Source organism: Oncorhynchus masou, unplaced genomic scaffold, assembly GCF_036934945.1.
Source record: "Oncorhynchus masou masou isolate Uvic2021 unplaced genomic scaffold, UVic_Omas_1.1 unplaced_scaffold_2511, whole genome shotgun sequence".
Classification (NCBI taxonomy): Eukaryota; Metazoa; Chordata; class Actinopteri; order Salmoniformes; family Salmonidae; genus Oncorhynchus; species Oncorhynchus masou.
In genome coordinates, this window is record NW_027016653.1 from 1 (window position 1) to 62456 (window position 62456).

General features: G+C 42.7%; 1 protein-coding gene across 4 annotated transcripts; it reads right to left on the bottom strand.

Annotated features, from left to right (window-relative positions):
• Window positions 1-11278: 11278 nt before the first annotated feature.
• Window positions 11279-54723, bottom strand: LOC135538974 (butyrophilin subfamily 2 member A1-like). 4 transcript variants are annotated; one of them, XM_064964846.1, is made up of 14 exons: window positions 54591-54722; window positions 54378-54446; window positions 51202-51552; window positions 50791-51057; window positions 50383-50664; window positions 36664-36777; window positions 35695-35715; window positions 35268-35288; window positions 35011-35031; window positions 34845-34865; window positions 17035-17055; window positions 16153-16179; window positions 13604-13630; window positions 11279-12612 (listed from the first exon to the last, which is right to left on the bottom strand). In XM_064964846.1, the coding sequence occupies exons 1-14, from the start codon at window positions 54598-54600 to the stop codon at window positions 12083-12085; spliced, it is 1782 nt and encodes a 593-aa protein (XP_064820918.1). In that variant the 5' UTR covers window positions 54601-54722; the 3' UTR covers window positions 11279-12082. The 4 variants fall into 4 exon arrangements, with proteins under 4 accessions (XP_064820918.1, XP_064820917.1, XP_064820919.1 ...); XM_064964845.1 differs by having other exon boundaries at window positions 50383-50694; XM_064964847.1 differs by lacking the exon at window positions 36664-36777 and having other exon boundaries at window positions 50383-50694; window positions 54591-54723.
• Between the last annotated feature and the right edge of the window lie 7733 nt (window positions 54724-62456).

Genomic DNA, 62456 nt, shown 5'->3' on the forward strand with positions numbered 1-62456 from the left:
CTCTAGCCCGGCCGATACGCGGAGCTGGAATGTACCGCACCGGGCATTGCACCCGCACTGGGTACACCGTGCGCACCACAGAATAACACAGTGCCTGCCCGGTCTCTCTAGCCCCCGGTAAGCACAGGAAGTTGGCGTAGGTCTCCTACCTAGCGTCGCCATACTCCCTGTGAGCCCCCCAAGAAACTTTTGGGACTCCGGGCTTCCTTGCCAACCGTGTTCATCGGAACCCATTCTGGTACTGGACCATCCCAGACCACTAATTTCTTGTCAATGTTTGACTAATCTTTGACGTGTCTTTCACCCGTCCCTTGGACTGTTCTGTCTTGAGGAGAATGTGCTACATATTTTTATTCTGTGTTTTCTAACAGTATTTGTTCAGTATCCATTCTGCTGTGTGCTTCTATATTTAGTGAAAATTTAGCAGCAACACAAAATACATGTGTATGAATGTATCATTTGATTATAACATTCTCCAAATAAAGTGTGTTTTATATCCATCATTGTCATCAGACTACTGTACTACCACGTCCCTAGTCTCAGGTGGCCGTCCTGGCCGTCCCTAGTCTCAGCTGGCCGTCCCTAGTCTCAGTCTCAAGGTCCGTCCCTAGTCTCAGCTGGCCGTCCCTAGTCTCAGGTGGCTCCCTAGCTGGCCGACCCTAGTCTCAAGTGGCCGTCCCTAGTCTCAGGTGGCCGTCCCTAGTCTCAAGTGGCTGTCCCTAGTCTCAAGTGGCCGTCCCTAGTCTCAAGGTGGCCGTCCCTAGTCTCAAGTGGCCGACCCTAGTCTCAGGTGGCCGTCCCTAGTCTCAAGGTGGCCGTCCCTAGTCTCAAGTGGCCGTCCCTAGTCTCAGGTGGCCGTCCCTAGTCTCAGGTGGCCGTCCCTAGGTCTCAGGTGGCCGTCCCTAGTCTAAAATGGCCGTCCCTAGTCTCAGGTGGCCGTCCCTAGTCTAAAATGGCCGTCCCTAGTCTCAGGTGGCCGTCCCTAGTCTAAAATGGCCGACCCTAGTCTCAGGTGGCCGTCAATAGTCTAAAATGGCCGACCCTAGTCTCAGGTGGCCGTCCCTAGTCTAAAATGGCCGTCCCTAGTCTCAGGTGGCCGTCCCTAGTCTCAAGTGGCCGTCCCTAGTCTAAAATGGCCGTCCCTAGTCTCAAGTGGCCGTCCCTAGTCTCAAGTGGCCGTCCCTAGTCTCAAGTGGCCGTCCCTAGTCTCAAGTGGCCGTCCCTAGTCTCAAGTGGCCGTCCCTAGTCTCAGGTGGCCGTCTCAAGTAGTCATCCCAAGTCTCAAGTTTAATTTTATCTCATACGCAGGAATCAGGAGGATAGAATTATGGTCAGATTTAGCAAATGGAGGGCGAGGGAGATCTTTGTATGCGTCTCTGTGTGTGGAGTAAAGGTACTCTAGTAAAGGTGGTTCAGAGTTTTTCCCTCTGGTTGCACATTTAACATGCTGATAGAAATTTGGTAAAACGGATTTAAGTTTCCCTGCATTAAGTCCCCGGCTACTTGGAGCGCCGCCTCTGGGTGTCACGACTTCCGCCGAAGTTGGCTCCCCTGCCTGTTCGGACGGTGCTCGGCGGTTGTCGTCACCGGCCTTCTAGCCTTTTCCTTTTTCTGTTTGTTATGTCTTATTAGTTGCACCTGTGTCTAATTATGTTTTTCTGATGTGCTTCCTTATTTAAGGTTAGTGACCCCAACCCTTGTTTAGTGCGGGATTGATTTTGTGTTACGTGTTGTTGTCGTTGGGTGTGTTCGTACTCCAGACCGTCTACCCTGTGTTTTGGGTTGGTCAGTATTTTTTGCGCCATGTGTTTTTGGGCATTGGATTTTGGTGCCATATTAAAGTGCACTTTTTCCCTGTGGAACTCTCTGCGCCTGATTCTTACCTCACAAACCCAGTCTCGTGACACTGGGTGAGTGTTTTCTTGTTTGCTTATGGCATAATATAGCTCATTCAATGCTGTCTTAGTGTCTGCCTCAGTCTGTGGTTTTGGTCATAGATGCCCCCATTGTGCATGCTACCCCAAAAATTGTATTTAAACCCAGTTCTGTGCTCTGTGTTTGTATGAAAGTGTTCTGTGTGCTCTTGTCGATTCCGGGTGACGTTCTTGTGGTATTCTGTTTTTTGTTTTTGTTTATTTTTGGTGAGTTTCTTTTGAGTCTTTTTGTGTTTTACAGGATTTGCCATCATGATTTTAGATTTTTCTTTACTCCGTCTTACTCTGGTGATCTTCTGGGTTCTGCTGTCTATTCGTGGCTCAGTTGGTTAAGTGACTGTTTCTCACTTCCTTAGATCAGTCTGTGGTGGTATGTCACAAAAAAATATTCACAAAATGAGATACATAGGTGAGCCGCGTGCACAAAAATACATAGTCCGCCACCAGACGCAGCTGGTATCCTGCCGGTACAGCGTATAACCAGCCAGCTGTATGTTGATAGTGTCGTCATTCAGCCACGACTCCGTGAAGCATAAGATATTACAGTTTTGAATGTCCCGTTGATAGTTTAATCTTCCGCGTAGGTCATCTATTTTATTCTCCAAAGATGAAGGAAAAAGGAAACCACACACTGCTCTTGATAGTATCACTGATCTTTAATAAGCTTACGTATCTGCCTCACCGCCTTCATCAGAGCTTTTGTGATGTAATTATTTTTTTTGCACCCTTATGTAGACCTAGCCCCACCCACATCCGTTCCACGCATCAAAAGGGGTTGAGGTGAAGGAAAAATAAGTGCTACCAAATATTTGAATAAAGTGTGTAAATAAGACATGTTAAACACGTCTGTAAAACCAAAATGAGGATATAGACCTACCGAGCAAGTTTTCATTAATCATTGGTGACATCATACGAAAAACAGAGTAATCTTAAATAGGAGCATAATTCATGTTCAAATTCACGACATAACATACATAGGTATTTCATCATTAAGACCTTTAGGAAATAATGTCTGGAGGGTGAAAATCCAAAAGCATTCTCTTTTAGAGTATTATTAATATCTCCTCCCTGTCTGATATCTTAACTTTCTCTCTGCCAAAATCTAAAAGGTAGAAATGTCATGCTTTAGGTCATTGAAATGTACAGCGACTGGATAATCCCTGTCGTTTCTCCTGATTGAACTTTTATGTTCACTGATTCTCTGTTTTAGAGAACGAGAGATTTTACCTAAATAGCAGAGCCCACATGGACATTTAATAATGTCCATTGGGAAATACTGAGACTTTCTACAAGCAACAATGATCAAGAAATGTCAGCGAGACACAGAGGACAACCAGCTCAACCAGGTGTACGCATGGGAAGGCCCAAGGACAGGAGTACAGAGAGGCCGACGTAGGGACACACTACTGACCGGGGGACGCAGATACGCAGCAGCGGGAGGACATGGAAACTTGGACACAGGCATCCACCGAGAGCCAATTCCCTACAGACAGCGACTCCAGCTACCATCGCACACAGTCTGTTTTTTTAGCCCAGAAGCAACACAAGGTTCCAGGAAAGAAAATAAACGATGTAGGAGAGGTAAGCGGTTGAAGAGGAGACCAGGAACACAGGCCGTGGACACGGAGCTACAGCGGGACGCGGTAATTAACCTCTCCAAAAAATACCTTACTGACATACAAGTCTCAGTCTTATCTAAGGGCCTCTCTTTTGTACCTACATGTACAGATAAACCATTTGAAACTAAAGTAGATTTGTTTAAATTCTTTCGAAAGATTAAACTTAAGCATGTTTTTTTTTAACTCCTCGATTAATACCTATTGTAGGTTAGTCGAACAAGAAGCCATGTCAGTATATACGAGACAAGCAAACTACTTTCAGAAGAATCTCACTAGAACAGAAGAACAGGCACGTAATGAACTAATGAAAGATTCATCTTTGGTTATAAAACCTGCAGACAAGGGGTGTGCTGTGGTTGTTTAGACTATGGAAAATATAAAGAAGAAATTCAGAGCCAACTCAACAATGAATGTTTCTATAGAAGACTGAGTGTTGATCCCACACAGGTGTTCCAGAGGGAAATATGCTCAAATCTGGAGCCCTATTAAACCACCTGATCTCAAAACCTGAATATGAATATCTTTGCTGCAAATGTGCCATACATCCATGCCTGTACATTTTTCCAAAATTACACAAACCTAAAACACAACAAGGCAACTATCCAACCAGACCAGTGGTTGCAGGAATAAGCTCAATGCTAGAGCTGTTGTCGATCTTTGTAGACTCTTTTATTAAAACTCATGTGCAAGTATTGCCATCATATGTATAAGACTCTATTGTCTTCATAAACAAGATCTCACAAATAACGGGTTTAACAGAAGACTGCATTTTGGTCACATTAGATGTCGAGGGTCTATATACCAGCATTCCCCATGTGGGGGCTGGCAGCCCGAGCTCACTATTTGGGAGACAGAGACACTAACGAATAGCCACCAACAAACTTTATTCTAGAGCTGGCTGAATATGTTTTGACGTATAACTATTTCAGGTTTGATGATGAATGCTACCTTCAAACGAATGGAACATCCATGGGCTTCGCATTCGCTCCGAGATATGCTAACCTTTATGTGGGTCTTTTGAAGAACTTTTGGTTAATAATGAAAATGAAAATCCATTTTTGAATAAAGTCCTGAACTGGTATCGATATATTGACAACGTTTTTTGTTTTTTTGTTTACAACTCATTCTAGAAAAGGGGAAGGCACACCACAGAGGATTATCTAGAAAAAGCAGCGGAGATGTGCACTAGGTGTCTAAGAAGAGGCTCGTCGCCACAATGTGTGGCAGTCCAGCCAAGTTCTTCCACACCGATCTCAACAAACCATGCCTGTATGGACCCTGCTTTGTGCATGGGGGCATTGTCATGCTGAAACAGCAAAGGGCCTTCCCCAAACTGTTGCCACAAAGTTGGAAGGACAGAATTGTCTAGAATGTCACTGTTTGCTGTAGAGTTAAGATTTCCCTTCACTGGAACTAAGGGACCTAGCACGAACCATGAAAAACAGCCCCAGACCATTATTCCTCCCACAACAAACTTTACATTTGGCACTATGCATTCGGGCAGGTAGCGTTCTCCTGACATGCGCCAAACACAAATTAGTCCGTAGGACTGGCAAACGGTGTCAACCGGTTTTCCCCATTAAGCAACGAGTCGGAGTCAGAGGCCGAGCCTTCTCTTGTCTACTCCTCCCGTTACGGGGTCTGAGACATTCCCCAAGAAAGGATGGCTTTCACTTCAGCAGTAATAAATTCATGAACTTCTTTGAGGAAAAGATCACGATTATTAGAAAGCAAATTACGGACTCCTCTTTAAATCTGCATATTCCTTCAAAGCTCAGTTGTCCTGAGTCTGCACAACTCTGCCAGGACCTAGGATCAAGAGAGACACTCAAGTGTTTTAGTACTACATCTCTTGACACAATGATGAAAATAATCATGGCCTCTAAACCTTCAAGCTGCATACTGGACCCTATTCCAACTAAACTACTGAAAGAGCTGCTAAAGAGCTGTGCTTGGCCCCTCCTATGTTGAACATAATAAACGGCTCTCTATCCACCGGATGTGTACCAAACTCACTAAAAGTGGCAGTAATAAAGCCTCTCTTGAAAAAGCCAAACCTTGATCCAGAAAATATAACAAAACTATCGGCCTACATCTTATCTTCCATTCCTCTCAAAATTTTTAGAAAAGGCTGTTGCGCAGCAACTCACTGCCTTCCTGAAGACAAACAATGTATACGAAATGTTCAGTCTGGTTTTAGACCCCATCATAGCACTGAGACTGCACTTGTGAAGGTGGTAAATTACCTTTTAATGGCATCAGACCGAGGCTCTGCATCTGTCCTCGTGCTCATAGACCTTAGTGCTGCTTTTGATACCATCGATCACCACATTCTTTTGGAGAGATTGGAAACCCAAATTGGTCTACACGGACAAGTTCTGGCCTGGTTTAGATCTTATCTGTCGGAAAGACATCAGTTTGTCTCTGTGAATGGTTTGTCCTCTGACAAATCAACTGTAAATTTCGGGGTGCCTCAAGGTTCCGTTTTAGGACCACTATTGTTTTCACTATATATTTTATCTCTTGGGGATGTTCGAAAACATAATGTTAACTTTCACTGCTATGCGGATGACACACAGCTGTACATTTCAATGAAACATGGTGAAGCCCCAAAATTGCCCTTGCTAGAAGCATGTGTTTCAGACATAAGGAAGTGGATGGCTGCAAACTTTTTACTTTTAAATTAGGACAAAACAGAGATGCTTGTTCTAGGTCTTAAGATCGTCTGTTGAATCTGACAATTAATCTTAATGGTGTACAGTCGTCTCAAATAAAACTGTGAAGGACCTCGGCGTTACTCTGGACCCTGATCTCTCTTTTGAAGAACATATCAAGACTGTTTCAAGGACATATTTTTTCCATACATTGCAAAATCAGAAACTTTCTGTCCAAAAATGATGCAGAAAAATTAATCCATGCTTTTGTCACTTCTAGGTTAAACTACTGCAATGCTCTACTTTCCGGCTACCCGGATAAAGCACTAAATAAACTTCAGTTAGTGCTAAATACGGCTGCTAGAATCCTGACTAGAACCAAAAAATGTGATCATATTACTCCAGTGCTAGCCTCCCTACACTGGCTTCCTGTCAAGGCAAGGGCTGATTTCAAGGTTTTACTGCTAACCTACAAAGCATTACATGGGCTTGCTCCTACCTATCTCTCTGATTTGGTCCTGCCGTACATACCTACACGTACGCTACGGTCACAAGATACAGGCCTCCTAATTGTCCCTAAAATGTCTAAGCAAACAGCTGTAGGCAGGGCTTTCTCCTATAGAACTCCATTTTTATGGAATGGTCTGAACCTTTAAGTCTTTACTGAAGACTCATCTCTTCAGTGGGTCATATGATTGAGTGTAGTCTGGCCCAGGAGTGTGAAGGTGAATGGAAAGGCTCTGGAGCAACGAACCGCCCTTGCTGTCTCTGCCTGGCCGGTTCCCCTCTTTCCACTGGGATTCTCTGCCTCTAACCCTACTGCAGGGGCTGAGTCACTGGCTTACGAGGGCTCGTTCATACCGTCCCGAGGAGGGGTGCGTCACTTGAGTGGGTTGAGTCACTGATGTGATCTTCCTGTCTGGGTTGGCGCCCCCCCCCTTGGGTTGTGCCGTGGCGGTGATCTTTGTGGGCTATACTCTATCTTGTCTCAGGATGGTAAGTTGGTGGTTGAAGATATCCATCTAGTGGTGTGGGGGCTGTGCTTTGGCAAAGTGGGTGGGGTTATATCCTTCCTGTTTGGCCCTGTTCGGGGGTGTCATCGGATGGGGCCACAGTGTCTCCTTAACCCTCCTGTCTCAGCCTCCAGTATTTATGCTGCAGTAGTTTATGTGTCGGGGGGCTAGGGTCAGTTTGTTATATCTGGAGTACTTCTCCTGTCCTATCCGGTGTCCTGTGTGAATTTAAGTATGCTCTCCCTAATTCTCTCTTTCACTATTTCTTTCTCTCTCTCGGAGGACCTGAGCCCTAGGACCATGCCTCAGGACTACCGGGCATGATGACTCCTTGCTGTTCCCAGTCCACCTGGCTGTGCTGCTGCTCCAGTTTCAACTGTTCTGCCTGTGAATATTATTATTGGACCATGCTAGTCATTTATGAACATTTGAACATCTTGGCCATGTTCTGTTATAATCTCCACCCGGCACAGCCAGAAGAGGACTGGCCAACCCACATAGCCTGGTTCCTCTCTAGGTTTCTTCCTAGGTTTTTGCCTTTCTAGGGAGTTTTTCCAAGCCACTGTGCTTCTACACCTGCATTACTTGCTGTTTGGGGGTTTAGGCTGGGTTTCTGTACAGCACTTTGAGATATCAGCTGATGTACGAAGGTCTATATAAATACATTTGAGTTGATTTGTTACAGCTTCCCCCCGGTTACCTTATTAACCCCTCGTTCCATGTGTCTCTCCTCAGGCCGGTGGTGGCTGTTGACAGTCTGTTGACAGTCTGTCTGATACAGTAGTCTGATACAATGGTCTGGCTGACACAGTAGTCTGATACAGTAGTCTGGCTGACACAGTAGTCTGATACAGTAGTCTGGCTGATAGTCACAGTAGTCTGATACAATGGTCTGTCTGATACAGTAGTCTGATACAGTAGTCTGATACAGTAGTCTGATACAATGGTCTGTCTGACACAGTAGTCTGATACAGTAGTCTGATACAATGGTCTGTCTGATACAGTAGTCTGATACAGTAGTCTGATACAGTAGTCTGATACAATGGTCTGTCTGATACAGTAGTCTGATACAGTAGTCTGATACAGTAGTCTGATACAATGGTCTGTCTGACACAGTAGTCTGTCTGATACAGTAGTCTGTCTGATACAGTAGTCTGTCTGATACAATAGTCTGATACAGTAGTCTGATACAGTAGTCTGATACAGTAGTCTGTCTGATACAGTAGTCTGATACAGTAGTCTGATACAGTAGTCTGATACAATGGTCTGTCTGACACAGTAGTCTGTCTGACACAGTAGTCTGTCTGATACAGTAGTCTGTCTGATACAGTAGTCTGATACAGTAGTCTGATACAGTAGTCTGATACAGTAGTCTGATACAATGGTCTGTCTGACACAGTAGTCTGATACAGTAGTCTGATACAGTAGTCTGATACAATGGTCTGTCTGACACAGTAGTCTGATACAGTAGTCTGATACAGTATTCTGATACAATGGTCTGTCTGATACAGTAGTCTGTCTGATACAGTAGTCTGATACAATGGTCTGGCTAACACAGTAGTCTGATACAATGGTCTGTCTGATACAGTAGTCTGATACAGTAGTCTGATACAATGGTCTGGCTGACACAGTAGTCTGATACAGTAGTCTGATACAATGGTCTGTCTGATACAGTAGTCTGATACAGTAGTCTGATACAATGGTCTGTCTGATACAGTAGTCTGAAACAATGGTCTGTCTGACACAGTAGTCTGATACAGTAGTCTGATACAATGGTCTGTCTGATACAGTAGTCTGATACAGTAGTCTGATACAATGGTCTGTCTGATACAGTAGTCTGATACAGTAGTCTGATACAGTAGTCTGATACAATGGTCTGGCTGACACAGTAGTCTGATACAGTAGTCTGATACAATGGTCTGTCTGATACAGTAGTCTGATACAGTAGTCTGATACAATGGTCTGTCTGGTCTGGCTGACACAGTAGTCTGATACAGTAGTCTGATACAATGGTCTGTCTGATACAGTAGTCTGATACAGTAGTCTGATACAGTAGTCTGATACAATGGTCTGTCTGATACAGTAGTCTGATACAGTAGTCTGATACAGTAGTCTGATACAATGGTCTGTCTGATACAGTAGTCTGATACAGTAGTCTGATACAATGGTCTGTCTGATACAGTAGTCTGATACAGTAGTCTGATACAGTAGTCTGATACAATGGTCTGTCTGATACAGTAGTCTGATACAGTAGTCTGATACAGTAGTCTGATACAATGGTCTGTCTGATACAGTAGTCTGATACAGTAGTCTAATACAGTAGTCTGGCTGATACAGTAGTCTGATACAATGGTCTGTCGTATACAGTAGTCTGTCTGACACATTAGTCTTTCTGATACAGTAGTCTGATGGGTTAGTCTGTCGTATACAGTAGTCTGTCTGATAGAGTAGTCTGTCTGACACAGTAGTCTGATGGGGTAGTCTGTCGTATACAGTAGTCTGTCGTATACAGTAGTCTGATACAGTAGTCTGTCGTATACAGTAGTCTGATACAGTAGTCTGATACAGTAGTCTGTCTGATACAGTAGTCTGTCTGATACAGTAGTCTTTCTGATACAGTAGTCTGATGGTTAGTCTGTCGTATACAGTAGTCTGTCTGATAGAGTAGTCAGTCTGATACAGTAGTCTGTCTGACACATTAGTCTGATGGGGTAGTCTGTCGTATACAGTAGTCTGATACAGTAGTCTGATACAGTAGTCTGATACAGTAGTCTGATACAGTAGTCTGTCTGATACAGTAGTCTGTCTGACACAGTAGTCTGATGGGGTAGTCTGTCGTATACAGTAGTCTGTCTGATACAGTAGTCTGTCTGACACAGTAGTCTTTCTGATAGAGTAGTCTGTCTGACACAGTAGTCTGTCTGACACAGTAGTCAGTCTGATACAGTAGTCTGATGGGGTAGTCTGTCGTATACAGTAGTCTGTCTGATACAGTAGTCTGTCTGACACAGTAGTCTTTCTGATAGAGTAGTCTGTCTGACACAGTAGTCTGTCTGACACAGTAGTCTGATGGGGTAGTCTGTCTGATACAGTAGTCTGTCTGATACAGTAGTCTGATACAGTAGTCTGTCTGACACATTAGTCTGATGGTTAGTCTGATACAGTAGTCTGTCTGATAGAGTAGTCTGTCTGATACAGTAGTCTGTCTGATAGAGTAGTCTGTCTGATAGAGTAGTCAGTCTGATACAGTAGTCTGTCTGACACATTAGTCTTTCTGATACAGTAGTCTGATGGTTAGTCTGTCGTATACAGTAGTCTGTCTGATAGAGTAGTCAGTCTGATACAGTAGTCTGATGGGTTAGTCTGTCGTATACAGTAGTCTGTCTGATACAGTAGTCTGATACAGTAGTCTGATACAATGGTCTGTCGTATACAGTAGTCTGTCTGATACAGTAGTCTGATACAGTAGTCTGTCTGACACAGTAGTCCGATATAATCAAATTGAATTATAAAGCCCTTTTTACATAAGCTGATGTCAAAGTGCTATACAGAAACCCAGCCTAAAACCCCAAACAGCAAGCAATGCAGATGTAGAAGCACACTATTCTGTCGGATATAATAATCCTTCTGATACAGTAGTCTGATGGTTAGTCTGTCGTATACTGTAGTCTGTCTGATAGAGTAGTCTGTCTGACACAGTCTTTCTGATACAGTAGTCTGATGGGGTAGCCTGTCATATACAATAGTCTGTCTGATAGAGTAGTCTTTCTGATACAGTAGTCTGATGGTTAGTCTGTCGTATACTGTAGTCTGTCTGATAGAGTAGTCTGTCTGATAGAGTAGTCTTTCTGATACAGTAGTCTGATGGTTAGTCTGTCTTATACTGTAGTCTGTCTGATAGAGTAGTCTGTCTGATAGAGTAGTCTGTCTGATAGAGTAGTCTGTCTGACACATTAGTCTTTCTGATACAGTAGTCTGATGGTTAGTCTGTAGTCTGATGGTACAATAGTCTGTCTGCAACAGTAGTCTGTCTGATGACAATGATGGAGATGAAACTATTTTTAAACACTCTCAAAACATTTAATTATCAAATGATCAATATATAAAACACATTTATTTTGTGCTGTTGCTACATTGTTACCTAAATGTAGGAGCACACAGCAGAAAGGTTGCACAACCAGTTACAATTTCAGCATGTAAATCTTGTGCATTCCAGCAACGCCACGACACAACACAACACTAAACAATACATTAATTGCATGGTAACAGTTACAAACGATGCCCACAAACTGTTAGGGCCCAACAGCAGAGTCCCATCAGCAGTCCCAAGACCTTACCACTGCTTCACCTGGCTATCAGCGGAGCCATGTCTGGCAGTGAAACAGTTTATTGGGGCTGCAGGGTAGCCTAGTGGTTAGAGCGTTGGACTGGTAACCAGAAGGTTGCAAGTTCAAACCCCTGAGCTGACAAGGTACAAATCTGTCGTTCTGTCCCTGAACCGGCAGTTAACCCACTGTTCCTAGGCCGTCATTGAAAATAAGAATTTGTTCTTAACTGACTTGTCTGGTTAAATAAAGGCTAAAAAAAAAATCAGCCTCATTTTCTGCCTTCTTAAATATAGCTCATATGGCTGACTTGTTTAAACAAATGTGGTTTCTACTGACAATTGAGATGTACAAACTATGGCATAAGGGAACGACGAGCGGATAAGAGACAATCCGTAATTTTGATTAAGACATAAATGAGCGAGCTAGGACGGATGTTGAGCACTTTTTAAAATTATATACAGTAGATTTACTGCACATTAGCAGAGTAACAAGCATTTCACAAATAACAATTGCACCTTGTTTGATTTAAAACAGTCAGTCAGTGGCATCCACAGGACAGACGACCAGTGAAATACTATCTGAATCACCAGGGTTGAAGAATGGATAGAGTTTCTCAGTGAAGGAGCAGTCAGTGAAAGAGTAGATATGACACCTTGCCTCCACATCGTAGAAGGAGACCTGACACTTCTCATAATCCACAAACACCCCCACCTTCAGGGGCTTCTCTCTCAGTAAGAGGGTGACATGGGAATCTGCATTAGCTGTGTACTCTTCATCCTTCAGCTCCACAGTCCAGTATCCATTATTAGGGATTGGTATAAAACTCTCATTCCTATTGATGGACTGTATGACCACTCCCAAAGTCCACTCAGTCTTCCCCTCCACCTTCACCTCATAGTAGAACTTCCCTGAGAAGCCCACATTTCCCAGGACACCGGACCAATTTTTATACCTCTTCCTGTTGTCAGAGAGAACCTGATTTAGTTCTCCATGTCTCACTTGTTTCCCGTCATCAGACAGGATGAGTTTACAATGTGCCGTATCAGGGTCTAGAGTCACATCCACTGTGGAGAGAAACATACACTATGGTAAACACAATGACATCATGACATCAACATCAGTGGTATAATACACTATGGTAAACACAATGACATCACCATCAGTAGTATAATACACTATGGTAAACACAATGACATCATGACATCAACATCAGTGGGTATAATACACTATGGTAAACACAATGACATCATGACATCAACATCAGTGGGTATAATACACTATGGTAAACACAATGACATCATGACGTCAACATCAGTGGGTATAATACACTATGGTAAACACAATGACATCATGACGTCAACATCAGTGGTATAATACACTATGGTAAACACAATGACATCAACCTCAGTGGTATAATACACTATGGTAAACACAATGACATCATCATCAGTGGTATAATACACTATGGTAAACACAATGACATCAACATCAGTGGTATAATACACTATGGTAAACACAATGACATCAACATCAGTGGTATAATACACTATGGTAAACACAATGACATCATCATCAGTGGTATAATACACTATGGTAAACACAATGACATCAACATCAGTGGTATAATACACTATGGTAAACACAATGACATCATCATCAGTGGTATAATACACTATGGTAAACACAATGACATCAACATCAGTGGTGTAATACACTATGGTATACACAATGACATCATGACATCATCATCAGTGGTATAATCCATTATGGTAAACACAATGACATCATGACAGTGGTATAATACACTATTGTAAACACAATGACATCAACATCAGTGGGAATAATACACTATGGTAAACACAATGACATCATCATCAGTGGTATAATACACTATGGTAAACACAATGACATCAACATCAGTGGTATAATACACTATGATAAACACAATGACATCACTACTATTATTCTGTAAGTAAATCCGAGACACTCTATTTGGCATAATATGTTTCGTATGGTATGTATTAATTTGTGTTTGTCACAGAGTATAAAACACACCTGCATGTCTTCTGATGTTTTCAAAATCTGAAATATAAAGTAAGAGACTATTGGTTATGAAAATTAGCAACATACTGATGGATATCACAAACTACTGTTAAAGGACATTTGTGTTGTTCAACCCAGACCTCAAACTATGCAGACCTATAATAATTTGAATCTTAGTGAACATATGGGGAGAAATATCTGACACCCCAGCAGTCCCAGGAAGGTGGGGAGATCAAGAGCTCATTTTTTATATACGTATATATAATAAATCATTTTGACAGTAACCCTCAATAAATTCATTCATAAACCTTTTTCTTTTCCATATGTGATAGGAAGCTAAATGTTTGTTTCCTTGGGCTTCAGGAATGTGACTGAAAAAGTGAAAAAGTAAAAAACAAATAGAATGATAGAATGATAGAATGAGGGGGTAGTCAGTGAACAAATGCTGTTGTCAAGGCTACGACAGCGCCAATGTAATGAGTGGAGCTTACTGAGGTGTTCAACAACTCATATCAGACTGAGAGACTAATGCTTCTTAGATAGTTATTTTTGAGTTTTAGTTTAGAAAATGATCTCTCTGCAGAAGCAACAGTTACAGGGATGGTAAAAACAGCTTGAGTTGCCGTAGCAACATCAGGGAAACAGGGCAGAAGGGAGTTGTACTTCAAATACAGCAGTTCAGTAATATCTATAATTAATTAATAATGTTTTTTATTTAACCTTTATTTAAACTATGCAATTCAGCTAAGAAACAAATTCTTAATTTACAATTTTTGTTTATTTTAACTGACTTGCCTAGTGAAATAAAGGTAAGAACAAATTCTTATTTTCAATGACGGCCTAGGAACAGTGGGTTAACTGCCTTGTTCATGGCAGAAGGACAGATTTGTACCTTGTCAGCTCAAGGATTGGAACTTGCAACCTTTCAGTTATTAGCCCAAAGCTCTAACCACTAGGCTACCCTGCCACCAATGACTGCCTACCCCGGCCAAACCCTCCCCTAACCCAATCACAGCCGGTTGTGTTACAGCCTGGGATCAAACCATGGTCTGTAGTGATGCCGCAAGCACTGAGATGCAGTGCCTTAGATCGCTGCGCCACTCGGCAGCCCACATGCTGACAGTCCCCGAAATCAGGCACTAAAATGACTTTAAAAATAGTTTTATGTTTACGTGACATATTTGTTTGATTTCCCACCGTTTTGTCAGAAGACCATCCAGGCCTTACTAGGATCATGTCAACTTCCTCCGTCAAATTAACGTGTATTTTCTCCCTCTGGTGGTTGAAAGTATCACTACATCTATTTATTTTACTTCACCGCAAACTTGCGTCAAAGGGGCGGTCCTTGGAAAAACATTTATTCAGCTCGACTCCTTCCAGGCACAGATATGGCAAATCAGTCTGATTAACTGGTGGTATACTGGTGAACCGGCGTTTGAGTTGTGCGGTTGTAATATCAACAGTCCCTTTTCTCTGTTATATCTTGGCATGCATCAGTCAAGTTCAATTGTGTGCAGCACAAAGGACATATACTGCACAATGTCTCAGGAAAGACTGTCTGGGCTGTCAATACTCAGTATAGAAAGCAGTCGGACCCGCAACCTGAACCTACAGGCCGTGGTGAAAACTTTTGCACACAAAAAAAGAGGACTTCAGGACACCATGGGAGTCTCTCAAGTTGGATTTCATTTGATTTAATTTACCTGGAATATTGCATCCCATTTGTGTAAACTATTAGCCAGACAAATACCGCTGAGTTCAGCAATAAATAGTGGCTGAATTGACGCTCAAGATGACTACTATTTTCCTCATTGTTCCTCATTATTTGATGTGTAACTTTTGTTAAAATTGTATAAATAGCAGCTAAATACGGTATATAGCTTCATATAGTACACTGCATAATGAAACAATCCCTAGTTAGCGAGTGTTTTGAGGGTGGACTGACTTTTATTTGGCGTTATTAATAGACTGGTTTTACGCACAACTTTCTATCCAAGCTGAGAGAGAGCGCGAGGACAGCTCATGTTATGCAGGTTCAGGTATTCTATACAGGGCAGTTGTATATTCTGGTAGTTGATTAGTATGCGGTTGCATCGAACATTTATTTTACAATCTTCAATGATTGAATTTACAACTTTAATTACTGAATAAGTAATTACATTATTGCCACCAGCCAGTAGTAGAAGACCAAATAGGCCTGTTTACCAATTAACATTTATCCATTAGCCAATGCTAAGCCTTGGCACCACAGAAAGCCCATCATCGATTCGATAGGCATGCAGCCGCATAGACATGTCCTGATTTCAGCACCATGGCCAGCGATTGGTAGTCTATACTTAAATTTTTATTTTAGGGGGGCTGCGAACTCCGACCTTGCGGGGTCCAGAGAAACTGTGTTATGCCAGTGGTGAGATTGATGGTAACTTCAGTCAAATTTAGTGCCAAACACAGACACAATGTAATAAAACATTTCCTACATTAATTATCTAACATACTATAACTGCAAACAAGATTCCAAGAAAAAGTACATTCAAAATATTAGAAATCAGTTCTTCCTTTACCTGGACTCCAGTTTGTGTTCACAAAATCTGTGGATGAATTATATTTAACCCATATTAATCATTGAGATATACAGGTTTTTCTTCACTGTACATAAACGTTGAGACATTGTCAATGTATTATTGATGTACTGGAAGCCAGCATATACTGAAGCTATAGTTTAGAACCCTGTAATAAGGACATCTTCCATAATGAGTTCTAGAGCGATGCATCCAGAAGAGTGTACCGTCACTACATCCAGTCACTCACGAGTTCATACTTGTCCATACTTGTAAATGCTCATTCTTTAATTATTTCCTTGTACCTATGTGTGTCCTCTGTAACTGTGTGCCTTTTTTGTTTGCTGAAATCTGTAGTTTTGGATAAAATCGGTTATAATCACAATGGAGTAAAACATTGACTTCAATCAGGCAGGACAACTCAATGCTTTAATAAATATCCATTATTTAACTGTATGTATTACATACTGTGTAGCTGTGCTTATCCTTGTCCTGATTGTTATAGCGTTGTCACTTGGACTGGAAATACATAGTTTTTCATTAAACATTTCATTCTTGGCGTCCCCTTCCAAAACATTTTTTAAATCATCCGTGCCTTCACCATAAAATCATCCGCTCCTCCATTAACAAACAACGTCTCCTTTGGCAGAGGTCACCTAAAATGCTACTAATAAACTACAGATTTCAGCAAACAAAGAAAGTCACACAATTACACAGGACAAACAGGTTCACGGTAAGAGTTTAAGAATGGACATTTTTACAAGTATCAACTGATAGGGAGTGATAGTCGGCAGGTATCACACACTCATCACCACTCAACTCCATTGACAAAGCTAACATTTATAAGCCATCATATACAGTAGGTAACAAAGCCTTAATACTTACCCAGCTGAGAAGTCAGTATTCCTACAGATAAACAGATACGTATAGTCAATTAGAGACATCAGTGGTGTCCAAGGGGGTATCAACAAGTGTTGGCTACCTCTCTAGTCTACACTCTAAACATAATGTAAAACATAATGTTCCTGTATGATCTTTTCGGATAATATAAGGTTAAAAAAATAAACTTCAGATTAATTTAAGAACCGATACTCTGCCATCAGGTCGTATTTTATTTTGTGTATTTTACCCCTTTTCCTCCCCAACAGTCTTGTCTCATCGCTGCAACTCCCGTACCGACTCGGGAGAGGCAAAGGTTGAGGTTGTTTCTTCCGAACCACAACCCAACCAAGCCACACTGCTTCTTGACACAATGCCCACTTAACCCGGAAGCCAGCTGAACCAATGTGTCCGAGGAACCCCCGAGTGACGATGTCAGCGTGCACTGCCCCCGGCTCGCCACAGGAGTCGCTGGTACAAGGACGTCCCTGCCGGCCAAAGCCTCCACTTACCCGGACAATGCTTGGCGGTCTCCCGGTCGCGTCACTCGGGAGGCCCATCAGTTCGTTTTTTAACCTTTGTAACCTTTTCAAAAGAGGGGTTTCTTTTTGGAACCAGTAAGTGACTCAATTCCAACTCATGAGTATAATTCAAATTGAGAATGTTGGCATTATGGGTCAGCTAGGACTCAGGTAATGTGTTTAAATCAAATTTGATTTAATATGATTGATGTTTGATACCGTTCCAATTATTACATTCCAGGCATTACAATGAACCCATCCTCCTGTAGCTCCTCCCACCAGCCCCCACCGATTCCGAACCAGACAGATGTGAACCAACGGCCATATTTGGAAAAGGTGCATCTCAAGCAGATTGATTCTGAAGTTGTATTGTTGACAAACATACTTCAGGACATTGAGCCATGGATGGTTATAAACAGCCAAGAAGATAAGGGCCACACGCTGTGAAAACCACTCTGTCTGGATTGTGAATGGGCTTCTAAAAAAGGGGAATGTCTCCACCTATGGGCGGTCTCATGTAATGTCACACAGAATCTCTGTGGTAGAGTTGGAAGAGCTGCTGAAGCAACAGGTCAAGCATGATTTCCCAGAGCACCACCATGAGGAGCAGCTTGAAATATGAAGAGAAGTTCATCTCTTCATGGAGAGTGTATCTGTCAGCCAAGCTGGTGGTGGTAACTATATTATTTGCCTCCAACTGAGGAATGAGGATACTGAATTTCCCAACAACTGCTGTGTGGCAGTACAGCGCGCTCTCAACCTGAAATGGAAACTCAGTAAGAATCCCTGGTCCTGTAATGACTATACCAACTTCATGGCAGACATCCTGGACAAAGGCTTTGCAGTGATCATGCCAATAGACTTACAGAACGACAGCAGCAATATAGTTTGGTATATTCCTCACCACAGAGTATATCATCCTAAGAAGCACAATCTGAGGGTGGTACTAGACTGTGGATCCACCTAACAAGATATATCACTGAATGCTCAGCTTCTACAGGGTACAGACATGACAAACCATATCATTGGTGTTTTGTCCAGATTCCACCAAGAGCCTGTTGCCTTCATGACAGATATTGAAGTCATGTTCCACCAGGTGAGCGTTCCAGAGCAGGACGCAGACCTGAGATTTCTCTGGATCTGGAAAAGGAGCTGGAGGATTGGTGGGGCTCTAATATATTGATGACTGTCTAAAGTAATCAGCAAGTGAGGAAGAAGCCTTGACACTTACTCAGGACCGCACATCACTGTGTTCTAAAGGAGGCTTTAGACTGAACAAATGGATCAGCAACAGTCAAGTTGTTGCCTCTATTCCTGAAGAGGAGAAAGCACAGGAGATAACAGATCTGGACTGGGATCAGAACATGCTACCAGTAGAAAGTACAATGGTGCATTGACTCGGATTCAATAAATTTACAAATATCCATTCAGGACAGACCACTTACCAGAAGAGGCGTTATATCTACAGTGGGCTCTGTTTACGACCCGTACAGTTAACTATTTGTAAGTCGCTCTGGATAAGAGCGTCTGCTAAATGACTTAAATGTAAATGTGAAATGGTATCAAATACATCCAACACATGGTTTCCAGTTGTTTGTTGACATTCCATTTGCTCCGTTCCAGTCATTATTATGAGCCATCGTCCCCTCAGCAGCCTCCAGAATAACCATACATTATGGGTCAGCTAGGACTCAGGTATGGAGTTACCATACATTATGGGTCAGCTAGGTCTCAGGTATGGAGTAACATACATTATGGGTCAGCTAGGACTCAGGTATGGAGTAACCATACATTATGGGTCAGCTAGGTCTCAGGTATGGAGTAACCATACATTATGGGTCAGCTAGGACTCAGGTATGGAGTAACCATACATTATGGGTCAGCTCGGTCTCAGGTATGGAGTAACCATACATTATGGGTCAGCTAGGACTCAGGTATGGAGTGACCAAACATTATGGGTCAGCTAGGTCTCATGTATGGAGTAACCATACATTATGGGTCAGCTAGGTTTCAGGTATGGAGTAACCATACATTATGGGTCAGCTAGGTTTCAGGTATGGAGTAACCATACATTATGGGTCAGCTCGGTCTCAGGTATAGAGTAACCATACATTATGGGTCAGCGAGGACTCAGGTATGGAGTTACCAAACATTATGGGTCAGCTAGGTCTCATGTATGGAGGTAACATACATTATGGGTCAGCTAGGTCTCAGGTATGGAGTAACATACATTATGGGTCAGCTAGGTCTCAGGTATGGAGTAACATACATTATGGGTCAGCTAGGTTTCAGGTATGGAGTAATTATACATTATGGGTCAGCTCGGTCTCAGGTATAGAGTAACCATACATTATGGGTCAGCGAGGACTCAGGTATGGAGTTACCAAACATTATGGGTCAGCTAGGTCTCATGTATGGAGGTAACATACATTATGGGTCAGCTAGGTCTCAGGTATGGAGTAACATACATTATGGGTCAGCTAGGTCTCAGGTATGGAGTAACATACATTATGGGTCAGCTAGGTCTCATGTATGGAGTAACCATACATTATGGGTCAGCTAGGTTTCTCAGGTATGGAGTAACATACATTATGGGTCAGCTAGGTTTCAGGTATGGAGTAACCATACATTATGGGTCAGCTCGGTCTCAGGTATAGAGTAACCATACATTATGGGTCAGCGAGGACTCAGGTACGGAGTTACCAAACATTATGGGTCAGCTAGGTCTCAGGTATGGAGTAACATACATTATGGGTCAGCTAGGACTCATGTATTGGAGTAACATACATTATGGGTCAGCTAGGTCTCAGGTATGGAGTAACATACATTATGGGTCAGCTAGGTCTCAGGTATGGAGTAACATACATTATGGGTCAGCTTATGGGTCATTATGGGTCAGCTAGGTCTCAGGTATGGAGTAACATACATTATGGGTCAGCTAGGACTCATGTATTGGAGGTAACATACATTATGGGTCAGCTAGGTCTCATGTATGGAGTAACATACATTATGGGTCAGCTAGGACTCAGGTATGGAGTAACATACATTATGGGTCAGCTAGGACTCAGGTATGGAGGTAACATACATTATGGGTCAGCTAGGTCTCAGGTATGGAGGTAACATACATTATGGGTCAGCTAGGTCTCATGTATTGGAGGTAACATACATTATGGGTCAGCTAGGACTCAGGTATGGAGGTAACATACATTATGGGTCAGCTAGGACTCAGGTATGGAGGTAACATACATTATGGGTCAGCTAGGACTCAGGTATGGAGGTAACATACATTATGGGTCAGCTAGGTCTCATGTATTGGAGGTAACATACATTATGGGTCAGCTAGGACTCAGGTATGGAGTAACATACATTATGGGTCAGCTAGGTCTCAGGTATGGAGTAACATACATTATGGGTCAGCTAGGACTCATGTATTGGAGGTAACATACATTATGGGTCAGCTAGGTTTCAGGTATGGAGTAACCATACATTATGGGTCAGCTAGGTCTCAGGTATAGAGTAACCATACATTATGGGTCAGCGAGGACTCAGGTATGGAGTTACCAAACATTATGGGTCAGCTAGGTCTCATGTATGGAGGTAACATACATTATGGGTCAGCTAGGTCTCAGGTATGGAGTAACATACATTATGGGTCAGCTAGGTCTCAGGTATGGAGTAACATACATTATGGGTCAGCTAGGACTCATGTATGGAGTAACATACATTATGGGTCAGCTAGGTCTCAGGTATGGAGTAACATACATTATGGGTCAGCTAGGACTCAGGTATGGAGTAACACATACATTATGGGTCAGCTAGGTCTCATGTATTGGAGGTAACATACATTATGGGTCAGCTAGGACTCAGGTATGGAGGTAACATACATTATGGGTCAGCTAGGTCTCAGGTATGGAGGTAACATACATTATGGGTCAGCTAGGACTCAGGTATGGAGTAACATACATTATGGGTCAGCTAGGTCTCATGTATTGGAGGTAACATACATTATGGGTCAGCTAGGACTCAGGTATGGAGTAACATACATTATGGGTCAGCTAGGTCTCAGGTATAGAGTAACCATACATTATGGGTCAAGGACTCAGGTATGGAGTTACAAACATTATGGGTCAGCTAGGTCTCATGTATGGAGGTAACATACTTTATGGGTCAGCTAGGTCTCAGGTATGGAGTAACATACATTATGGGTCAGCTAGGTCTCAGGTATGGAGTAACATACATTATGGGTCAGCTAGGTCTCATGTATGGAGTAACATACATTATGGGTCAGCTAGGTTTCAGGTATGGAGTAACATACATTATGGGTCAGCTAGGTTTCAGGTATGGAGTAACTACATTATGGGTCATCGGTCTCAGGTATAGAGTAACATACATTATGGGTCAGCGAGGACTCAGGTATGGAGTTACCAAACATTATGGGTCAGCTAGGTCTCATGTATGGAGGTAACATACATTATGGGTCAGCTAGGTCTCATGTATGGAGGTAACATACATTATGGGTCAGCTAGGTCTCAGGTATGGAGTAACATACATTATGGGTCAGCTAGGTCTCAGGTATGGAGTAACATACATTATGGGTCAGCTAGGTCTCATGTATGGAGGTAACATACATTATGGGTCAGCTAGGGACTCATGTATGGAGGGGTCAGCTAGGACTCATGTATGGAGGTATGGGTCAGCTAGGTCTCATGTATTGGAGGTAACATACATTATGGGTCAGCTAGGACTCAGGTATGGAGGTAACATACATTATGGGTCAGCTAGGACTCAGGTATGGAGGTAACATACATTATGGGTCAGCTAGGACTCAGGTATGGAGGTAACATACATTATGGGTCAGCTAGGTCTCATGTATGGAGTAACCATACATTATGGGTCAGCTAGGTTTCAGGTATGGAGTAACATACATTATGGGTCAGCTAGGACTCAGGTATGGGTCATACATTATGGGTCAGCTAGGTTTCAGGTATGGAGTAACCATACATTATGGGTCAGCTCGGTCTCAGGTATAGAGTAACCATACATTATGGGTCAGCTAGGTCTCATGTATTGGAGGTAACATACATTATGGGTCAGCTAGGACTCAGGTATGGAGTAACATACATTATGGGTCAGCTATGTCTCAGGTATGGAGTAACATACATTATGGGTCAGCTAGGACTCATGTATTGGAGGTAACATACATTATGGGTCAGCTAGGTTCAGGTATGGAGTAACATACATTATGGGTCAGCTCGGTCTCAGGTATGGAGTAACCATACATTATGGGTCAGCTCAGGTATGGAGTTACCAAACATTATGGGTCAGCTAGGTCTCATGTTTGGAGGTAACATACATTATGGGTCAGCTAGGTCTCAGGTATGGAGTAACATACATTATGGGTCAGCTAGGTCTCAGGTATGGAGTAACATACATTATGGGTCAGCTAGGTCTCATGTATGGAGTAACCATACATTATGGGTCAGCTAGGTTTCAGGTATGGAGTAACCATACATTATGGGTCAGCTAGGTTTCAGGTATGGAGTAACCATACATTATGGGTCAGCTCGGTCTCAGGTATAGAGTAACCATACATTATGGGTCAGCGAGGACTCAGGTATGGAGTTACCAAACATTATGGGTCAGCTAGGTCTCATGTATGGAGGTAACATACATTATGGGTCAGCTAGGTCTCAGGTATGGAGTAACATACATTATGGGTCAGCTAGGTCTCAGGTATGGAGTAACATACATTATGGGTCAGCTAGGTCTCAGGTATGGAGTAACATACATTATGGGTCAGCTAGGTCTCAGGTATGGAGTAACATACATTATGGGTCAGCTAGGTCTCATGTATGGAGGTAACATACATTATGGGTCAGCTAGGTCTCATGTATGGAGTAACATACATTATGGGTCAGCTAGGACTCAGGTATGGAGGTAACATACATTATGGGTCAGCTAGGACTCAGGTATGGAGGTAACATACATTATGGGTCAGCTAGGTCTCAGGTATGGAGTAACATACATTATGGGTCAGCTAGGACTCATGTATTGGAGGTAACATACATTATGGGTCAGCTAGGACTCAGGTATGGAGGTAACATACATTATGGGTCAGCTAGGACTCAGGTATGGAGGTAACATACATTATGGGTCAGCTAGGACTCAGGTATGGAGGTAACATACATTATGGGTCAGCTAGGTCTCATGTATTGGAGGTAACATACATTATGGGTCAGCTAGGACTCAGGTATGGAGTAACATACATTATGGGTCAGCTAGGTCTCAGGTATGGAGTAACATACATTATTATGGGTCAGCTAGGACTCATGTATTGGAGGTAACATACATTATGGGTCAGCTTGGTTTCAGGTATGGAGTAATTATACATTATGGGTCAGCTCGGTCTCAGGTATAGAGTAACCATACATTATGGGTCAGCGAGGACTCAGGTATGGAGTTACCAAACATTATGGGTCAGCTAGGTCTCATGTATGGAGGTAACATACATTATGGGTCAGCTAGGTCTCAGGTATGGAGTAACATACATTATGGGTCAGCTAGGTCTCAGGTATGGAGTAACATACATTATGGGTCAGGTCTAGGTCTCATGTATGGAGTAACCATACATTATGGGTCAGCTAGGTTTCAGGTATGGAGTAACCATACATTATGGGTCAGCTAGGTTTCAGGTATGGAGTAACCATACATTATGGGTCAGCTCGGTCTCAGGTATAGAGTAACCATACATTATGGGTCAGCGAGGACTCAGGTATGGAGTTACCAAACATTATGGGTCAGCTAGGTCTCATGTATGGAGGTAACATACATTATGGGTCAGCTAGGTCTCAGGTATGGAGTAACATACATTATGGGTCAGCTAGGACTCAGGTATGGAGTAACATACATTATGGGTCAGCTAGGTCTCAGGTATGGAGTAACATACATTATGGGTCAGCTAGGTCTCATGTATGGAGGTAACATACATTATGGGTCAGCTAGGTCTCAGGTATGGAGTAACATACATTATGGGTCAGCTAGGTCTCAGGTATGGAGTAACATACATTATGGGTCAGCTAGGACTCATGTATTGGAGGTAACATACATTATGGGTCAGCTAGGTCTCATGTATGGAGTAACATACATTATGGGTCAGCTAGGACTCAGGTATGGAGGTAACATACATTATGGGTCAGCTAGGACTCAGGTATGGAGGTAACATACATTATGGGTCAGCTAGGTCTCATGTATTGGAGGTAACATACATTATGGGTCAGCTAGGACTCATTATGTATGGATGGAGGTAACATACATTATGGGTCAGCTAGGTCTCATGTATTGGAGGTAACATACATTATGGGTCAGCTAGGACTCAGGTATGGAGGTAACATACATTATGGGTCAGCTAGGACTCAGGTATGGAGGTAACATACATTATGGGTCAGCTAGGTCTCATGTATTGGAGGTAACATACATTATGGGTCAGCTAGGACTCAGGTATGGAGTAACCATACATTATGGGTCAGCTAGGTCTCATGTATGGAGGTAACATACATTATGGGTCAGCTAGGTCTCATGTATTGGAGGTAACATCCATTATGGGTCAGCTAGGTCTCAGGTATGGAGTAACATACATTATGGGTCAGCTAGGTCTCAGGTATGGAGTAACATACATTATGGGTCAGCTAGGTCTCATGTATGGAGTAACCATACATTATGGGTCAGCTAGGTTTCAGGTATGGAGTAACCATACATTATGGGTCAGCTAGGTTTCAGGTATGGAGTAACCATACATTATGGGTCAGCTCGGTCTCAGGTATAGAGTAACCATACATTATGGGTCAGCGAGGACTCAGGTATGGAGTTACCAAACATTATGGGTCAGCTAGGTCTCATGTATGGAGGTAACATACATTATGGGTCAGCTAGGTCTCAGGTATGGAGTAACATACATTATGGGTCAGCTAGGTCTCAGGTATGGAGTAACATACATTATGGGTCAGCTAGGTCTCATGTATGGAGGTAACATACATTATGGGTCAGCTAGGTCTCAGGTATGGAGTAACATACATTATGGGTCAGCTAGGACTCATGTATTGGAGGTAACATACATTATGGGTCAGCTAGGTCTCATGTATGGAGTAACATACATTATGGGTCAGCTAGGACTCAGGTATGGAGGTAACATACATTATGGGTCAGCTAGGACTCAGGTATGTAGGTCACATACATTATGGGTCAGCTAGGTCTCATGTATTGGAGGTAACACACATTATGGGTCAGCTAGGTCTCATGTATTGGAGGTAACATACATTATGGGTCAGCTAGGACTCAGGTATGGAGGTAACATACATTATGGGTCAGCTAGGACTCAGGTATGGAGGTAACATACATTATGGGTCAGCTAGGACTCAGGTATGGAGGTAACATACATTATGGGTCAGCTAGGTCTCATGTATTGGAGGTAACATACATTATGGGTCAGCTAGGACTCAGGTATGGAGTAACATACATTATGGGTCAGCTAGGTCTCAGGTATGGAGTAACATACATTATGGGTCAGCTAGGACTCATGTATTGGAGGTAACATACATTATGGGTCAGCTTGTTTTCAGGTATGGAGTAATTATACATTATGGATCAGCTCGGTCTCAGGTATAGAGTAACCATACATTATGGGTCAGCGAGGACTCAGGTATGGAGTTACCAAACATTATGGGTCAGCTAGGTCTCATGTATGGAGGTAACATACTTTATGGGTCAGCTAGGTCTCAGGTATGGAGTAACATACATTATGGGTCAGCTAGGTCTCAGGTATGGAGTAACATACATTATGGGTCAGCTAGGTCTCATGTATGGAGTAACCATACATTATGGGTCAGCTAGGTTTCAGGTATGGAGTAACCATACATTATGGGTCAGCTAGGTTTCAGGTATGGAGTAACCATACATTATGGGTCAGCTCGGTCTCAGGTATAGAGTAACCATACATTATGTGTCAGCGAGGACTCAGGTATGGAGTTACCAAACATTATGGGTCAGCTAGGTCTCATGTATGGAGGTAACATACATTATGGGTCAGCTAGGTCTCAGGTATGGAGTAACATACATTATGGGTCAGCTAGGACTCAGCTTTGGAGTAACATACATTATGGGTCAGCTAGGTCTCAGGTATGGAGTAACATACATTATGGGTCAGCTAGGTCTCATGTATGGAGGTAACATACATTATGGGTCAGCTAGGTCTCAGGTATGGAGTAACATACATTATGGTTCAGCTAGGTCTCAGGTATGGAGTAACATACAGGGTCATGGTATGGAGTAACATACATTATGGGTCAGCTAGGACTCATGTATTGGAGGTAACATACATTATGGGTCAGCTAGGTCTCATGTATGGAGTAACATACATTATGGGTCAGCTAGGACTCAGGTATGGAGGTAACATACATTATGGGTCAGCTAGGACTCAGGTATGGAGGTAACATACATTATGGGTCAGCTAGGTCTCATGTATTGGAGGTAACATCCATTATGGGTCAGCTAGGACTCAGGTATGGAGGTAACATACATTATGGGTCAGCTAGGACTCAGGTATGGAGGTAACATACATTATGGGTCAGCTAGGTCTCATGTATTGGAGGTAACATACATTATGGGTCAGCTAGGACTCAGGTATGGAGGTAACATACATTATGGGTCAGCTAGGACTCAGGTATGGAGGTAACATACATTATGGGTCAGCTAGGTCTCATGTATTGGAGGTAACATACATTATGGGTCAGCTAGGACTCAGGTATGGAGTAACATACATTATGGGTCAGCTAGGTCTCAGGTATGGAGTAACATACATTATGGGTCAGCTAGGACTCATGTATTGGAGGTAACATACATTATGGGTCAGCTAGGTTTCAGATATGGAGTAATTAGCCAACAGCTAGCCAACCTCTACCGAATTGAACTCCAACTACCCGGTCAACATTCCGCGTCGCTCCACAGGTAGTATCACATTTTCATTTCACTTCATTACAGTACAACGGTTTGATTTGTTTGATCGTAGCTAGCCAGCTACATAGCCGTCTTTGTATCTAAGACAATTGTGTAGTCTAGAGCGATTTTCTAGGTTAGCTGGCCAGCTATTGTCGTTCTTCTAACGTAGCTAGCCAGCTAGCCCCCGAATAGCAGCACTGTAGTAACTATTACAGTACAACGGTTTGTTTTGTTTGATCGTAGCTAGCTAGCTACATAGCCGTCTTTGTATCTAAGACAATTGTGTAGCCTAGAGCGATTTTCTAGGTTAGCTGGCCAGCTATTGTCGTTCTTTTAACGTAGCTAGCCAGCTAGCCCCCGAATAGCAGCACTGTAGTAACTATTACAGTACAACGGTTTGTTTTGTTTGATCGTAGCTAGCTAGCTACATAGCCGTCTTTGTATCTAAGACAATTGTGTAGCCTAGAGCGATTTTCTAGGTTAGCTAGCCAGCTATTGTCGTTCTTTTAAAGTAACGTAACGCAATCAACCTGCTAGCTAGCCAGCTAGCCCCCGAATAGCAGCACTGTAGAAACTATTACACTCGACGGAACGACTTGATTAGTGTAGTGTCAACATCGCAGCCACTACCAGCTAGCCTACTCCAGCAGTACTGTATCATTTCAATCATTTCAGTCAATAAGATTCTTGCTACGTAAGCTTAACTTTCTGAACATTCGAGACGTGTAGTCCACTTGTCATTCCAATCTCCTTTGCATTAGCGTAGCCTCTTCTGTACCCTGTTAACTATGTGTCTATCTATCCCTGTTCTCTCCTCTCTGCACAGACCATACAAACGCTCCACACCGCGTGGCCGCGGCCACCCTAATCTGGTGGTCCCAGCGCGCACGACCCACGTGGAGTTCCTGGTCTCCGGTAGCCTCTGGAACTGCCGATCTGCGGCCAACAGGCAGAGTTCATCTCAGCCTATGCCTCCCTCCAGTCCCTCGACTTCCTGGCACTGACGGAAACATGGATCACCACAGATAACACTGCTACTCCTACTGCTCTCTCTTCGTCCACCCACGTGTTCTCGCACACCCCGAGAGCTTCTGGTCAGCGGGGTGGTGGCACCGGGATCCTCATCTCTCCCAAGTGGTCATTCTCTCTCTCTCCCCTTACCCATCTATCTATCGCCTCCTTTGAATTCCATGCTGTCACAGTTACCAGCCCTTTCAAGCTTAACATCCTTATCATTTATCGCCCTCCAGGTTCCCTCGGAGAGTTCATCAATGAGCTTGATGCCTTGATAAGCTCCTTTCCTGAGGACGGCTCACCTCTCACAGTCCTGGGCGACTTTAACCTCCCCACGTCTACCTTTGACTCATTCCTCTCTGCCTCCTTCTTTCCACTCCTCTCCTCTTTTGACCTCACCCTCTCACCTTCCCCCTACTCACAAGGCAGGCAATACGCTCGACCTCATCTTTACTAGATGCTGTTCTTCCACTAACCTCACTGCAACTCCCCCAAGTCTCCGACCACTACCTTGTATCCTTTTCCCTCTCGCTCTCATCCAACACTTCCCACACTGCCCCTACTCGGATGGTATCGCGCCGTCCCAACCTTCGCTCTCTCTCCCCCGCTACTCTTTCCTCTTCCATCCTATCATCTCTTCCCTCTGCTCATACCTTCTCCAACCTTTCTCCTGATTCTGCCTCCTCAACCCTCCTCTCTTCCCTTTCTGCATCCTTTGACTCTCTATGTCCCCTATCCTCCAGGCCGGCTCGGTCCTCCCCTCCCGCTCCGTGGCTCGATGACTCATTGCGAGCTCACAGAACAGAGCTCCGGGCAGCCGAGCGGAAATGGAGGAAAACTCGCCTCCCTGCGGACCTGGCATCCTTTCACTCCCTCCTCTCTACATTTTCCTCCTCTGTCTCTGCTGCTAAAGCCACTTTCTACCACTCTAAATTCCAAGCATCTGCCTCTAACCCTAGGAAGCTCTTTGCCACCTTCTCCTCCCTCCTGAATCCTCCTCCCCCTCCCCCCCCTCCTCCCTCTCTGCAGATGACTTCGTCAACCATTTTGAAAAGAAGGTCGACGACATCCGATCCTCGTTTGCTAAGTCAAACGACACCGCTGGTTCTGCTCACACTGCCCTACCCTGTGCTCTGACCTCTTTCTCCCCTCTCTCTCCAGATGAAATCTCGCTTCTTGTGACGGCCGGCCGCCCAACAACCTGCCCGCTCGACCCTATCCCCTCCTCTCTTCTCCAGACCATTTCCGGGGACCTTCTCCCTTACTTCACCTCGCTCATCAACTCATCCCTGACCGCTGGCTACGTCCCTTCCGTCTTCAAGAGAGCGAGAGTTGCACCCCTTCTGAAAAAACCTACACTCGATCCCTCCGATGTCAACAACTACAGACCAGTATCCCTTCTTTCTTTTCTCTCCAAAACTCTTGAACGTGCCGTCCTTGGCCAGCTCTCCCGCTATCTCTCTCAGAATGACCTTCTTGATCCAAATCAGTCAGGTTTCAAGACTAGTCATTCAACTGAGACTGCTCTTCTCTGCATCACGGAGGCGCTCCGCACTGCTAAAGCTAACTCTCTCTCCTCTGCTCTCATCCTTCTAGACCTATCGGCTGCCTTCGATACTGTGAACCATCAGATCCTCCTCTCCACCCTCTCCGAGTTGGGCATCTCCGGCGCGGCCCACGCTTGGATTGCGTCCTACCTGACAGGTCGCTCCTACCAGGTGGCGTGGCGAGAATCTGTCTCCTCGCCACGCGCTCTCACCACTGGTGTCCCCCAGGGCTCTGTTCTAGGCCCTCTCCTATTCTCGCTATACACCAAGTCACTTGGCTCTGTCATAACCTCACATGGTCTCTCCTATCATTGCTATGCAGACGACACACAATTAATCTTCTCCTTTCCCCTTCTGATGACCAGGTGGCGAATCGCATCTCTGAATGTCTGGCAGACATATCAGTGTGGATGACGGATCACCACCTCAAGCTGAACCTCGGCAAGACGGAGCTGCTCTTCCTCCCGGGGAAGGACTGCCCATTCCATGATCTCGCCATCACGGTTGACAACTCCATTGTGTCCTCCTCCCAGAGCGCTAAGAACCTTGGCGTGATCCTGGACAACACCCTGTCGTTCTCAACCAACATCATGGCGGTGGCCCGTTCCTGTAGGTTCATGCTCTACAACATCCGCAGAGTACGACCCTGCCTCACACAGGAAGCGGCGCAGGTCCTAATCCAGGCACTTGTCATCTCCCGTCTGGATTACTGCAACTCGCTGTTGGCTGGGCTCCCTGCCTGTGCCATTAAACCCCTACAACTCATCCAGAACGCCGCAGCCCGTCTGGTGTTCAACCTTCCCAAGTTCTCTCACGTCACCCCGCTCCTCCGCTCTCTCCACTGGCTTCCAGTTGAAGCTCGCATCCGCTACAAGACCATGGTGCTTGCCTACGGAGCTGTGAGGGGAACGGCACCGCAGTACCTCCAGGCTCTGATCAGGCCCTACACCCAAGCAAGGGCACTGCGTTCATCCACCTCTGGCCTGCTCGCCTCCCTACCATTGAGGAAGTACAGTTCCCGCTCAGCCCAGTCAAAACTGTTCGCTGCTCTGGCCCCCCAATGGTGGAACAAACTCCCTCACGACGCCAGGACAGCGGAGTCAATCACCACCTTCCGGAGACACCTGAAACCCCACCTCTTCAAGGAATACCTAGGATAGGATAAGTAATCCTTCTCACCACCCCCCCTTAATGATTTAGATGCACTATTGTAAAGTGGCTGTTCCACTGGATGTCAGAAGGTGAATTCACCAATTTGTAAGTCGCTCTGGATAAGAGCGTCTGCTAAATGACTTAAATGTAAATGTAAATGTAATTATACATTATGGGTCAGCTCGGTCTCAGGTATAGAGTAACCATACATTATGGGTCAGCGAGGACTCAGGTATGGAGTTACCAAACATTATGGGTCAGCTAGGTCTCATGTATGGAGGTAACATACTTTATGGGTCAGCTAGGTCTCAGGTATGGAGTAACATACATTATGGGTCAGCTAGGTCTCAGGTATGGAGTAACATACATTATGGGTCAGCTAGGTCTCATGTATGGAGTAACCATACATTATGGGTCAGCTAGGTTTCAGGTATGGAGTAACCATACATTATGGGTCAGCTAGGTTTCAGGTATGGAGTAACCATACATTATGGGTCAGCTCGGTCTCAGGTATAGAGTAACCATACATTATGGGTCAGCGAGGACTCAGGTATGGAGTTACCAAACATTATGGGTCAGCTAGGTCTCATGTATGGAGGTAACATACATTATGGGTCAGCTAGGTCTCAGGTATGGAGTAACATACATTATGGGTCAGCTAGGTCTCAGGTATGGAGTAACATACATTATGGGTCAGCTAGGTCTCATGTATGGAGGTAACATACATTATGGGTCAGCTAGGTCTCAGGTATGGAGTAACATACATTATGGGTCAGCTAGGTCTCAGGTATGGAGTAACATACATTATGGGTCAGCTAGGACTCATGTATTGGAGGTAACATACATTATGGGTCAGCTAGGTCTCATGTATGGAGTAACATACATTATGGGTCAGCTAGGACTCAGGTATGGAGGTAACATACATTATGGGTCAGCTAGGACTCAGGTATGGAGGTAACATACATTATGGGTCAGCTAGGACTCAGGTATGGAGGTAACATACATTATGGGTCAGCTAGGTCTCATGTATTGGAGGTAACATACATTATGGGTCAGCTAGGACTCATGTATTGGAGGTAACATACATTATGGGTCAGCTAGGTCTCAGGTATGGAGTAACATACATTATGGGTCAGCTAGGACTCAGGTATGGAGGTAACATACATTATGGGTCAGCTAGGTCTCAGGTATGGAGTAACATACATTATGGGTCAGCTAGGTCTCAGGTATGGAGTAACATACATTATGGGTCAGCTAGGTCTCAGGTATTGGAGGTAACATACATTATGGGTCAGCTAGGACTCAGGTATGGAGTAACATACATTATGGGTCAGCTAGGTCTCAGGTATGGAGGTAACATACATTATGGGTCAGCTAGGACTCAGGTATGGAGTAACATACATTATGGGTCAGCTTGGTCTCAGGTATTGGAGGTAACATACATTATGGGTCAGCTAGGTCTCAGGTATGGAGTAACATACATTATGGGTCAGCTAGGTCTCAGGTATGGAGTAACATACATTATGGGTCAGCTAGGTCTCAGGTATTGGAGGTAACATACATTATGGGTCAGCTAGGACTCAGGTATGGAGTAACATACATTATGGGTCAGCTAGGTCTCAGGTATGGAGGTAACATACATTATGGGTCAGCTAGGACTCAGGTATGGAGTAACATACATTATGGGTCAGCTTGGTCTCAGGTATTGGAGGTAACATACATTATGGGTCAGCTAGGTCTCAGGTATAGAGTAACCATACATTATGCGTCAGCTAGGACTCAGGTATTGGAGGTAACATACATTATGGGTCAGCTAGGACTCAGGTATGGAGTAACATACATTATGGGTCAGCTAGGTCTCAGGTATTGGAGGTAACATACATTATGGGTCAGCTAGGACTCACGTATGGAGTAACATACATTATGGGTCAGCTTGGTCTCAGGTATGGAGTAACATACATTATGGGTCAGCTAGGTCTCAGGTATTGGAGGTATCATACATTATGGGTCAGCTAGGACTCAGGTATGGAGTAACATACATTATGGGTCAGCTAGGTCTCAGGTATGGAGGTACCATACATTATGGGTCAGCTAGGACTCAGGTATGGAGTAACATACATTATGGGTCAGCTTGGTCTCAGGTATTGGAGGTAACATACATTATGGGTCAGCTAGGTCTCAGGTATGGAGTAACATACATTATGGGTCAGCTAGGTCTCAGGTATGGAGGTAACATACATTATGGGTCAGCTAGGACTCAGGTATGGAGTAACATACATTATGGGTCAGCTTGGTCTCAGGTATTGGAGGTAACATACATTATGGGTCAGCTAGGTCTCAGGTATAGAGTAACCATACATTATGGGTCAGCTAGGACTCAGGTATGGAGTAACATACATTATGGGTCAGCTAGGTCTCAGGTATGGAGTAACATACATTATGGGTCAGCTAGGTCTCAGGTATTGGAGGTAACATACATTATGGGTCAGCTAGGACTCAGGTATGGAGTAACATACATTATGGGTCAGCTAGGTCTCAGGTATGGAGGTAACATACATTATGGGTCAGCTAGGACTCAGGTATGGAGTAACATACATTATGGGTCAGCTTGGTCTCAGGTATTGGAGGTAACATACATTATGGGTCAGCTAGGACTCAGGTATGGAGTAACATACATTATGGGTCAGCTAGGTCTCAGGTATGGAGTAACATACATCATGGGTCAGCTTGGTCTCAGGTATTGGAGGTAACATACATTATGGGTCAGCTAGGTCTCAGGTATGGAGTAACATACATTATGGGTCAGCTAGGACTTTTTTAGCGCTTTTACACAAACAAGAAAAAAATACTACTATATATAATTTTCTGTTTAAATAATTATTTTGCTTTTATCATGGAAAGACTCTGTAGCCTGTGAAATGACCTGTGTTTTGGAAACGTGGAGCCATTGTCTGGCAAATACATTTCTGTTTGTTTTTACACTATTCGAGATTTGTATTCCCTGTTACTTTGAAAGAGCATCTGACGGCAACATCACATACCTGGGGCCTCAAAGTAAGTTTTGAATTGGATTACGAATAGCCTTTATAAAATGGTTCACATAATTCTTTCAAAGTGATGAGCTGGGACTCCTTGTCTCATATCACTTCTCTAATGTCACAAATCCTAATTGAGTTCCACCACCTAAATGACTCCAGCGTACCTCTGTGAGACAACTTCTCCAATAAAGATATTCTATCCACCACTTCTTAATTTCATTAAATGAATGTGACTGGTCCATCAGAAACTACCCACTGGGCAAGCTACGTAATCTCAACGTGGATATTTGGGTAATATTTGGTTGAGACGTTGATCAGCGAGATTACAACCTACAGAATATGTAAAGACAGCCAAAAGTTAGTTGAATTTCCAATGTGTTATCACTATGTTATCAACCATCCATAAGCACAACCAAATATTACAGTGGAAAAACAATGTTTGATTTTTTTGTTTGGTTATCACCCAAATGTCTATCACTGCACTTTCATCCAAAAAAAGACTTAAAATGCTTCAAATTATTCTAGCAAAGTGATGATCTGAAGACACTACTTACTTAGCTCCTCAGTGCGGTCATCTGTAAACATGTAGAGTATGAGCTCAATGACCTCAAAATAACCTTCTTAAAATGTTTTTGTACTTGAAGTCGGTAAATTAAAGAAAATGTTCATTTTGTGGTTCTAATAACGTTATCAAAGTGAAGATCTGAAGACACTACTTACATTTCTGTTCACAGAGTTCATCTGTAAACATGTAGAGTAGATGGAAGACAGTGAGAACATCATTAATATGAACACTAGAAGATGTAGTCTCTCTCTGGGACTCCTTGTCTCATATCAATGTTCAAACATCAGATAAAAGTCAGGGAACATTAATATGAACAACATGAGGTGTTTCTACTTCACTAGAAGTTACATCTATAGAAGAGACATTGGTTTATATAATATTATCAATGTGATGATCTGATGACAGTACTTACGATTCTGCTCCCAGAGTTCATCTGTAAACATGTAGAGTAGATGGAAGACAGTGAGAACATCATTAACATGAACACTAGAAGATGTAAGCTCTCTCTGGGACTCCTTGGTCGGGATTCAATCCAATGTGCAGTAGACCGCAGGGCACTTCACAGCTGACAAAGCACTTTTTAAAGGCATTTTCCACCGGCATTCACAGAGATCACATTCATGGTAAACACTGCACATGTGGACTCATGTGTAAAATACCTTTAAAAGTCTGTTAATCTTGTGCTGTGTTATAATGCTCCTTGAATTGAATCCCGGCCCTTGTCTCATACCACTGTTCCAACATCAGACGGAACATCTTAAAATGTGCTCAGCAACCAAAAAATACTTTCAATGCTTCAAATAATTATTGCAAAGTGATGATCTGAAGACACTACTTACCACTTTCCTTCTTGAGGTGAACTGTAAACATGTAGAGTAGATGGGAGACAGTGAGAACATCATTAACATGAACACTAGAAGATGTCATCTCTCTCTGGGACTCCTTGTCTCATATTACTTCTCTAATGTCATAAATCCTAATTGAGTTCCACCACCTAAATGAGTCCAGCGTACCTCTGTGAGACAACTTCTCCAATGAAGATATTCTACCCACTACCACTTCTTAGTTTAATGAATGAAATGTGACTGGTCTATCAGTGATCCAGGTATATCAGAGTTCATTTTACCTTTATTTAACTACCAAAGTCAGTTAAGAATGCATTTTTATTTTCAATGACCGCCTAGGAACAGTGGGTTAACTGCCTTGCTCAGGGGCAGAAAAACATATTTTTACCTTGTCAGCTTGGGGATTTGATCTTGCAACCTGTCAGTTCCCAATCCAACGCTCTAACCACTAGGCTACCTGCTGCCCCTGCCTCCCCCAGGTAAGGATAATACTTTCCCCACTGCAGATTGAGTTGATCTATTATCACACCTGATTAGCATGTTAATCACCTGATGGTTAACCTCAGTCCTCAGTGTCAACATGTTATTCACCTGGAGATTAAAATCAGTCCTCAGTGTCAACATGTTATTCACCTGGAGATTAAACTCAGTCCTCAGTGTCAACATGTTATTCACCTGGAGATTAAAATCAGTCCTCAGTGTCCACATGTTAATCACCTGGAGATTAAAATCAGTCCTCAGTGTCCACATGTTATTCACCTGGAGATTAAAATCAGTCCTCAGTGTCAACATGTTATTCACCTGCAGATTAAATCAGTCTTCAGTGTCAACATGTTAATCACCTGCAGGTTTAGTATATTATCCTGTATCCGTATAATACAACCACAGTGATGTGGTGAGGATGAAAAAAACATTGCAGACATTTCATTCCAACAAACAACGTTCATATAATCTCTCCATTACCTTTCTTATTACACATGTAGTAGATAGCCAGAGATAAACCAATCACAGCAATGGCTCCCAGACAGCATAACACAATGAAGGCCATTCTCCATGGGGCTGTATAAAATATCTCACCTAAAACACACACATCATCACACATCAAAAACAGGGTTTGGTGCTAATACTACCACACACATTATTACACATCAACAACAGGGTTTGGTACTAATACTACCAAACATCAACAACAGGGTTTGGTGCTAATACTACCACACATCAACAACAGGGTTTGGTACTAATACTACCACACATCAACAGGGTTTGGTACTAATACTACCACACACATCATTACACATCAACAACAGGGTTTGGTACTAATACTACCACACATCAACAACAGGGTTTGGTGCTAATACTACCACACACATCATTACACATCAACAACAGGGTTTAGTACTAATACTACCACACATCAACAACAGGGTTTAGTGCAAATACTACCACACATCAACAACAGGGTTTGGTACTAATAATACCACACATCAACAACAGGGTTTGGTACTAATACTACCACACACATCATTACACATCAACAACAGGGTTTGGTGCTAATACTACAACACATCAACAACAGGGTTTGGTACTAATACTACCACACACATCATTACACATCAACAACAGGGTTTGGTACTAATACTACCACACATCAACAATGGGGTTTGGTACTAATACTACCACACACATCATTACACATCAACAACAGGGTTTGGTACTAATACTACCACACATCAACAACAGGGTTTGGTACTAATACTACCACACATCAACAACAGGATTGGGTACTAATAATACCACACATTATTACACATCAACAACAGGGTTTGGTACTAATACTACCACACATCAACAACAGGGTTGGGTACTAATAATACCACACATCATTACACATCAACAACGGGGTTGGGTACTAATACTACCACACATCAACAACAGGTTTTGGTACTAATACTACCACACATCAACAACAGGGTTTGGTACTAATACTACCACACATCATTACACATCAACAACAGGGTATGGTACCAATACTACCACACACCAACAACAGGGTTGGGTACTAATACTACCACACATCATTACACATCAACAACAGGGTTTGGTACCAATACTACCACACATCAACAACAGGGTTGGGTACTAATACTACCACACATCATTACACATCAACAACAGGGTTTGGTACCAATACTATTACACATCAACAACAGGGTTGGGTACTAATACTACCACACATCAACAACAGGTTTTGGTACTAATACTACCACACATCAACAACAGGGTTTGGTACTAATACTACCACACATCATTACACATCAACAACAGGGTTTGGTACTAATACTACCACACATCAACAACAGGGTTTGGTGCTAATACTACCACACACATCATTACACATCAACAACAGGGTTTAGTACTAATACTACCACACATCAACAACAGGGTTTAGTGCAAATACTACCACACATCAACAACAGGGTTTGGTACTAATAATACCACACATCAACAACAGGGTTTGGTACTAATACTACCACACACATCATTACACATCAACAACAGGGTTTGGTGCTAATACTACAACACATCAACAACAGGGTTTGGTACTAATACTACCACACATCATTACACATCAACAACAGGGTTTGGTACTAATACTACCACACATCAACAATGGGGTTTGGTACTAATACTACCACACACATCATTACACATCAACAACAGGGTTTGGTACTAATACTACCACACATCAACAACAGGGTTTGGTACTAATACTACCACACATCAACAACAGGATTGGGTACTAATAATACCACACATTATTACACATCAACAACAGGGTTTGGTACTAATACTACCACACATCAACAACAGGGTTGGGTACTAATAATACCACACATCATTACACATCAACAACGGGGTTGGGTACTAATACTACCACACATCAACAACAGGTTTTGGTACTAATACTACCACACATCAACAACAGGGTTTGGTACTAATACTACCACACATCATTACACATCAACAACAGGGTATGGTACCAATACTACCACACACCAACAACAGGGTTGGGTACTAATACTACCACACATCATTACACATCAACAACAGGGTTTGGTACCAATACTACCACACATCAACAACAGGGTTGGGTACTAATACTACCACACATCATTACACATCAACAACAGGGTTTGGTACCAATACTATTACACATCAACAACAGGGTTGGGTACTAATACTACCACACATCAACAACAGGTTTTGGTACTAATACTACCACACATCAACAACAGGGTTTGGGACTAATACTACCACACATCATTACACATCAACAACAGGGTTTGGTACTAATACTACCACACATCAACAACAGGGTTTGGTGCTAATACTACCACACACATCATTACACATCAACAACAGGGTTTAGTACTAATACTACCACACATCAACAACAGGGTTTAGTGCAAATACTACCACACATCAACAACAGGGTTTGGTACTAATAATACCACACATCAACAACAGGGTTTGGTACTAATACTACCACACACATCATTACACATCAACAACAGGGTTTGGTGCTAATACTACAACACATCAACAACAGGGTTTGGTACTAATACTACCACACACATCATTACACATCAACAACAGGGTTTGGTACTAATACTACCACACATCAACAATGGGGTTTGGTACTAATACTACCACACACATCATTACACATCAACAACAGGGTTTGGTACTAATACTACCACACATCAACAACAGGGTTTGGTACTAATACTACCACACATCAACAACAGGATTGGGTACTAATAATACCACACATTATTACACATCAACAACAGGGTTTGGTACTAATACTACCACACATCAACAACAGGGTTGGGTACTAATAATACCACACATCATTACACATCAACAACGGGGTTGGGTACTAATACTACCACACATCAACAACAGGTTTTGGTACTAATACTACCACACATCAACAACAGGGTTTGGTACTAATACTACCACACATCATTACACATCAACAACAGGGTATGGTACCAATACTACCACACACCAACAACAGGGTTGGGTACTAATACTACCACACATCATTACACATCAACAACAGGGTTTGGTACCAATACTACCACACATCAACAACAGGGTTGGGTACTAATACTACCACACATCATTACACATCAACAACAGGGTTTGGTACCAATACTATTACACATCAACAACAGGGTTGGGTACTAATACTACCACACATCAACAACAGGTTTTGGTACTAATACTACCACACATCAACAACAGGGTTTGGGACTAATACTACCACACATCATTACACATCAACAACAGGGTATGGAACCAATACTACCACACATCAACAACAGGGTTGGGTACTAATACTACCACACATCATTACACATCAACAACAGGGTATGGTACCAATACTACCACACATCAACAACAGGGTTGGGTACTAATACTACCACACATCATTACACATCAACAACAGGGTTTGGTACCAATACTATTACACATCAACAACAGGGTTGGGTACTAATACTACCACACATCAACAACAGGGTTTGGTACTAATACTACCACACATCATTACACATCAACAACAGGGTTTGGTACCAATACTACCACACATCAACAACAGGGTTGGGTACTAATACTACCACACATCATTACACATCAACAACAGGGTTTGGTACTAATACTACCAAACACATAATTACACATCAACAACAGGGTTGGGTACTAATACTACCACACATCAACAACAGGGTTTGGTACTAATACTACCACACATCATTACACATCAACAACAGGGTTTGGTACTAATACTACCACACATCAACAACAGGGTTTGGTGCTAATACTACCACACACATCATTACACATCAACAACAGGGTTTAGTACTAATACTACCACACATCAACAACAGGGTTTAGTGCAAATACTACCACACATCAACAACAGGGTTTGGTACTAATAATACCACACATCAACAACAGGGTTTGGTACTAATACTACCACACACATCATTACACATCAACAACAGGGTTTGGTGCTAATACTACAACACATCAACAACAGGGTTTGGTACTAATACTACCACACACATCATTACACATCAACAACAGGGTTTGGTACTAATACTACCACACATCAACAATGGGGTTTGGTACTAATACTACCACACACATCATTACACATCAACAACAGGGTTTGGTACTAATACTACCACACATCAACAACAGGGTTTGGTACTAATACTACCACACATCAACAACAGGATTGGGTACTAATAATACCACACATTATTACACATCAACAACAGGGTTTGGTACTAATACTACCACACATCAACAACAGGGTTGGGTACTAATAATACCACACATCATTACACATCAACAACGGGGTTGGGTACTAATACTACCACACATCAACAACAGGTTTTGGTACTAATACTACCACACATCAACAACAGGGTTTGGTACTAATACTACCACACATCATTACACATCAACAACAGGGTATGGTACCAATACTACCACACACCAACAACAGGGTTGGGTACTAATACTACCACACATCATTACACATCAACAACAGGGTTTGGTACCAATACTACCACACATCAACAACAGGGTTGGGTACTAATACTACCACACATCATTACACATCAACAACAGGGTTTGGTACCAATACTATTACACATCAACAACAGGGTTGGGTACTAATACTACCACACATCAACAACAGGTTTTGGTACTAATACTACCACACATCAACAACAGGGTTTGGTACTAATACTACCACACATCATTACACATCAACAACAGGGTATGGTACCAATACTACCACACATCAACAACAGGGTTGGGTACTAATACTACCACACATCATTACACATCAACAACAGGGTTTGGTACCAATACTACCACACATCAACAACAGGGTTGGGTACTAATACTACCACACATCATTACACATCAACAACAGGGTTTGGTACCAATACTATTACACATCAACAACAGGGTTGGGTACTAATACTACCACACATCAACAACAGCGTTTGGTACTAATACTACCACACATCATTACACATCAACAACAGGGTTTGGTACCAATACTACCACACATCAACAACAGGGTTGGGTACTAATACTACCACACATCATTACACATCAACAACAGGGTTTGGTACTAATACTACCAAACACATAATTACACATCAACAACAGGGTTTGGTACTCATACTACCAAACACACCATTACACATCAACAACAGGGTTTGGTACTAATACTGCCAAACACATCATTACACATCAACAACAGGGTCTGGTACTAATACTGCCACACATCAACAACAGGGTCTGGTACTAATACTACCACACATCAACAGGGTTTGGTACTAATACTACCACACATCAACAACAGGGTTCGGTACTAATACTACTACACATCAGTACACATCAACAACAGGGTTTGGTACTAATACTGCCACACATCAACAACAGGGTTTGGTACTAATTCTACCACACATCAACAACAGGGTTTGGTACTAATTCTACCACACATCAACAACAGGGTTTGGTACTAATACTGCCACACATCAACAACAAGGTTTGGTACTAATACTACCACACATCAACAGGGTTTGGTACTAATACTACCACACATCAACAACAGGGTTTGGTACTAATACTACCACACATTAATACACATCAACAACAGGGTTGGGTACTAATTACTATCACACATCAACAACAGGGTTTGGTACTAATACTACCACACATCAACAACAGGGTTTGGTACTAATACTACCACACATCATTACACATCAACAACAGGGTTTGGTACTAATACTACCACACATCATTACACATCAACAACAGGGTTTGGTACTAATACTGCCACACATCAACAACAGGGTTTGGTACTAATTCTACAACACATCAACAGGGTTTGGTACTAATACTACACACAAATTAACAACAGGGTTTGGTACTAATACTACCACACTTCATTACACATCAACAACAGGGTTTGGTACTAATACTACCACACATTAATACACATCAACAACAGGGTTTGGTACTAATACTACCACACATCAACAACAGGGTTATGTGCTAATACTACCACACATCAACAACAGGGTTTGGTACTAATACTACCACACATCATTACACATCAACAACAGGGTTTGGTACTAATACTACTACACATCATTACACATCAACAACAGGGTTTGGTACTAATACTGCCACACATCATTACACAACAACAGGGTTTGGTACTAATACTACCACACACATCAACAACAGGGTTTGCTACTACTACTACCACACATCAACAACAGGGTTTGGTACTAATACTACCACACATCATTACACATCAACAACAGGGTTTGGTACTAATACTACTACACATCATTACACACCAACAACAGGGTTTGGAACTAATACTACCACACATCAACAACAGGGTTTGGTACTAATACTACCACACATTAATACACATCAACAACAGGGTTTGGTACTAATACTACCACACACATCAACAACAGGGTTTGCTACTAATACTACCACACATCAACAACAGGGTTTGGTACTAATACTACCACACATCAACAACAGGGTTTTGTACTAATACTACCACACATCAACAACAGGGTTTGGTACTAATACTACCACACACACATCATTACACATCAACAACAGGGTTTGGTACTAATAATACCACACACATCAACAACAGGGTTTGTTACTAATACTACGACACATCATTACACATCAACAACAGGGTTGGGTACTAATACTACCACACATCAACAACAGGGTTTGGTACTAATACTACCACACATCATTACACATCAACAACAGGGTTTGGTACTGATACTACCACACATCAACAGGGTTTGGTACTAATACTACCACACAAATCAACAACAGGGCTTGGTACTAATACTACCACACATCAACAGGGTTTGGTACTAATACTACCACACAGCATTACACATCAACAACAGGGCTTGGTACTAATACTGCCACACATCAACAACAGGGTTTGGTACTCGTACTATCACACATCAACAACAGGATTTGGTACTAATACTACCACACATCAACAACAGGGTTTGGTAGTAATACTAACACACATCATTACACATCAACAACAGGGTTTGGTACTAATACTGCCACACATCAACAACGGGGTTTGGTACTAATACTACCACACATCATTACACATCAACAACAAGGTTTGGTACTAATACTGCCACACATCAACAACAGGGTTTGGTACTAATACTACCACACATTAATACACATCAACAACAGGGTTTGGTACTAATAATACCACACATCAACAAAAGGGTTTGGTACTGATACTACCACACACATCAACAACAGGGTTTGGTACTAATACTACCACACACATCAACAACAGGGTTTGGTACTAATACTACCACACACATCAACAACAGGGTTTGGTACTACTAACACTACCACACACATCAACAGGGTTTGGTACTAATACTACCACACAAATCAACAACAGGGTTTGGTACTAATACTACCACACATCAACAACAGGGGTTGGTACTAGTACTGCCACACATCAACAACAGGGTTTGGTACTAATACTACCACACATCAACATGGTTTGGTACTAATACTACCACACATCATTACACATCAACAACAGGGTTTGGTACTAATACTACCACACATCAACATTGTTTGGTACTAATACTACCACACATCAACAACAGGGTTTGGTATTAATACTACCACACATCATTGCACATCAACAACATGGGTTGGTACTAATACTACTACACATTAATATACATCAACAACAGGGTTTGGTACTAATACTGCCACACATTAATACACATCAACAACAGGGTTTGGTACTAATACTACCACACATCATTACACATCAACAACAGGGTTTGGTACTAATACTACCACACATCAACAACGGGGTTTGGTACTAATACTGCCACACATCAACAACCGTGTTGGTACTAATACTACCACGCATCAACAACAGGGTTGGTACTAATACTACCACACATCAACAACAGGGTTTGGTACTAATACTACCACACATCAACAACGGGGTTTGGTACTAATACTGCCACACATCAACAACCGTGTTGGTACTAATACTACCACACACCAACAACAGGGTTGGTACTAATACTACCACACATCAACAACAGGGTTGGTACTAAAACTACCACACATCAACAACAGGGTTGGTTGTTATGAACTTGAGTGAAGACCCAAAAGCGGTTTTAACAGAAAACAGAGTTCTTTAATGAAAATACAGGAATGGCATAAATCCTCTTCCAACGATGTCAGCGGAACAAAAGAACGTTAGTATAGTGCAGGATGCTCCAGCCAGGCAGACTCCGACAGGACAGGACAAGGTGGAAGCAAACGAGACGACAGCTTGCTTCTGGCATCAAAAAACACAAATAAGAATCAGACACTGAAAGTAGCAGGAACAGAGAAAGAAATAGAGACCTAATCAGAGGGGGAAGAGAGAACAGGTGGGGAAAGAGAGAAAGAGCTAGTTAGGGGAAATGTAGAACAGCTGAGGGATGAGAGACAGAGAAGGTAACCTAAAAAGACCAGCAGAGAGAGAGAATGAAGAGAAAGGACAGGAACAGACATAACAAGACATGACAGTACCCCCCCACTCACCGAGCGCCTCCTGGCGCACTCGAGGAGGAAACCTGGCGGCAACGGAGGAAATCATCGATCAGCGAACGGTCCAGCACGTCCCGAGAGGGAACCCAACTCCTCTCCTCAGGACCGTACCCTCCCAATCCACTAGGTACTGATGACCACGGCCCCGAGGGCGCATGTCCAAAATCTTACGAACCCTGTAGATGGGTGCGCCCTCGACAAGGATGGGGGGGGAGGGACGAGCGGGGCGCGAAGAACGGGCTTAACACAGGAGACATGGAAGACCGGGTGAACGCGACGAAGATAGCGGGGAGAAGAAGTCGCACTGCGACAGGATTAATGACCTGGGAAATACGGAACGGACCAATGAACCGCGGGGCCAACTTGCGAGAAGCTGTCTTAAGGGGAAGGTTCTGAGTGGAGAGCCATACTCTCTGACCGCAACAATATCTAGGACTCTTGGTCCTACGCTATTAGCGGCCCTCACAGTCTGCGCCCTATTACGGCAAAGTGCCGACCTGACCCCTTCCAGGTGCGCTCGCAACGCTGGACAAAAGCCTGAGCGGAGGGGACGCAGGACTCGGCGAGCTGAGATGAGAACAGCGGAGGCTGGTACCCGAGGCTACACTGAAAAGGGGATAGACCGGTAGCAGACGAGGGAAGCGAGTTGTGGGCGTACTCTGCCCAGGGGAGCTGTTCTGACCAAGACGCAGGGTTACGAAAAGAAAGACTGCGTAAAATGCGACCAACAGTCTGATTGGCCCGTTCGGGCTTGACCGTTAGACTGGGGATGAAAGCCGGACGAGAGACTGACGGAAGCCCCAATCAAACGGCAAAACTCCCTCCAAAATTGAGACGTGAACTGCGGGCCTCTGTCGGAAACGACGTCAGACGGAAGGCCATGAATTCGGAAAACATTCTCGATAATGATCTGAGCCGTCTCCTTAGCAGAAGGGAGCTTATCGAGAGGAATGAAATGAGCCGCCTTAGAGAATCTATCGACAACCGTAAGAATAACTGTCTTCCCGCTGATGAAGGCAGTCCGGTGATAAAATCTAAAGCGATGTGAGACCACGGTCGAGAGGGAATGGGAAGGGTCTGAGACGGCCGGCAGGAGGAGAGTTCCCAGATTTAGTCTGCGCGCAGACCGAACAAGCGGCGACAAATCGACGCGCGTCACGTTCCCGAGTGGGCCACCAGAAACGCTGGCGAATGGAAGCGAGCGTACCCCGAACGCCGGGGTGGCCGGCTAACTTGGCAGAGTGGGCCCACTGAAGAACGGCCGGACGAGTAGGAACGGGAACGAACAGAAGGTTCCTAGGGCAAGCTCGCGGCGACGGAGTGTGAGCGAGTGCTTGCTTTACCTGCCTCTCAATTCCCCAGACAGTCAACCCGACAACACGCCCCTCAGGGAGAATCCCATCGGGGTCGGTGGAGACCTCAGAAGAACTGAAGAGACGAGATAAAGCATCAGGTTTGGTGTTTTTGAGCCCGGACGATAAGAAATAACAAACTCGAAACGAGCGAAAAACAGAGCCCAACGAGCCTGACGCGCATTAAGTCGTTTGGCTGAACGGATGTACTCAAGGTTCCTATGGTCAGTCCAAACGACAAAAGGAACGGTCGCCCCTCCAACCACTGTCGCCATTCGCCTAGGGCTAAGCGGATGGCGAGCAGTTCGCGATTACCAACATCATAGTTACGTTCTGACGGCGATAAGCGATGAGAAAAAACGCGCAAGGATGGACCTTGCCGTCAGAGAGAGAGCGCTGAGAAAGAATGGCTCCCACGCCCACCTCTGACGCGTCAACCTCAACAACAAACTGTCTAGAGATGTCAGGTGTAACAAGAATAGGTGCGGATGTAAAACGATTCTTAAGAAGATCAAAAGCTCCCTGGGCGGAAACGGACCACTTAAAGCACGTCTTAACAGAAGTAAGGGCTGTGAGAGGAGCTGCCACCTGACCGAAATTACGGATGAAACGACGGTAGAAATTAGCGAAGCCCAGAAAGCGCTGCAGCTCGACGCGTGACTTAGGAACGGGCCAATCAATGACAGCCTGGACCTTAGCGGGATCCATCTTAATGCCCTCAGCGGAAATAACGGAACCGAGAAAAGGGACAGAGGCGGCATGAAAAGTGCACTTCTCAGCCTTCACATAAAGACAGTTCTCCAAAAGGCGCTGGAGGACGCGTCGCACGTGCTGAACATGAATCGAGAGAGACGGTGAAAAAATCAGGATATCATCCATGTAAACGAAAACAAAAATGTTCAGCATGTCTCTCAGGACGTCGTTAACTAGTGCCTGAAAGACAGCTGGAGCGTTAACGAGGCCGAAAGGAAGAACCCGGTATTCAAAGTGCCCTAACGGAGTGTTAAACGCCGTCTTCCACTCGTCCCCCCCTGATGCGCACGAGATGGTAGGCGTTACGAAGGTCCAATTTGGTGAAAAACCTGGCTCCCTGCAGGATCTCGAAGGCTGAAGACATAAGAGGAAGCGGATAACGATTCTTAACTGTTATGTCATTCAGCCCTCGATAATCCACGCATGGGCGCAGGGACCCGTCCTTCTTCTGAACAAAAGAACCCCGCGCCGGCGGGGGAGGAGGAGGAGACTATGGTACCGGCGTCGAGCGAAACCGACAAATAATCCTCGAGAGCCTTACGTTCGGGGAGCCGACAGAGAGTATAATCTACCCCGGGGGAGTAGTTCCCGGAAGGAGATCAATACTACAGTCATACGACCGGTGTGGAGGGAGAGAAGTGGCCTTGGAACGACTGAACACCGTGCGCAGATCGTGATACTCCTCCGGCACCCCTGTCAAATCGCCAGGCTCCTCCTGTGAAGAAGAGACAGAGGAAACAGGAGGGATAGCAGACATTAAACAGGTTACATGACAAGAAACATTCCAGGATAGGATAGTATTACTAGACCAATTAATAGAAGGGTTATGGCGCACTAGCCAGGGATGACCCAAAACAACAGGTGTAAAAGGTGAACGAAAAATTAAAAAAGAAATGGTTTCGCTATGATTACCAGAGACAGTGAGGGTTAAAGGCAGCGTCTCACGCTGAATCTTGGGGAGAGAACTACCATCTAAAGCGAACAAGGCCCTGGGCTCCCCTAACTGTCTGAGAGGAATGTCATGTTCCCGAGCCCAGGTCTCGTCCATAAAACAGCCCTCCGCCCCAGAGTCTATCAAGGCACTGCAGGAAGCAGATGAACCGGGCCAGCGGAGATGGACCGGAAAGGTAGTGCGTGATCCAGAAGGAGAGGCCTGAGTAGTTGCGCTCACCAGTAGCCCTCCTCTTACTGATGAGCTCTGGCTTTTACTGGACATGAGGTGACAAAATGACCAGCGGAGCCGCAGTAGAGACAGAGGCGATTGGTGATTCTCCGTTCCCTCTCCTTGGCCGAGATGCGAATACCCCCAGCTGCATAGGCTCAGCATCCGTGCCGGCGGGGGAGGGTGGCAGTGATGCGGCAGGTGGCGGCAGTGATGTGGAGAGGGGAGCAACGGAGAACGTGAGCTCCTTTCCACGAGCTCGGCGACGAAGATCAAACCGTCGCTCTATGCGAATAGCGAGAGCTATTAAGGAGTCCAGACTGGAAGGAACCTCCCGGGAGAGGATCTCATCCTTAACCTCGACGTGGAGACCCTCCAGAAAACGAGCGAGCAAAGCCGGCTCGTTCCAGTCACTAGAGGCAGCGAGAGTGCGAAACTCAATAGAATAATCCGTTATGGATCTATTCCCCTGACATAGGGAAGACAGGGCCCTGGAAGCCTCCTCGCCAAAAACAGAACGGTCAAAAACCCGTATCATCTCCTCCTTAAAGTCCTGATACTGGTTAATACACTCAGCCCTCGCCTCCCAGACTGCCGTGCCCCACTCACGCGCCCGTCCGGTAAGGAGAGAAATGACGTAGGCGATGCGGGCTGCGCTCCTGGAGTAAGTGTTGGGCTGGAGAGAGAACACCACATCACACTGAGTGAGGAATGAGCGGCACTCAGTGGGCTCCCCAGAGTAACACGGCGGGTTGTTGATCCTGGGCTCCGGAGACTCGGAAACCCTGGAAGTGGGCGGTGGATCGAGGTGGAGTTGGTGAACCCGTCTTGTGAGGTCGGAGACTTGACGGCCAGGGTCTCAACGGCATGTTGAGCAGCAGACAATTCCTCCTCGTGTCTGCCTAGCATCGCTCCCTGGATCTCGACGGCGGAGTGAAAAGGGTCCGGAGCCGCTGGGTCCATTCTTGGTCTGATTCTTCTGTTATGAACTTGAGTGAAGACCCAAAAGCGGTTTTAACAGAAAACAGAGTTCTTTAATGAAAATACAGGAATGGCATAAATCCTCTTCCAACGATGTCAGCGGAACAAAAGAACGTTAGTATAGTGCAGGATGCTCCAGCCAGGCAGACTCCGACAGGACAGGACAAGGTGGAAGCAAACGAGACGACAGCTTGCTTCTGGCATCAAAAAACACAAATAAGAATCAGACACTGAAAGTAGCAGGAACAGAGAAAGAAATAGAGACCTAATCAGAGGGGGAAGAGAGAACAGGTGGGGAAAGAGAGAAAGAGCTAGTTAGGGGAAATGTAGAACAGCTGAGGGATGAGAGACAGAGAAGGTAACCTAAAAAGACCAGCAGAGAGAGAGAATGAAGAGAAAGGACAGGAACAGACATAACAAGACATGACATTGGTACTAATACTACCACACATCAACAACGGGGTTTGGTACTAATACTACCACACATCAACAACCGTGTTGGTACTAATACTACCACGCATCAACAACAGGGTTTGGTACTAATACTACCACACAGCAGTAGATTGTATCATAATAAACACTAATCTTTTGTATTGTCGTCTCAAAGCCTTTGGTTAAAACATATACTTTAAAATAACACATCGATATCTCAAGTGTTTCATGTCTAAATAATATTATGTTGTTACTCACTAGGGAGGTGAATCTCTGTCTCCATCTTCTCATTGATCCGGCTCTGTTGGACTCTGCAGGTAAAGCGGTTGGTGTCAGTCTCCTGGACAATGACATGTTGTTTGACTCTGTAGAATCCATCTAAGTCTCTGTGTATCTCAGGAGGACCAGCAGAGAGATGGACTCCTTTACTGTCCAGCCACACCAGCTCAGGCTCAGGGTGCCAGCCTTCTGTTTCACACAGCAGACCCATCCCTCCCTCTCTGTGTCCCTCAATGGACACCACTGGCTTGGATCCTACAGCTACAGACACACAGACAGACTGGATGTTACCTGGTGACACGCTGTGAACAAATAGACACATACTGGACATTAACACATCGATATCTCCAGTGTTTCATGTCTAAATAATATTATGTTGTTACTCACTAGGGAGGTGAATCTCTGTCTCCATCTTCTCATTGATCCTGCAGGTAAAGCGGTTGGTGTCAGACTCCTGGACAATGACATGTTGTTTGACTCTGTAGAATCCCTTGAAACTTCTATGTATCTCAGGAGGACCAGCAGAGAGATGGACTCCTTTACTGTCCAGCCACACCAGCTCAGGCTCAGGGTGCCAGCCTTCTGTTTCACACAGCAGACCCATCCCTCCCTCTCTGTGTCCCACAATGGACACCACTGGCTTGGATCCTACAGCTACAGACACACAGAGAGACTGGATGTTACCTGGTGACACGCTGTGAACAAATAGACACATACTGTATCCAGTAATATGAAGGAAAGAGGTGATGTCATTGTACTGTAGTTAGATTATTACATTAACATGAAAATAAACCTCACCTTTAACGAGGACTTGAATAGTGAAATCATCATACCAGCTCTTTGACTGAATTAAGCATTTGTAATGTCCCTCATCAGTGCCTTGTACCCTGGTCAGTATCAAAGAGGTGTTGCCCCTCCACAGTTCCTCTTGAAACAGTGAAGTTCTTCCTCTATAGTAGGGAATCTGATCATCTCGTATGATTCTTTGGTTTTGGTAACGAAAGACACGACCGTCTAAGAAGTCCAGGTTAAGCCAGTCCACTGTCATGTCCTCAGCGCTGATGTTGGGTTTGAGGTAACAGGGCAGAATGATGTCATCACCAGCTACAGCAACAATGGGATCAGTTGGACCAAGAACCTCAAACTTCTCTGAAGAGAAAAGACATATTAACAGTTTCAATAGTTTAGTGGTTTCCTCTCTCATCTGCACTGATCTGAAATACACTGTAGTATATATAGTAGTACTAGACACTGTGGTATATATAGTGGTACTAGACACTGTAGTATATATAGTAGTACTAGACACTGTGGTATATATAGTAGTACTAGACACTGTAGTATATATAGTAGTACTAGACACTGTGGTATATATAGTGGTACTAGACACTGTAGTATATAGAGTAGTATATATAGTAGTACTAGACACTGTAGTATATATAGTAGTACTAGACACTGTAGTATATATAGTAGTACTAGACACTGTGGTATATATAGTAGTACTAGACACTGTAGTATATATAGTAGTACTAGACATTGTAGTATATATAGTAGTACTAGACACTGTGGTATATATAGTGGTACTAGACACTGTAGTATATATAGTAGTACTAGACACTGTGGTATATATAGTGGTACTAGACACTGTAGTATATATAGTAGTACTAGACACTGTAGTATATATAGTAGTACTAGACACTGTGGTATATATAGTGGTACTAGACACTGTAGTATATAGAGTAGTATATATAGTAGTACTAGACACTGTAGTATATATAGTAGTACTAGACACTGTAGTATATATAGTAGTACTAGACACTGTGGTATATATAGTAGTACTAGACACTGTAGTATATATAGTAGTACTAGACATTGTAGTATATATAGTAGTACTAGACACTGTGGTATATATAGTGGTACTAGACACTGTAGTATATATAGTAGTACTAGACACTGTAGTATATATAGTAGATAGTAGTACTATACACTGTAGTATATATAGTAGTACTAGACACTGTAGTATATATAGTAGATAGTAGTACTAGACACTGTAGTATATATAGTAGTACTAGACACTGTAGTATATATAGTGGTACTAGACACTGCAGTATATATAGTAGTACTAGACACTGTAGGATATATAGCAGTACTATACACTGTAGGATATATAGTAGTACTATACACTGTAGGATATATAGTAGTACTATACACTGTAGTATATATAGTAGTACTAGACACTGTGGTATATATAGTAGTACTAGACACTGTAGTATATATAGTAGTACTAGACACTGTGGTATATATAGTAGTATATATAGTAGTACTAGACACTGTAGTATTTATAGTAGTACTAGACACTGTAGTATTTATAGTAGTACTGGACACTGTAGTATTTATAGTAGTACTAGACACTGTAGTATATAGAGTGGTACTAGACACTGTAGTATATATAGTAGTGCTAGACACTGTAGTATATATAGTGGTACTAGACACTGTAGTATATATAGTGGTACTAGACATTGTAGTATATATAGTGGTACGAGACACTGTAGTATATATAGTGGTACTAGACATTGTAGTATATATAGTGGTACTATACACTGTAGTATATATAGTAGTACTAGACACTGCAGTATATATAGTAGTACTAGACACTGTAGGATATATAGCAGTACTATACACTGTAGGATATATAGTAGTACTATACACTGTAGGATATATAGTAGTACTATACACTGTAGTATATATAGTAGTACTAGACACTGTGGTATATATAGTAGTACTAGACACTGTAGTATATATAGTAGTACTAGACACTGTGGTATATATAGTAGTATATATAGTAGTACTAGACACTGTAGTATTTATAGTAGTACTGGACACTGTAGTATTTATAGTAGTACTAGACACTGTAGTATATAGAGTGGTACTAGACACTGTAGTATATATAGTAGTGCTAGACACTGTAGTATATATAGTGGTACTAGACACTGTAGTATATATAGTGGTACTAGACATTGTAGTATATATAGTGGTACTAGACACTGTAGTATATATAGTGGTACTAGACACTGTAGTATATATAGTGGTACTAGACACTGTAGTATATATAGTGGTACTAGACACTGTAGTTTATATAGTAGTACTAGAGACTGTAGTATATATAGTAGTACTAGACACTGTAGTATATATAGTACTACTAGACACTGTAGTATATATAGTAGTACTAGACACTGTAGTATATATAGTACTACTAGACACTGTAGTATATATAGTAGTACTAGACACTGTAGTATATATAGTAGTACTAGACACTGTAGTATATATAGTAGTACTAGACACTGTAGTATATATAGTAGTACTAGACACTGTAGTATATATAGTAGTACTAGACACTGTAGTATATATAGTAGTACTAGACACTGTGGTATATATAGTAGTACTATACATAGTAGTACGATACACTGTAGGATATATAGTAGTACTATACACTGTAGGATATATAGTAGTACTAAACACTGTAGGATATATAGTAGTACTATAGGGTGGAGGCCTACAGAAGAGTTGGATTCGCCATTAGTTTAGTTTTTACATCATTGCAGAGGAAGGAAAGGAGACTAGGAGAGGAATCCACCTTAGGTTATGCACCTTAACACTACACAAGCAACAAAAGACACAATGAGATAATATTAATCACACACACACCAGAAAGATGAAGGAAAGGAGACCAGGAGAGGAAATCTCCTTAGGCAGTGCACCCTAAAGGGATCTCCACAGTTTACACAATGGAGCTGACGGACAATAGTAGTAGAACTATGTAGACAGAGAAGCAAAAGGACCTCATTCGGCTCTGTTTGATTAGACTGTGTTGAACCCTTAAGACCACAATAGTGACTAAAGACACAATGAGATCATATTAAATCACATACCCAGAGGTATTGAAGGCAGTGAGATATTAAATGTGTATTCTACTGTACCAGAGCCTGCTGTGTGTAGGAGATATAGAAGAATCACACACAGACAGTCTAGCTGAGTCACCTTCATCCCTGAAAAAGACAATTAGATTCATCATAAAGACAAAGACTAACATAACTTGAAACCAGCAAAGCAATACTGAAGCATCACTTCTACAATAACAACGGATAACATAGTAGAACACATTTCAAAAGACAAGTAGCTGATCCATTTACCTGGTTGCATCAGTCCTATTGAGGCACTGCAGTCTGATAAATGTACTAGTGTTCTGTGATCAAACTATTGTGATGTGATCAAACTACCTGCTTTCTATTCCTTGGAACAAGAACCTGTTCAACTGCATCGCTGCACACAACTGTTGCATAGTGAGCTCAGATTAGATAACATGGGTGTGAACTGTGGGGGTAAGTTTTGGTTGTGGACTCCAAGCCTGGCTGATGTGCAGACCACATGACATAGAGAGGTCTATAACCCAAGCAAAACACATTATAGTTTACTTAAATCTGTGCCACTCCTTTTATATAGTATGATATGTTTATGTTAGGTTACATGACTAGACTAGATGTAACTTAGTAAACGTAAATACAGAACATTTAAATTAGTATATGTTACGTTTGATATGGTCACATAAGACAGATGGTTATTTAAGGCAAAACTGAAAGGAGGGTGGTTGGTCGAGGTGGACGTTTAACATTACATTTACATTTAAGTCATTTAGCAGACGCTCTTATCCAGAGCGACTTACAAATTGGAACATAAACATCTAGTGTAATGATCTAGTGGTAACGTGTTTGAATCTCACCACAGACAAACACACTCCATTTGAATGTACATTAAAAGGAACAGCCAAGGAGAGCAAGGCTTTCAAACCTTTCTAGAGGCTCTTTAATGTCTTGTGTTTTCCCACAGGAAGTCCCTTACATTATACAGTCCATAGTTTTCCTCCACAGATCTTATTATTCAGCACCAGTGAACTATAGGTCACATTCATTTCATATCTTTAGAATGAGCAAAGGCCTCCTTGAAGATGTAGATAGGCAGCGGGAACAGGTGTGAGAAACTGTCACAAACCCAAATATCAAACACACAAAGCGGAAATAAGGAATCAAATAAAAAAACATTTCCGCAAACACTGATCCCTCTTTCCCTATGAGCATCACTATCCCATTATCCTTAAAGGGGCAATCTGGGAATCAAATAACTAAACGTTCTCCCATCACTTTCTTTGGTAAACAGCTGAGGGATTGAGCTGAAGAAATGAAACCACACAAATTCATAAAGTGAGCTTTGGATGCAAGGACTGACCATCCATGAAATTAGAGTTGTAGCCATGTTGAGGCTATACAGAGTTTCTTAACAAATACATTGTTTACAAACAATGGAGTAAAACTAGCTTGTATTTTGGGTTCAAATGGGGTTCTAATGGGGTACGTTGAACTAAGCTCCTGAGGCATTTACTTCAAGAATGAATGGGTATATATCATTAATTTAGAAGTCCAAAAATGTACCAAACGCAGATTTTCCCTTTAAGATGTTTTCCTGCTTGTGGTTCTAACAGCTGAAATATCTACTAGACAACAAACATCAGATAAAAAATAAAACATTTACAAGAACTGAACAACTAAAAAGCAGACTGAGGAAAAGCAAAGCTAAAAATGTGTTTTAAATATCGTCCACAGTTTAGGCCCCCCTCAGGTTCCCTGGCAGGCTATTCCAGAGGCTGGGGGCATAATAACTAAAGGCTGTCTCTCCATGTTGGCTTTGGGATAGTTAAAAGCCAGTGCCAGAGGACCTAAGGGAACCTACTGGCTACATAACTGAAAAGCATGTCTGACATGTATTAGGGTGCACAATTGTGGATTGATTTAAAAACAGGTGGTAAAAAGCTAGATTCTGGTCACATTCCTAGTGTGTGATTCAACATTTATTTCAGAATCTAAAATAACACCTAGGTTGTTTACCTTTATTGCCCGTGAATTAAAATGTGCGACGAGACTCTCTCTCTGTGCCTTGACACCAACAATAAGTACCTCTGTCTAGTCTGGATTTAGCTGGAGAACGTCCAAGCATTTAAATCACTAATATAGTCTAATCATTTATCCTTGGAGCTAAAATACTCTGTTGACACAGAAATGTACAGTTGTGTATCGTCTGCGTAGCATTGAAAATCAATCCTGTGCTCTCTGATAACACTGCCAAGGGGTAACATATATAAACTGAACAGCACCGGACCCAAAATATAACCTTGTGGAACGCCACGTGATATGCATTCTCTCTGAGTTATGTTCACCAAGGTTGGCAAAAAACTCTCGACCGGTTAAATAGGTCTGGACTGGAGAGACCAATCCACCTCTCCTGTAACGGTTGTCATTGGTGGAAGAAGGTGAGGACCAAGGTGCAGCGTCGTAAGTGTTCATGATGTTTAATAAAATAAACAGATCACGAAATGACCGACCACAACAAAGAGAGTTGGTAAACACCGACACAGAAAACAACTACCCACAACCCATAGTGGGTAAACAGTTCTGTATGATAAACACAGACACAGAAAACAACCCACAACTCAAGTGGGAAAAACAGGCTGCCTAAATATGGTTCTCAATCAGAGACAATGATTGCCAGCTGCCTCTGATTGGGAATCATATCAGGCCAAACACATAGAAATGGAAAACGTAGAACACAAAACATAGAGTGCCCACCCCAACTCACGCCCTGACCAACCTAAAACAGAGACATAAAAAAGGAACTAAGGTCAGGATGTGACATCTCCAGTCTGTCCAGTATGACATCATGGTCAACAGTGTCAAATGCAGCACTTAAATCTAAGAGTACAAGGACAGAGAGCTGTTTGGCATCTGTGTTGGCTCTAAGATCATTTACCTCTTTAACTAAGGCTGTCTCTGTGCTGTGCTGGACACGACAACTAGATCGGAGCACGTCGCTATCCACATCGACGGGGCCGCAGTTGAGCAGGTCGAGAGCTTCAAGTTCCTTGGTGTCCAAAGCACTATAGACTTAAAATCGTCCAAACACACACATACAGTCATGAAGAACGCGTGACAGTGCCTCTTCCCCCATCGGGGGATTGAAAAAGTTTGGTATGGGCCCTCAAATCCTCAAAACGTTATACAGCTGTACCATTGAGAGCATTTTGACTGGCTGGTTGGACCCTGTATATATTATGGTATTGAACTGACCCTGTATATAGTATGGTACTGAACTGACCCTGTATATAGTATGGTACTGAACTGACCCTGTATATAGTATGGTGCTGAACTGACCCTGTATATAGTATTGAACTGACCCTGTATATAGTATGGTATTGAACTGACCCTGTATATAGTATGGTATTGAACTGACCCTGTATATAGTATTGAACTGACCCTGTATATAGTATGGTGCTGAACTGACCCTCTATATAGTATGGTATTGAACTGACCCTGTATATAGTATGATATTGAACTGACCCTGTATATAGTATGGAACTAAACTGACCCTGTATATAGTATGGTGCTGAACTGACCCTGTATATAGTATGGTGCTGAACTGACCCTGTATATAGTATGGTGCTGAACTGACCCTGTATATAGTATGGTATTGAACTGACCCTGTATATAGTATGGTATTGAACTGACCCTGTATATAGTATGGTATTGAACTGACCCTGTATATAGTATGGTACAGAACTGACCCTGTATATAGTATGGTACTGAACTGACCCTGTATATAGTATGGTATTGAACTGACCCTGTATATAATATGGTATTGAACTGACCCTGTATATAGTATGGTACTGAACCTGTATATAGTATGGTATTGAACTGACCCTGTATATAGTATGGTACTGAACCTGTATATAGTATGGTATTGAACTGACCCTGTATATAGTATTGAACTGACCCTGTATATAGTATTGAACTGACCCTGTATATGGTATTGAACTGACCCTGTATATAGTATAGTATTGAACTGACCCTGTATATAGTATGGTGCTGAACTGACCCTGTATATAGTATGGTATTGAACTGACCCTGTATATAGTATGGTATTAAACTGACCCTGTATATAGTATGGTATTGAACTGACCCTGTATATAATATGGTATTGAACTGACCCTGTATATATAGTATGGTATTGAACTGACCCTGTATATAGTATGGTATTGAACTGACCCTGTATATAGTATGGTATTGAACTGACCCTGTATATAATATGGTATTGAACTGATCCTGTATATAATATGGTATTGAACTGACCCTGTATATAGTATGGTATTTAACTGACCCTGTATATAATATGGTATTGAACTGACCCTGTATATAATATGGTATTGAACTGACCCTGTATATAATATTGAACTGACCCTGTATATAGTATGGTACTGAACCTGTATATAGTATGGTATTGAACTGACCCTGTATATAGTATTGAACTGACCCTGTATATAATATTGAACTGACCCTGTATATAGTATTGAACTGACCCTGTATATAGTATGGTACTGAACTGACCCTGTATATAGTACGGTATTGAACTGACCCTGTATATAGTATGGTATTGAACTGACCCTGTATATAGTATGGTATTGAACTGACCCTGTATATAGTATGGTATTGAACCTGTATATAGTATGGTATTGAACCTGTATATAGTATGGTACTGAACTGACATTGTATATAGTATGGTATTGAACTGACCCTGTATATAGTATGGTATTGAACTGACCCTGTATATAGTATTGAACTGACCCTGTATATAGTATTGAACTGACCCTGTATATAGTATGGTATTGAACTGACCCTGTATATAGTATGGTATTGAACTGACCCTGTATAGTATTGAACTGACCCTGTATATGGTATTGAACTGACCCTGTATATAGTATAGTATTGAACTGACCCTGTATATAGTATGGTATTGTACTGACCCTGTATATAGTATGGTATTGAACTGACCCTGTATATAGTACGGTATTGAACTGACCCTGTATATAGTATGGTATTGAACTGACCCTGTATATATTATGGTACTGAACTGACCCTGTATATAGTATGGTATTGAACTGACCCTGTATATAGTATGGTATTGAACTGACCCTGTATATAGTATGGTATTGAACTGACCCTGTATATAGTATGGTATTGAACTGACCCTGTATATAGTACGGTATTGAACTGACCCTGTATATAGTATGGTACTGAACTGACTCTGTATATAGAACAGTATTGAACTGACCCTGTATATAGTATGGTACTGAACTGACCCTGTATATAGTATGGTATTGAACTGACCCTGTATATAGTATGGTACTGAACTGACCCTGTATATAGTATGGTATTGAACTGACCCTGTATATAGTATGGTATTGAACTGACCCTGTATATAGTATGGTATTGAACTGACCCTGTATATATTATGGTATTGAACTGACCCTGTATATAGTATGTTATTGAACTGACCCTGTATATAGTATGGTACTGAACTGACCCTGTATATAGTATGGTATTGAACTGACCCTGTATATAGTATGGTACTGAACCTGTATATAGTATGGTACTGAACTGACCCTGTATATAGTATGGTATTGAACTGACCCTGTATATAGTATGGTATTGAACTGACCCTGTATATATTATGGTATTGAACTGACCCTGTATATAGTATGGTATTGAACTGACCCTGTATATAGTATGGTATTGAACTGACCCTGTATATAGTATGGTATTGTACTGACCCTGTATATAGTATTGTACTGGAACTGACCCTGTATATAATATGGTATTGAACTGACCCTGTATATAGTATGGTATTGAACTGACCCTGTATATAGTATGGTACTGAACCTGTATATAGTATGGTACTGAACTGACCCTGTATATAGTATGGTATTGAACTGACCCTGTATATAGTATGGTATTGAACTGACCCTGTATATATTATGGTATTGAACTGACCCTGTATATAGTATGGTATTGAACTGACCCTGTATATAGTATGGTATTGAACTGACCCTGTATATAGTATGGTATTGTACTGACCCTGTATATAGTATTGTACTGGAACTGACCCTGTATATAATATGGTATTGAACTGACCCTGTATATAGTATGGTATTGTACTGACCCTGTATATAGTATGGTACTGGAACTGACCCTGTATATAGTACGGTATTGTTCTGCATGTTGTGGCAGGATTTCAAAGAAGCAGTTCATCCCTCAAAACCCACATTTGTCATGAGTTAAACCAGTTCTGTACGCAAGAGTGGGCCAAAATTCCTCCACAGCGATGTGAGAGACTGATTAACAACTACAGGAAGCATTTGGTTGCAGTCAACGCAGCTAATGGTGCCACAACCAGTTATTGAGTGAAAGAGAGAAATTACATTTTCACACGGAATTGTGGGTTGCATAACTGCTAAATAAATAAAATAAGTAGACTATATTTTTTTCATATATATTTGTAAACTCAGGATCCATTTATCTAACATTAGGTTTTGGTTGAAGACCTGATTACATTCAGTATTAAAAATATGCAGCTGTAGGTCATTACCCACCACTAAAGACAGACTGTAGGTCATGACACAGAGGGAATTAGCAGTGTGTTACCAGACACAGAGGGAATTAGCAGTGTAGTTACCAGACACAGGGGGAATTAGCAGTGTAGTTACCAGACACAGAGGGAATTAGCAGTGTAGTTACCAGACACAGAGGGAATTAGCAGTGTAGTTACCAGACAGAGGGAATTAGCAGTGTAGTTACCAGACAGAGGGAATTAGCAGTGTAGTTACCAGACAGAGGGAATTATCAGTGTAGTTACCAGACAGAGGGAATTAGCAGTGTAGTTACCAGACAGAGGGAATTAGCAGTGTAGTTACCAGACAGAGGGAATTAGCAGTGTAGTTACCAGACACAGGGGGAATTAGCAGTGTAGTTACCAGACAGAGGGAATTAGCAGTGTAGTTACCAGACAGAGGGAATTAGCAGTGTAGTTACCAGACAGAGGGAATTAGCAGTGTAGTTACCAGACACAGAGGGAATTAGCAGTGTAGTTACCAGACAGAGGGAATTAGCATTGTAGTTACCAGACACAGGGGGAATTAGCAGTGTAGTTACCAGACAGAGGGAATTAGCAGTGTAGTTACCAGACAGAGGGAATTAGCAGTGTAGTTACCAGACAGAGGGAATTAGCAGTGTAGTTACCAGACAAAGGGAATTAGCAGTGTAGTTACCAGACACAGAGGAATTAGCAGTGTAGTTACCAGACAGAGGAATTAGCAGTGTAGTTACCAGACAGAGGGAATTATCAGTGTAGTTACCAGACAGAGGGAATTAGCAGTGTAGTTACCAGACAGAGGTAATTAGCAGTGTAGTTACCAGACAGAGGGAATTAGCAGTGTAGTTACCAGACACAGAGGGAATTATCAGTGTAGTTACCAGACAGAGGGAACTAGCAGTGTAGTTACCAGACACAGAAGGAATTAGCAGTGTAGCTACCAGACAGAGGGAATTAGCAGTGTAGTTACCAGACAGGGGGAATTAGCAGTGTAGTTACCAGACAGAGGGAATTAGCAGTGTAGTTACCAGACACAGAGGGAATGAGCAGTGTAGTTACCAGACACAGAGTGAATTATCAGTGTAGTTACCAGACAGAGGGAATTAGCAGTGTAGTTACCAGACAGAGGGAATTAGCAGTGTAGTTACCAGACAGAGGGAATTAGCAGTGTAGTTACCAGACACAGAGGTAATTAGCAGTGTAGTTACCAGACAGAGGGAATTAGCAGTGTAGTTACCAGACACAGAGTGAATTATCAGTGTAGTTACCAGACAGAGGGAATTATCAGTGTAGTTACCAGACAGGGGGAATTAGCAGTGTAGTTACCAGACAGGGGGAATTATCAGTGTAGTTACCTGACAGGGGGAATTAGCAGTGTAGTTACCAGACAGAGGGAATTATCAGTGTAGTTACCAGACAGGGGGAATTAGCAGTGTAGTTACCAGACACAGAGGGAATTAGCAGTGTAGTTACCAGACACAGAGGGAATTATCAGTGTAGTTACCAGACAGGGGGAATTAGCAGTGTAG

Bases quoted from the DNA above. Each gene is read 5' to 3' on its own strand.
- LOC135538974 (XM_064964845.1), bottom strand. The intron at 50,695-50,790 runs GTGAGTAACAAC...GCGTGTCACCAG, and splicing joins GACAGAGATTCACCTCCCTA to GTAACATCCAGTCTGTCTGT. The intron at 12,613-13,603 runs GTGTGTTTTATA...TTCTCTCCACAG, and splicing joins AAACATCAGAAGACATGCAG to TGGATGTGACTCTAGACCCT.